At 44.1% G+C, this 72089-nt stretch overlaps 4 protein-coding genes across 6 annotated transcripts in view; all 4 read left to right on the top strand.

The window, feature by feature from the left end:
* The window catches only part of rcan1b (regulator of calcineurin 1b), an 18838-nt gene extending 17778 nt beyond the window's left edge, over positions 1-1060 (top strand). For all 3 annotated transcript variants that reach the window (XM_080024440.1, XM_080024439.1, XM_080024441.1), the window contains one exon: positions 1-1060. This exon is cut by the window's left edge and continues 1095 nt beyond it. The gene's annotated coding sequence lies outside the window, so the exon portion shown is untranslated.
* An 11023-nt stretch (positions 1061-12083) lies between these two features.
* Positions 12084-17907, top strand: cnot9 (CCR4-NOT transcription complex subunit 9). Its single transcript, XM_080024435.1, has 8 exons — positions 12084-12200; positions 14131-14310; positions 14901-15016; positions 15629-15738; positions 16086-16195; positions 16342-16440; positions 16873-16964; positions 17077-17907. The coding sequence occupies exons 1-8, from the start codon at positions 12183-12185 to the stop codon at positions 17243-17245; spliced, it is 894 nt and encodes a 297-aa protein (XP_079880561.1). The 5' UTR covers positions 12084-12182; the 3' UTR covers positions 17246-17907.
* An 11255-nt stretch (positions 17908-29162) lies between these two features.
* plcd4a (phospholipase C, delta 4a) lies at positions 29163-49260 on the top strand (the record flags this gene model as incomplete). The annotated part of the gene is made up of 15 exons (XM_080024434.1): positions 29163-29187; positions 29299-29457; positions 30216-30444; positions 30887-31016; positions 31376-31607; positions 31991-32192; positions 32502-32646; positions 33566-33718; positions 34667-34834; positions 39024-39180; positions 45329-45445; positions 45626-45804; positions 45960-46092; positions 46432-46581; positions 49142-49260. The coding sequence occupies 15 exons, from the start codon at positions 29163-29165 to the stop codon at positions 49231-49233; spliced, it is 2271 nt and encodes a 756-aa protein (XP_079880560.1). The 3' UTR covers positions 49234-49260.
* Positions 49261-51199: 1939 nt separating this feature from the next.
* On the top strand, positions 51200-69006 carry slx9 (SLX9 ribosome biogenesis factor). The gene is made up of 6 exons (XM_080024436.1): positions 51200-51521; positions 52797-52911; positions 63873-63941; positions 64846-65020; positions 68076-68144; positions 68416-69006. Exons 1-6 carry the CDS (start codon positions 51327-51329, stop codon positions 68549-68551), a joined length of 759 nt encoding a protein of 252 aa, XP_079880562.1. The 5' UTR covers positions 51200-51326; the 3' UTR covers positions 68552-69006.
* The last annotated feature ends 3083 nt before the right edge of the window (positions 69007-72089 follow it).

Genomic DNA, 72089 nt, shown 5'->3' with positions numbered 1-72089 from the left:
GATATTTTGTAGTTGCCGTTTTAACAATGGGGCTCACCCATGTGTACTTGGTACCTGGGTTGTTGATTATAAGGGTACTTGAAATAGTATCTTGTTTTGTTTTTTTGCTGGTGGGAGGAAACCAATAAGAAGGTCTGCAAGCGTGAGGAGGAGGAGGAAGAGGAGGAGGGAAACGCAGTAGAAAGGATTTGCCTGTCGCTCCTATCTCGTCATATTTCAGAACTTTACGTACCTGTACTGTATTTCTACTGGACATTTGTATAGAACCACTGTACGTAGGTTAACGTGTGCACCCGTCACTGTGCACACGGTAGAAGTGTGTGTCTCGGTCTCTCTGTGTGTCTCGTTTTGGCAAAAGTCTGTCGCCCCCCCCCCAAATACCGAATAAGTGCTCATAGAAGGATTTTACGCACCCACCCAGGGAGGACTCTTTTTGGGGGGTGGGGGACAGCGGTGTGAAAAAAGGTGTACGTCTACATTTTTGGTAACGAGTTGCATTCTACGTATTCTACCGTTGCTGTGTTGGGTTCCTACGTTTGACTTATGTGATTTTCAAGGAGAGGAAGGAAAAAATTTAAATAAAAAAATTTAAAAAAAAAAAGCTACGCTGCCTGGATGAGAACGGCTCAAGGAGTACTTACTACTTTGGGGAGAAAAAAAAAAAAAAGCAACTAGTTAACCAAACTTTTAACTCACTGTTGTCTTGGCTTGGTAAAAAGAAAAATGTAAGATATTAACCGTTTCTCAGCCTCGCTGTGTTTCCGATGCTTGGGGACGAATTGAGACGTTGGCTCAGAGAATGTTTTGTTTTTTAATTATTACGATTATTTATTCTTTTTCGCTAGAGCACCTGGCCCCGACATGAGAGCTTGTATAAGCAGCACTGTGAAATGCATGCACCTCTGACACCTCCAAAAGACCTTTTTATTTCAAAGAATCAGCGGCCCCCGTTCATTTCTAGGAGATACATTTACTTCTATTTAATTTCATATATCTGGAAAGAGTAATTAGCCTTGTGGATTTTTTTTTTCCATCGAATAAAGACTCGACCATCTCCTAAGCTGTGGTTTCCTTGTCCTCATTTGATTTTTTCAAAAAATTTAAACTGACAGTCTTATGTCTTATGTAAATATGCTTAAACGTTTTTCAAGTCACTTTATTTAATGTCTAAATTTGTTTTGAAACCCACTGGGCCTCTCAAACTGTAGTTGAATGTATCAAATCCAGGCTTCATTTTTTCCGCACACTTCAGCCACAACATTAAAACCACCACTAATAACCACTCATATTGTGTAGCTCCCCCTCGTGCCGCCAAAACAGCTCTTATCCGTGGAGGCATGGACTCCACAAGACCTCTGAAGGTGTCCTGCGGTATCTGGCACCAAGACGTCAGCAGCAGATCCTTTAAGTCCTGGAAGTTGTGAGGTGGGGCCCCCATGGACCGGGTTCGTTGTTCCAGCACATCCCACTAATGCTCCATCGGATCGCACCCTAACCCAGGTCGTCCACACGGTGTAGAAGTAAATGGGATTCATCAGACCAGGACACCTTCTTCCATTGCTGCTTAACTTTTTCAGAAATTTGTGCTACAGTAGCTCTTCTGTGGGATCGGACCAGACGGGCTGGACTTCGCTCAATGAGCCGTGGGCGTCCATGACCCTGTCACCAGTTCACCGGTGACCTTCCTCGGACCACTTTTGTTAGGTGCTAACCACTGCGTACCGGGAACACACCCCAGAAGACCTGTCGTTTTGGAGGTGCTCTGGCCCAGTCGTCTAGCCATCACAATTTGGTCCTTGTCAAAGTGGCTCAGATCCTTACATTTGCCCATCTTTCCTGCTTCCAACACGTCGACTTCAAGAACTGACTGTTCACTTGCTGCCTAATATATCCCATCCCTTGACAGGTGCCATTGGAACAAGATGAGAAATGTTATTCATTCACCTGTCAGTGGTTTTAATGTTGGGGCTGATCGGTTAAGCGCCAGTTAGACATACAATTGCAAATGTTTATTTTAAGTTTCTAAATCTAATAGGATAATATATTTTTATCAATAATATAATTTGTTCATATTTGTTTCCATTGTACACCTTTCTGTCCCTGTTAACCTGTGTGAATAGGCAATAAAAGCCGCAAATGAATGTGAGTGTTCCCTGGTTTATGATGAACTACCTTAGTTTGCATATGACGATAGGTACAGGGGGGTTGAATGTCACTGCTCTAATCTGTACAGCCTCGAGGAAGCACAATCTAATTTGAGTAAAAGCGCAGGTCATTGTGTTTTTTTAAAACCACGTTTTGCTCACAATTCCCATAACCCATTTAGAGCACAACTTTAAGTGGCAATAGATGCAAATAAATAAATAAAGTAATGCATTTATTATGACAAAGGGCCTTGTGCTGCCATCTAGTGGCGTAATGCCATTTTGCAGAATCCATCAAGAGTCACTGATAAAGTCTTATAAGTAAAACTTTCACAAGCTTCTAGATTTGAGACGGTATTCAAATTTATTTCTATAGTATTTTATAATATTTTGGGGCATTAAAAATAACACTAAATGGATATTGTCACACGTCTGTGAGGTTTGCGGGATAAATTGATGGACCAGGAAAGGGGTGGGCAGTATGAACAGTGTTTACTGGGTTATTTTTTAGCAACAACAAAAACCAAAAGTCTTTTCAACACATAAATTCTTTAATTTAACAGACTTTCTTTCAAAACTCCAGAAACCTTACCCTGTACAGTTGGGGGACCCAGCTCCACTGTCAGGTGAGAGAGAGAGAGAGAGAGAGATCAGAACCATAGCGGCTTTTAAAGACTCCCTACCCCAATCTCCTGCAGCTGCATCCCATGTGAATTCAGCCAGTACTGGCTCCCCCTCCTGCAGATGGTGCCAGAACCACCACAGAGCTTGTGTGTGTGTGTGTGTGTGTGTGTTTGTGTATACAGTATAGAACAAAAGTAAAATTCATTCTGTGCTGAGAAATAACATCTACTTACATATACTGCATATGTTTTGGATATACAGACTATATTTTCATATTTTTACAATAAATAACTAATTCTTTCACCCCTTCTTTAGTTTTTGGCATACATACATATTACATTAATTACTTCCTTTTTTAACCAGTTTAACTGCACATACTGTATATTTGGGTACTCTTCCCCCCTCTCCCATTCACTAAATGGGTTTCTTTACATAAATTCTTTACATTTCTTTTTGCGATACACGTGATACATCGTTTTGCTAAATTATCTCATTTTTACTCTACACACTGATGTCGATGTCAATGTTATGAGAATTACAAATTCATATGTATTCCTTTGGTTTGGGATTCATGCTTCCCCTCTGACTCAGTCGCAGAGGACTCATACAAAACATTCTTATGACAGAAACATGTTTTTAAGCAAATCTTTGAATCTGGCTTTTTTATTTTTTTTTATTATCTTGTAATAGTTTGTCGTGTAGATGTTGCTGTGTTTACTCCGTGGGAATGGCAGATGTCTTCAGCAGTTGAAGGAATAAAAGATTCAAGAGGGTATTTGTCACATATGTATACATAAGGTCATACATATACGTAGTAAAATGTCATGACACCTGGTGATTATGCACAATAAGCTCTTTAAGCTCTAAAAATATTAAAATGTGCGTAATCGACACGAGGCGCTTGTGCAGGCGGGTCAAATAGAGGCTTTGTGACATGCCAGGACTTCTACTCTGAGGTGAGTACTGGAGGTCAGTTAAGGTGAGCTTAATTTAGGAGGACTTAAATATATTAATATTAATTAATATATTAAATACAACACAGACAATTATTACCATTAAATAATTATAAAACCCAGAATCGCAATTGTATCCCCCCAAATAGCCGAAATAAATAAAATGAATGTATAAAATTGTCCAGAAATAAATAAACCATGTTTATTTACAAACAGCAGGGAAAATCCATAATGCATATACAAGATGTATTTATATATTAAAAAAATGAATCATCAACCAAACAAATGAAATATGAAGAGGGTTATTGTTTCCACAAAGGCTGCTTATGCACAAACATCATAGTTGTACTCTGCGACACAAAGCAGCCCTTGTTCCTTGGCCTGCAAAAGAGACAAAATCCAGTTGTTTTTTTCACCCTCACCACTGCCAGAAAAAACAAACCGATCTATGCAGGATTACTGACAGATGTTTGCACTTATAATGAACAGTATTTGGAGGAATGTTTCACCCATGTGACAGAAGTCATGAAAGCTAAAAGAAAAACCCCCCAAAAACAATAAAATAAATTGTTTATTACTTATTTATTACTAATTGCTCCGGTCAGTAACCATGGCGACCTAGCGTCAAAAACAACATCTAAAAAAATGACTGGTGATCTTAGGGAGCGGGTGTGTTTGGAAGACATTCAATCCTGACGGTATGTTCTTATAGATCTTTCTGGGTTGTCTACTTAGTTCTCCTTGGGGCCCCCACCTCCTCCACCTCCTCCTCCTCAGTCCTCCTTTTTGTTGTCGATGAGCTCCTGCGTCTGCTTGGCGAGCCTCTGCCTCTCGGCCAGCAGGGCTGCCTCCGCCTTCCAGCTCTGGTAGATCTTGACGCTGGCGAAGCCCAGGCACAGTACCAGGGTCTTCAGGGCCAGGATGTAGAAGAGCAAGGGGATGTTGTCCAGAGCCTGAGCGGTGGGAAGCAGAAGACAGACAGACATTGATAAGGCAACAGGTTAAGGTTAATGGCCTTTACATACTTGAAAGCTGTTCAGATAGACAGACAGATGGATAATAGAATCAAATTATAGAAATATAACAATGAAAAGTGTCAATATCTGGGGAAAAAGTGAAATACGCAATCAACCTCACAGTTAACTGTTCATAATAAAAATGTGGCGTCATAATGGAAAATAAACCAGAACATTTCAAAATTAAGCCGTATAAACCGGGAAAATTGTAAGTGGTGTAAACCTGAGGAATCTAAAGCCCGCTTCACACCGAAAACGACAAACGACAAGAACAAACTGGGGGTCCTGTCATTCAACCGAGAGCCAAGCTCCGCACGGGAAACGCTGCGACGCGCTGCGGTGCAGACTTTCCGCATCTGATCGAGGCTCCGGGATGCGTTCAAATTTTTTGTCAAAAAAGTTTCGGGTCTGACACTACAACCGGTTATAAACTAAGTAAATAAGTCACGTATATATAAAATAATGACGTTAACGTTAACATTGGATATCACCATATCCACCATCAATGAATCTCTTTTTATATTAGTGAAATATATGTATTTTTTAACTTCTCTTTGCACTTTGCAAACACTATATAAAGCGAGTTTTAAACTCTCAGTCATGGAACATGGTAAATGTCCAGCTGAGCAAACTACTCGCTGTTGTACTGGAAAACATAAGCCGAAGTATTTCGACGTCCACTCTGGGAAGGATCCGACAGTCAGATGCGATTACACATTTGCTGTGAAGTGGGCTTAAGTATTAAAACAGAATACTGACAATGAGTAATCATACGCCTCTGTGTTAACAAATCCACACTAGTTGTTACAAATGTTGTATTCATTACTTTTACTATTATTGTAACACTGTGTGTGTTTCTTTAACTGTGGCGAAAGACGGGGGGGGGGGGGAGTTGGGGGGGGGCTTATTGGGGGGTTGTTGTGTTCTTGGCTTCATTTGATAGGTGGGGAGGTGTCCAGGATATAGTTGGTAATTGGGCGTGGGTCGAGGGGGCTGGTGTGGGAAAAGACAAGAAGGAAGTGGTCGGAGGGTAGAGGAGTTGGGGGATTGGATGGCTGAGGCGGCGAGCCTGGGCCACCACTAACAACGCAACGAAAGGCGTGAACCCTGCACCTCTCAGGGTGGAAGTGACCATCAAGGGTGTATTTGAACAAAACAGAGAGGGGCTGACGGCGGATCGGCGATATCGATAATGGCTCTGCCTGACCCATCCGTCAACGCCCACGACGCATTCCTGTTCACAAATAGGCAGCAGCCGAGCAGTGCTTGGAGGAAATGCGGGCAGCAAGGGTTATAGAGCCTTCCGAGAGCCCATGGGTTTCCCCCGTGGTGATGGTGCCCAAGAAGACCGCTGATTCATGGCGGTTCTGTGTGGATCTGCGGAGGCTGAATGAAGTCACTGAGAAAGACTCTGATCCCCTACCCCGCATCGATGGATCACTAGACAGGATAAGGGGCTCTGTCTGGTTCTCATCCCTGGGTCTAAGGAGTGGTTACTGCCAGGTGCCGCCCCTCTCTCCTGAGGCCCAAACAAAAACCACCTTCACGTCAGGCTCGGGCCTATGGCAGTTCACAGTAATGCCCTTTGGTCTATGTAACACAACTGCAACATTCGAGAGGCTCATGGAGAAGGTGCTAGCTGATGTACAACCCCAGAACCTACAGGTGTACCTTGATGGTGTGCTTGTCTATGCACCGGACTTTGACACAGCCTTGGGGGTGTTGTGGCTCTTCTTTACCAGGCTACAAGGAGTGGGGCTCAAGTTACACCAAGAGAAGTGTAAGCTACTACGAAGGTCTCCTTCCTTGGTCATCATGTGAGTGGTGAGGGGGTGGCCACCCATGTGGAAAAAGTTGCAGCAGTCCCGCACTGGCCCATTCCCGAGAACCTGTCCCAACTGCGGTCCTTCCTGGGTCGAGCCTCATATTATTGCCAGTTCATCCAAGGGTTCTTGACCACGGCAGCTCCCCTTAATCGGCAAGAATGTCCGGTTCCACTGGGGCCTGGATCAGCAACAGGCATTTGATGCCCTCAAAGACTCCCTCTGTCAGGTCCCTGTCCGAGCTGCTCCTGACCCTGATGGGGAGTTAATCTTGGACACCAATGCAAGCAATGAGGGTTTGGGAGCGGTCCTGGCCCAAGTGACCCCTAGTGGGGAACGGGCGATTGCCTTCTACAGCAGGACCCTTTCAAAGCTGGAACACAACTACTGTGTCACTCGGAGAGAGCTACTGGCAATGGTCGAGGCGGTGAACCACTTCAAACATTATCTGTGCAGGCTGAAGTTTCTCATCCACACAGACCATGCCTCCCTCAAGTGGCTGCTGTCCTTCCGTGAACCTGAAGAGCAAGTGGCTAAAAGGATTGAGCAGCTACAGGAGTTTAACTTCACCATCATCCACCATAATGGGACCAGCCACACGAACGCAGATCGGCTGTCCAGGCGGCCGGTTAACAAGACCCTCAAAAGGGTTCACCAGTCCTTCTACTGGGGAACCCATCGGTGTGATGTGGAGACCTTCTGTCCAAGATGGGACCCTTGCATCGCTCGGAAGGGTCCGACAGACCAGAGTAGGGCCTCCCTCTAACAGTACCAGGTCGCTGCCCCTATGGACTGGGTCACTGTTGACATTCTGGGCCCCCTTCCCCACACACTCCGTGGAAATCATTGTGTGGTCGAGGCAATGGACTACATTATGAAGAGGCCCAAAGCCTATGCTGTGCCTGATCAGAAGGCGGCCACTGTTTGCGAGGTTCTGATCAGGGGACTGTTCAGCAGGTTTTGGGTCCAGTCGGAGTTGCATTCCTAGGGAGCAAGGGAGTAACGTCGAAGCCTAGTTGTTTACGGAGATGTGTAACCAACTTTCCATTCACAAGACCCGCACCGCACCCCTCCATCCACAGAGTGACGGGCTTGTGGAGAAATTCAATCGCACCTTGGGGGCTCAGCTCCCCCTGGTCGTTGCAAAGGATAAGAAAAACTGGAACCTTCAGCTGCCACTGGTCCTGCTTGCCTGTCGCTCTGCTAACCAGGAGACCACTGGGTGTACACCTGCCTTGCTAATGTTGGGAAGGGAGCTCTGCACACCCCGGCTCTGGCATATGGGCGACCCCCAGATACCACAGGAGTGCCGACTAGTCCAGAATATGCGGCGCAGCTACAGGAAAGACTGGAGGCCGCGCACAAATTTGCAAGGGGGCAATCAAGGTTGGCAGGAACACGGCAGAAGAGGAACTATGATCCGCACACCAAGGGATCACACTTCCAGGCTAGGGATCTAGTGTGGGTCTACAGACCGAAGAGGTCATAAGGGAGGTCACCCGAGCTGCAGAGCAATTGGTCCGGTCCTTGCCGGGTTCTGGAACGAGTGGGAGAGGTGGTCTACAGTGTCAAGTTGGTGCCATTTGGACGTGTGGTGGTCATCCACTGGGACTGCTTGGCCGCTTATCTAGGCACCAACCTTCCAGAGTAGAAGCCTTGGATGCTGTCACCGGCTGTAGAGCGGCACCGCCCGGAGGACGCCTCACCTCGTCCCCCAGAGCAATTCCCATTGGTCAGTCCACAGCCTCCGCCGGGACAGCAGGATGTGGAGGTCACCCCCTTTGGAGGTGTGATACACCTCTTGAGGAGTATGGAGGAAAGGGAGTCTGGATTATGTGACTTAACTCCTCGGGGACGAGGAGGTTTCGAGGGTGGTGCAGTGTAACGCTGTGTGTTTCTTTAGCTGTGGTGAAAGACAGGGGGGGGGTTCAGGTTTATTGGGGGGGGTTTATGTGTTCTTGGCTTCATTTGACTGGTGGGGAGGTGTCCAGGATATATTTGGTAATTGGGCGAGGGTCAAGGGAGCCGGTGTGGGAAAAGAAAAGGAGGAAGTGACGGGCAGAAAAAGATCTCTGGTAGCACCGTGGTTGTAAAGGTCTGGGACCAGTAACTTGAATAGAGTAATTTTTTATATATATATATCTATATATATATAGATATATATATATAGATAGATAGATAGATAGATAGATAGATAGAGACACCTCCCTCATTGGTACTATAACTAAAAATAGCATCATACGTGTAGGGGGCCAAAGAAACGGGTTTGGTTATTTCAGGTTTTACAGTCTAGAAAGCAGAGCTATCAATCTTAAGTAAATCTGTATACAGAGGTCATTCTGGCATTACAAAATGGAATTCCAGGTACATTTTTAAGCACTTGTTTTCCATTTCCAAGGACCACGCACACGCACACACACACCCACACACACACATAGGGTGCTGTAGTTTGGAGATTTAAACTCATCCAACACCCCAACTTTTCAAGGAATAGGGCCATTTTATTCACTCCCCCAAGAAAAAAAAAAAACACAACACTTGCATAACAACCAGAAGTGTGAATTTGTTGATACAGAGGTGTGTGTTTACCGTTTCACTGCTCAGATCCTCCAGCTTCATGCTGCTTTTGAAATGTTCCAGTTTATTTTCTTATCAGCATTATTCTTCTGTATTGCAAATCTCACATGTTGACACCTCATTTTTATATTTTTGTAGTATTACTATAAGTTATACTTATAAGTATTACTGCCTATTGTTTTTTGTTTTTTTTTATCTAGCCACCTTCCACCCCCCTCTTTCTCCCCATGGAGGCCAGAGTCTACATGACAGCTGTAGAGTTAATTTAGTCACGGCGTGAGAAGCAGCTGCAAGCAGTGCGGCGATGGGACCGAGGCTGGTGTCCATGTCACTCACCGCACTGGCTTTTTTTTTTTTTTTTTATAAATAGGCGTCAAACTGTCACTGTGTCTATTCTTAAATACTGATCACAGCTTTCAGAACTCCCTAAACATGCCCCGGCACCAAGTGCACGCTCAAACCGTTTGCAAATAGCTGAAAGCAACGGCAATCTTTATATTGCGACGCAATCATTCTGAGAATTCCATGGCCGTTCGATGCCATATGTGCATGCCAAGGCAGCGCGCACGTGTTGACAATAAACAAAAATAAAAGCAGCTTCATGAGGGTAGCGAGTTTAATGGATCATCATAATCATAATCATAATCATAAGCATATTCATAATCCCGTCTATCGGGGTGAATAGATCGACTGAGCAGAAGATGTTAACGGCCTCGAATATGCACATTACAATGACGTTGCTATTGTGTTTAGGTAAGAAAACGTGCATACAAATCATTCCGATCATTATTTACCTTCCAGTTGATCATCTTCGCGGCCGGGAAAACGAGTTTTCTTCCGCCTTCTCGCGGCGTCCGAGAGACAGGCAGGTCGGTTGTGTAAGGGGCGTGGTCTGTGACAGCGCGCCAACAGGAGTGCACGCTTTGTGCGACGCGTTTTACGTCAGCGCGTCCACGAACCAATCACGGCCCGGAGGTGGGTACCGCTAACCCGGAAGTCGTTGACGGTACCAGAAGGTTGACTCGGCGTTTCCGGGTTTTTTTTTTTTTTTTTTTTTCCAAAGTCCAAATAACTCTATTTATATGGTTCATACTGACCGTTGAATTATGCACATTAATAATGGCATGTAACACACCGTACAGTAAAAACCTAAAACCTAAAAAAAAAAAAGAAAAAAAAGTGTGTGTGTGTGTGTGTGTGTGTGTGTGTGTGTGCGTGCTTGTGTGTGTGTGTGGGTGTGTGTGGTGAACGTTTGCGCGAATGATTGTTTTTTTAGTTCACATAAAAGAAAACCATAGAAATCAAGTTTGAATTCTTTACTCGTCACATGCAGACAAGTACGACGAAGTGAACACGTCGACGTGCGACGCCGTGCAAAACAAGTCTAAATAAAAGTAAAAAAAAAAAAAAGAGAAATAGAAATAGATGATCCAAAGCCGAAAAATACAAAACAAATCAACAATATGAGGAAAAAAACATATACAGGCAAAAAATTAATAAATAGATTTATTTTTTATTGTATTATATTATATTGTATTATATTATATTGTATTATATTTTATTGTAATATATTATATTGTATTATATTATATTGTATTATTTTATATTGTAATATATTTTATTGTATTATATTGTATTGTATTATATTATATTGTGATATATTACATTGTAATATATTTTATTGTATTATATTATATTGTATTATATTATATTGTATTATTTTATATTGTAATATATTTTATTGTAATATATCATATTGTAATATATTTTATTGTAATATATTTTATTGTATTATATTATATTGTAATATATTATATTGTAATATATTATATTGTATTATATTTAATTGTAATATATTTTATTGTATTATATTATATTGTATTATATTATATTGTATTATTTTATATTGTAATATATTATATTGCAATATATTTTATTGTAATATATTATATTGTATTATATTATATTGTAATATATTTTATTGTAATATATTATATTGTAATATATTTTATTGTATTATATTATATTGTATTATATTATATTGTAATATATTTTATTGTATTATATTTTATTGTAATATATTTTATTGTATTATATTATATTGTAATATATTTTATTGTAATATATTATATTGTATTATATTATATTGTAATATATTTTATTGTATTATTTTATATTGTATTATATTATATTGTATTATTTTATATTGTAATATATTTTATTGTAATATATTATATTGTAATATATTATATTGTATTATATTATATTGTAATATATTATATTGTATTATATTATATTGTATTATTTTATATTGTATTATATTATATTGTATTATTTTATATTGTAATATATTTTATTGTAATATATTATATTGTAATATATTATATTGTATTATATTATATTGTAATATATTTTATTGTATTATATTATATTGTATTATTTTATATTGTAATATATTTTATTGTATTATATTATATTGTAATATATTTTATTGTATTATATTATATTGTATTATATTATATTGTATTATTTTATATTGTATTATATTATATTGTATTGTATTATATTGTAATATATTTTATTGTAATATATTATATTGTATTATATTATATTGTATTATATTATATTGTAATATATTATATTGTATTATATTATATTGTAATATATTTTATTGTAATATATTTTATTGTATTATATTATATTGTATTATATTATATTGTAATATATTAAATTGTAATATATTATATTGTATTATATTATATTGTAATATATTTTATTGTATTATATTATATTGTAATATATTATATTGTAATATATTTTATTGTACTGTATTGTATTATAGTTTGGGCTCGCGTCACGTGTCCAGTAGAAACCTCGGAGCGTCCGTCCCGCACGTCGTAAGTTATCGCGAGAAGAAGCCTCTGCGTCCACAGGGCTGTACAGCAGGGTACAGCAGAGTGTACTTACTTCCCTCCGAACGTCCCGGAACGTTGTAAGAGAAGCAGTGAACGGGCCGCCGCGGACCGTATCCAGGCGCTGCGGAGGATGCTGGCCACCGGAGCGGTAAGTCCATGGGGTTAGATCCAGCCAAAGAGTTAGCCGACTTACAAGCTAGTTTAGGCTAACAGTATTAGCATTAGCACCTGGGCAGAAGGCTGCTGGATAAGGTTCAAGATTCAAACCTTCAAGAGGTTTATTTGTCACATACATATACATGCGTTCATACATATATGCAGTGAAATGTCTTTGCAACACGCCCAGAGATTATGCACAATAAGTTCTAAACCGAATAGGATAGCTGACCTAATTACTACCTACCTACGTATCTAACTAACTGAAACGATCTGATTCCTAAAATGTAATGCAGTTAGTGAATAGAATGATATCAATAAAATAAGACTCAAAATGTAGTACAAAACTGAAGTAAGGGGAATATAGTTATGTATAAAGGATAGGGTATTTCTATATACAGATATGTGCAGTAAAGTGGCAAGTAAATAAATTGAGTATGGAGATATACAGTACAGTATACAACAGTACCACACAGCAATACAGTAACACCAAACAGAACAGAACGGCAAAACAGTACAGTATGCAGTAAGTAAGTGCGGTGATACAGTATGCAGTACAGTATACTACATACAGTACAGTAATGCAATGGGGGCCTATGTACAGTATGTGACTCAGCATTGACAGTTCTTATGGCTTGTGGGAAGAAACTCCGTCTCAGTCTCTCTGTTCTCGCTGTGTGGCTGCGGAGGCGCTTGCCCGACCGCAGCAGTTGGAACATTCCGTTGTTGGGGTGGTGAGGATCCTTCATGATCCTGGGGGCTCTGCTGCTACACCTGCTGGTGTATAAGTCCTGCAGGGAGGGGAGTGTAGTTCCAGTGGTACGTTGGGCTGAACGCACCACCCTCTGCAGGGCCCGCCTGTCCTGAGCAGTACAGCTCCCAAACCAGGCAGTGATGTTGCCTGTTAGGATGCTCTCCACAGCCCCAGAGTAGAAGGACTTGGGGATCCTCACCGAGACCCTGAATAAGATTATAAGATTAGGTGATTAGGTTTATAAGATAAGGTAAGATAAGGTTTATAATATATTGCCAATTTTGATATGTTTTAACGTTTTTTTAGGTTTATTGTATATTTGCAAATTTTCTGGTTTTACGGTTATTGTATTTTGCTTTGATTTTCTTTTCAAGTTATTTGTAGGTTTATTACATATTGCCATTTTTTTTGTGTTCTCACACACACACACACACACACACACACACACACACTTACACATGCACATGCACATGCACACATACACACACACACACACACACACACACACACACACACACACAGAGTCCTTAAAAAACCCCAGAGGGGTTTAGGAGCCTCGCACCATGCCGCTTTCACAGCACTTTTGTGACTACAGCTGATGAAATGATAAAAAAGGCTCCAAGTGGCTTTCCTGACTTGTTCTAATCAATGATCCACTTCTTCAGCTCCGTGCTGAGCACCATTGTTACGTTTGTGGCTGACGATCCTCAGTATCAAACAAACCCTATTTAAATGGTGTCAGAAGTCACTAGCTGTGGTCAATTCCAATCACTCACAAGAGGTTACCAGGCCACAAAGCACATTTGATAGACACAACCTTCTACATCACCAACATTTGCTAATTCAAGTTGCTGTATGTATATTTTTGACCAGAGAAGAGCGGATTTGGCACATTTTCGGAAAACCCATAATAAATGAATAAAAGAATCAAAATTCATGGATTTTTTTTGGGGACAAAGAGGTATGTGCTCCAAACATTCCTCTATCACAGAAAAATTATAGCTGTAGAAATGATTAAAAACTCAAGGCTGCCATGACATACATGTTATTAAGAAGTTTATGTCAACATTTGATCACAACTTCATATCTCTCTCTCTCTCTCAATCTCTCTCTCTCTCTCGTAGGACATTCACAGCCGCCCTCATTTTCTGTGTTGTTCTATTTTCAGGCCGTAACCACAGCCCTGGCGCAGGTGGACAGGGAGAAGATCTACCAGTGGATCAACGAGCTGTCCAGTCCAGAGACCAGGGAGAACGCCCTGCTGGAGCTCAGCAAGAAGCGGGAGTCCGTCCCAGACCTGGCCCCCATGCTCTGGCACTCATGCGGCACCATCGCTGCTCTCCTCCAGGTGAGACGCTCCCACTGGTGCAGGGGATCAACGCCGTGTATGAGCTTATTTTCCTGTTTTGTTTTCCCGCGCCTGGGTGTGAGTGTTCAGTGAAATCAATATGCAAATTTACTGACGCGGCAAAGAGCATTCGTTGTAAATAGTTTTAAAAAGATGACATATTTTGCTGGAGGAGTTCACTGCGCAGTAGTGAACCTTAAACAACAGGTTATTGAGCCTCGAGTCATCGTAAACATTGTGTGGAATGTAATTGGCTGCTCAGCAGTGTATACAAGCTAAACATTCTCTAGAAAGAGGAAGTACTAGTAGAGTTAGAAAGAAGTATATTTTTAGTATTTTTATGAGTACTAAAACAATCAGGATGACAACGTGTCTGTCTGTCTGTTTAAGTAAAGCTGTCACAATTCTAATTGGCAGTTACATGAGCAAATCGCCTTTTATGTTTTTTTTTTTTTGTCTACTTGATGGATTCAACTGTCATGTTTGCTTCCAAATTTAACGAAAACTTCAAGCCCATGTGAGAAATACTGCAACAGATAAAATGAAATACAAACAATACTCTCTCGCGCGCTCTCTCTCTCGAATCCTAGGAGATCGTCAACATCTACCCGTCGATCAACCCTCCCACGCTGACGGCCCACCAGTCCAACAGGGTGTGCAACGCTCTCGCCCTCCTCCAGTGTGTGGCGTCGCACCCAGAGACCAGGTGATCCTGCCACACCACACAGGACTCACTTTTTAGCCGACCCCTCATTATTTTCTTGAATAACTCCAACAGACATCCAAAATACATGATGGAAATGGAATGGGATTATCTTATTTTCTGGGTGTTTAAAAAAATAAAAATAAATAAATAAATTGGAAAAAAAACAACGTAATTTCTATTTATATATATATATATATATAGATAGATAGATAGATAGATAGATAGATAGAGCATCATGAAGCAGCTGCTAAAATGAAAAAAGATGCAACTTTAGTAGCAAACTTACATATTTCAGTTGCTATGGCAACATAGATGGGGGGAGAGAGAGAGAGAGAGAGAGAGAGAGAGAGAGAGAGAGAGAGAGAGAGAGAGAGAGAGAGAGAGAGAGAGAGAGAGAGAGAGAGAGAGAGAGAGAGAGAGAGAGAGAGAGAGAGAGAGAGAGAGAGAGAGAGAGAGAGAGAGAGAGAGATTCTCTTTTTGTATAGCACCTTTCATATATAAATTGCGTTTAGGAATTTATCATTTACCGTAATTCATTATTTAAGGTGAATCCTTTCGCTGTACTGGTATGGAAACGGCCATTTCTGACTGGAAACTCCATGTCCCTCGCAGGTCTGCCTTCCTGGCCGCCCACATCCCTCTCTTCCTTTACCCCTTCCTGCACACTGTGAGCAAGACGCGACCCTTTGAGTACCTCCGCCTCACCAGCCTGGGTGTCATAGGTGAGCACGGCGCATTCCTGTTTGGGGATGGACCCGAAACCGGTGTCTCTTGGTGGTCCGGCGACACTAAAATAAGCCGTGGTATGAGCATGTACCGTGCTTAATCCAAAATGCAATCCCAAGAATTGCTCATGCCATGTCTGATGCTGTTGGTGCTGTTGAGATATTTCACGCTCGTATTTTTTACTCATTTGTTTGTAGTATGTTTAAGATGTCTCTAATGGAGGAAAATTGTATTCTGATTCAGTGTGTGTGTGTGTCAAAACGCCACGTTCTTACACCCGCGCGAGGGGACGCTGCCGCCGCCGCCGCCGCCCACGTCTCACCATTTGTTTGCGCCCGTCCAGGTGCCTTGGTGAAAACCGACGAACAGGAGGTGATCAACTTCCTGTTGACGACTGAGATCATTCCTCTGTGCCTTCGCATCATGGAGTCTGGCAGCGAGCTCTCCAAGACGGTACGCTCATTCGTTTCTGGCGCTCTCCTCCGAGAGGGCGGCACGCGGAACGCGCCTCCACCTCAGAAGACGCCCCCCCCTCCCCTCACACGTTGCCACACAAAGGGTTGGTGACCTCGTTTTGTCTTCCCCCCCCCCCCCTGCAGGTTGCGACCTTCATCCTCCAGAAAATCCTCCTCGATGACACCGGGCTGGCGTACATCTGCCAGACCTACGAGCGCTTCTCCCACGTCGCCATGATCCTTGTGAGTCAGAAGCCTAAAGGGCTGATTCTGCTTTCTAGTCAGCCAAAGCCTTTCAGAAAATACTGTGTTGAATTTCCAAGCGCAGGATATTTACAAATGTTCTTCCTTTTTATTCGTTTTTCCAAACCTACAATTGCCAATTTGCAGTAATTATTAACTCCTAACGGGAGCAGCCGAAAGGGGAAGAAGATTAAAATTAACCCCTGCTCCATGCAGTCTGCAGATTTTGTATTTTTGTGCCTAAAAAAATCAAGCTTGGCATAAATAGGTCTTTGGACTGGCAACCTGTTTACCCTTGAAAACACCAGTCATTGGCCGAGCACCTTCAGCGGCCGAACATTCTGTTTCGCCCCATCCCAACGTCCCGACGAAAAATATTTCCTCTGAGTGTTTGGAGTCTTTTTAATGGCTCAGCGTTTCTTCCCCTTTCAGGGCAAAATGGTGCTGCAGCTGTCCAAGGAGCCTTCGGCCCGGCTGCTGAAGCACGTGGTGCGCTGCTACCTCCGCCTCTCCGACAACTCCAGGTGCGGTAGCTTCATAGTCAGGATGCATCCGGCGCCGCTCGACCGTGCGGCGGTCGTGAGTGACGGTAACCTCTCTATTTTGATGTACAATTCGTCCCCTCTGTCCGCCCAGGGCCAGGGAGGCCCTCCGTCAGTGCCTGCCCGACCAGCTGAAGGACACCACCTTCGCCCAGGTCCTCAAGGACGACACCACCACCAAGCGCTGGCTGGCCCAGCTGGTGAAGAACCTGCAGGAGGGCCAGGTGACGGACCCCCGCGGCATCCCCCTCCCCACGCAGTGACCGTCCTTACGGCAGCCTCGGCTCCAAACGCCACGGCAGGAACCCAGGACGACGACCACGTCCCGTATCTCGGCTACAACAGGGACCTGGTCCCGGTCCTGCACGGACTGACTCCCAGTTGCTGCCTCTAGACTCTAATGACTTCACACACACACACACACACACACACACACACACATAAAGGCACCTGGTTCATCATTATTGCTCTTTGGAAGCACTTTTGAAGGAAAGAAATGAGAGGTTGGAGGTTGGAAGCCTGTTTATCGCCGGGGAATTTATTTGTATTTATTTTGTTGCTGTAGCACCGAGGTGCCGAGGCTATCCACTGAAGGCCAAGTCTTCTGCAACTGAAAATAATGCAAAAAAAAAAAGCAGACAATAAATTGTCACTTGATGGCAACCGTGAAGTCGCTTTGTAAGTCCCTGCGTCGCTTGTTCAAGAGAGTCGAGTCAACTGGATGTTATAAATTGTATTCCTTTGGCATGACAACAATGGATGCTCACAAGGTCAAATGAGATTTTGGCGTCCCCTTCAGGTTCGCTCTTTGAAGTGTAAAATAAAGTGGTGAGATACTAAAGTATATTTTTCTCTTTAGAAATGTAATGGTGCATTGATGCGCACAGGGGTGTAAATCTACTGTTTCTGTAGGGCATCCCAGCCATCCGGCGGATTTTCACAGTAAATTACAAATACAAAACTTTGGTGTTTTTATCTTTTTATTTTATATTTTTAGTTCATGCTGCAGTTCAAAATAGTAAATCGGGCGGCTTATTCGTGTTACATTTTTTTATATATTTAAAAATTAACCGAATGTCAGGGTTCACATTTCCACTTTTCATATCCTGTGGACAGGAAATTATGATTTCTTTGTGTGCCGCGGACAATAGATCCAAGTAGCCTAGTTTATTTATTATTATGATTATTATTATAACAATAGGGGTCCATCCCTGCAGACCCGTCTTGTTGTTATTTTTTTTCTTAATATTATTCTCCTTGGCACTTATCGGGCCAAACGTGTCTGGAACAGGACAACCACTGGAGCTACAGACACCGTTGAGGTCAGACATCTTGTGGTTCAAGTTTCATCTATATTGATCCACATACGGAGCAGGAATTAGTGAAAAATCTATTAAATTTGACCGGAAATAGTGCATCACCCGCACACCAAGGCTCTAAAACTGGTCTGATGGTGGAGCAAGATGAGTTTGTTGACTAAGACCCTTCGTGACAATCATCCATTTGCTATAAATATGCAGGTTGTGGCTACGAATGCGCATTTGCATCGTGCAAGCTACATAGTGTCGACTCCATCGCTGTGTAGGGTTTGCAAACTGTGTGTGTGTGTGTGTGTGTGTGTGTGTGTGTGTATCGTCTTACGTGTTTGACGTCGGCGGGGCTTTACGACTGATATTTTATCTTTTGCGGTTTTTGTGAATTTAAAAGTATTCTGTTCCATCCATCTCAGTGCCGTGCCCCTCCTTATTTTGCGGCATTCGAGCCAGTCAGAACACACAAACTGTAGGAGTCATACAGTGTAAAACATTCTGTGTTTGTGTCCTCACACATGGAGTTTGCCCGCAGCTCCAGAGCAACAGGTCCAAATCGTGTCCATTTTATTTTTGTCACAAAAGTTTAAAAAGTTGATGATGTCTGAGGGACGTGCAGTGTTCCATTTGAATGGAAGTGTGTTGTTGGGAAGTTCCACTCGGAGTGATTTCCTCCCACAGAGACACCCTGAGGCAGGACTCTGTGGACTACAGGTAGGTGACAGCTACAGTACCTTCTAATTTTTAGGATAAAGTTATAACACGCAACAAGTGTCTCACGCTTGTATTTGTTATTCTGCGTCTCACCAGGACTCTGAAACCTTGCGACAGCACTAACTGATGCTACGTTCCATGGGAAGTCGAACTATTGTAAACTGCGTCCATGATGGGTCCTGTGTATTACTTCCTGCAGCTATATTTATTAGGGGTCCACCATAGACAGCCTTATTCTTATTGATCAGGGATAACTTCTTGGAATTTTGAAATCGAAACAGAAACTGGATCATCAATCTGGAACACAAACTTCAGCAGAACACATGGACACAGTTTACGTCTTGTTTGAACTGGTATGTCACAAACACCTCGTGGATGAAGTTGCATCAAAATCGATCCACAAATGGAACAGATATTACTGAAAACTACTCCACTTCGGAAAACACGGTCAAAATAACCCCCGACGTTGTTTTACGGTGCCGGTACATTCTAGGCATTACAGTAAGAGCGTGAAACACAGTAGTTATTATTTTTCTACTATTATTTTCTTTATTATTTAATAATTATTCATTTTGCTTAACTAAGTTATGTATGTTTGTTCATTTTATGAATTTTTTTATTCATTCAAAAATTATTGACTGACTGAATGAATGTGACATTCCACACTGGATTGCCACTTTTATTTTGAAATAAGTCTTTTCACGCTCTTACTGTAATGCCTAGAATGTACAGGTACGACCGTGTTTGTTCGAAGTGGTGGTTTGACCTCAGTGAAAATCTGACCAAATTTAACCCGAAATATTCAGCGGCTCTTGGTTAACAGACATGCCACTGTCACTTTGTAAACAAAATGAACAAGATGATATTTACAGTAAGACACTATGACGTCATCCTATTATTTACTATTAATGCACAGATTCTGATTGAGACCGTGTCCACGGTGCAGAGTAAACTCGTAGATGTCAGCAGATCTGTTCGATTTATATTTTAAATCCGTGGTCCACATTACTTTACTGGATTAATGAAAATTGCAATAAAAGGTAGTCCACAAAAACTTGTCACCGGTCGAGTAGAAACCACTGAAATGTGTGACTGAGTGATGTGTACAAGATCCAGCGAGGCCTCGGAAAAATAGAAGCCGTGCAATGGTTACTCACAGAAATACCACAACGTTTTTGGTCTTTCATGGAAACTTAACTTACTGAAAATGTAATCAAAGGAAAAAAACTCAACAAATAAACAACGTCAATTCGACAAGTCATAATTGAGGTATATGAGACCCAACGTCGCCTACGGACACGATTGTACTTCAATGCAACAAGGTAAGTTATAACAACGACACTATGTAGTTTAAAATTAAAAATAAAATACTTTAAAAAATAAATAAATGTCATGTATAAAAATTTCAAAAACAAAACACCATATTTCCACAGGCAAATGTAACTTCAAAACAAAATGATACCATACCACCCCAGGATACCACCCATACAGTTTCAGAACATTCTGATGTGAAATATCAAAGTTGAAAGCCCTTCAAAATATGGTAACGAATGAATATAACCATTCTTCATTGAAATCAGTCAAAGTGGTTATGGTCAACAATATAAACCATAAATTAGAGGGCTTTACTTGCCATGGAACTTACGTTGAAATCCTCTCATCGCTACTGATGTTTGGTGAGTCCGATCCAATCCACTAACATTAATGACTGTCACTCCGCTTGACAAATTCCATAGATTCCAAACCATAGACCCAAATCAAGTAACTTCCCTGTGACAAACAGGAATCTAAACAATTTATTACCGGTTCAGACTTCAACTATCAGTCCCCTACAAAGCCATGCCACTAGAACAATAAAAATGGCTTTATTAAGCGTCAGGTCACTAACATATAGGTCATTCTTAGTTAACGACCTTATAAGTACCCATAACCTGGATTTCACTCCAATGACTGAGACCTTGCTGGATAGAAGTGGATAGAACTCATTGAAACAACGCCTCCTAATTTCAAATTCATCATAACCACTAGAGCTGATAAGAGAGGCGGTGGAAGAGCTCCTGTCTTCTCTGATAGTTATAGCTGCGAGGAAATCCCCCTCTGAGGATTCACGTATTTGAACACCTTGCCATATCTATAAACTGCAGTGCTCCCATTTGAATCATCACTGTCTATCGGCCACCAAAATCTAAACGTGGCTTTCTTGATAAATTCTCTGAGCTACTGTCCAAGGTCCCCATTGATTATGATTGTGTAATTATCTCAGGTGATATCATATCAAAAGGACTTATATCACTGTACCCTGTGTCATGGATGTTGCTATTTCAGATTGCTGTTGCATATTTTTTGATGTGTCCGCTTTTCCTGCACAACAGAGGGGTACCCGAACAATTAAAAAACCTATCATTTACAATAATACCATTGAAACCTTTAAGAGAATTGCAAATGAGTTACCGCTGTTCATGGCATCGTCAACTGAGGATGCTGTGAACAACTTCAACTCAAAAATACAAAATATCATTGATAAGATTGCACCTGTTAAAACTAATAACATCGAAAACCCAAAAGCCCCCTGGAGAAATGGAGCGGTTGTTAGGCAGCTTAAGAGCGTGTCGCCAGGCAGAACAAAAATGGAGAAGGACAAAACTTCAGGTTCACCATGACATTTACAAGGATAGACTCAATCAATACAACTTAGCAATTCAACGGGTCAGACAGTCTTTCCTCTCTAAAATCATTAAAGGTAATATCAACAATAGTAGAGAGCTCTTCTCCACCGTTGATCGACTTATTAATCCACCATCTACAAGAGAGGCAGAGAGGCTCTCCACTAATAAAATGTGAAGAGTTCACTACATTTTTCAATGACAAAATTATAGCTATCAGACAGAATATTAGTGCCTGAACATCCAGAAATGGACCTATCTTCCAGTTCTCCAGTAATATGATTGCTGCCATGTCTCACTTCGTCCCTTTAAACATATTATTATATTGTTGGTCAGCTCAGGTCATCCACCTGCTGCCTGGACCCTCTCCCTACCACCCCTTTTAAAACTGTTTTTAACTGCCTAGCACATGAGGTATTAGACATTTTAAATGGCCCTCTTCAATCAGGTATACTTCCTGCAGCATTTGAAACAGCAGTCATTAAACCACTCCTGAAGAGCAACAATCTCGACGCAACAGTTACTGCCAACTACAGGCCCATTTCCAACCTGCCGTTCCTCAGCAAAATACTTGGAAAAACAGTTTAGCTCCAGCTTAACAACAATCTAACATCAAACAGCCTCTTACTTGAAATTGCGATGAAAGACAGGATGAAACCACCGGCTGTTGGATAGTTGAATACGTCTACATACTGTATGTGTCTTCAGCTCAGGTACATACCCAGGGAGAGCTGTCTAAAAAAAATTGCTGCTATCAGGAACAAAGGCAAAACACTTCTTCGACCAATGGAGACTCAAGGTACTGCCAATAACTGTCCATCCTGCTGTCTGTCCATCTGTGACAATAATGGAATAACTTAAGTCTAACATTGTCTCCTCTTAGGACCCAGGTTATTGACCGGTATCGTGCCCAGAGAGACCAGAAGGAGGAAGCTCACCTCCATAGAAGACCTTCAGCCTCTAAGTCATCCATCTGGATTGTAAAACTTTGACTATATGACGTATGAAGTCCGATAACAACGACACCCAAAATGATCTGCCACTGTGTTCCATCCACACAAGCTGTATTTTACCAGCTTTATCCTTAAGATCCATGTTCTGTGTTATTTGTGCATAGTCCAGGTTGCGCTGGTTCAGCCGGCAGGGGGAGATCGTATGGCAGAGGTGTCTGACAGGAGGGAGTTCGTCGACCTGCTGAAGAGTATGCTGCAGCTTGCTGCCATCAGCAGGATTACACCAAGTCAAGTTCTGCAGCGCTGGTTCATCGGCATGAGCCACCTTGTGGAGAGCCTCAACGACAGCACATAATACGTTGTTGTCAAGGTGTCAGCGTCCCAGCGGGCTGATATGAGTGAACGGGTTATATTTAATTGATCCAATTCTCCTCCGGCCTCGAGTCCAGCCGTCGCATGATGGCAATCCGTCCAGGGTTCTGTGTGACCCCTGACCCTGCAGTATCGGCCTCCTCCAGCCTCCTCAGCGTGATCCAGCCGAGATGCTTCGGCTACACTCTGGCTCCTCCGTCCCATCGGAGTCACCAGGAGAAGACTCTCAGCCGAACCACCGGCCATCAGAAAAGGAAGAGACGTATGGTTGAGGCTGCAGAGTGGGACAAAGTAAGAACGCGTGAAGGCCAACCCAGAAGGAGCCAGGAAGAGGCAGCAGTGGGTCATCGAAGACACACCCTGTTCTAGTCCTTTCACTAACAATAATTTGATTGTGTCCGTAGTAATATGGCTAGAGAATGAGCACGTACAGTACATCTCTTACATAGTTGTTTATGTGTTCCTTCAATGCAGAGACGCTCACATTTGTCTTGAGACTAAACTTGTATATTTTTTTCCAGGACTGAGCTTAATATATATGCTGAACTGCGTCCCTGACCACCTCCGAATACGGCCCGAGCCGACGGATCTCAATGCTTCCTCAATGCGTCTTGGGTGCGTCCCACACCCGGATTGAGAGCCGAACGCTTGTGATCGGATCGCCCAGGACACGCTTCAATGGCAGGTGTGACCGGGACCACTGACTCTTCACCCCACCCCCCTCACCACACCCGGCCAAGTCAGAGTCAGCTCTCAAGCCGCCTGATTAACTAGTCAAGTGAACCAGACTGTCACGATCAGGGCTAGGAGAGACCCAAACGCACGACACGGGGAGACGGGAGGCAGACAAAGGATGTTTATTAGCCCACACGGTGGAGCTGGTCGGGGGCACCCGTTCAGGTAGGGATGGAGCAGGGCTGGGCAGGGATGATGATGACCGGAAGGAGGGGTCCAGGATCCGGGTGGTGAGACGGGGAACCGGGCTGGATGGAGAAGGACGGACAGCCTTGGTCGACGAGCGGAGACAAGCGGTTAAACCGGGCTGGCTGGAGAGGGACGGACAGACTGGGTCCACGAGAGGAGACAAGCAGGTAAGGGGAAGACGAAACAAAGAGACATCAACTAGAGACTTGAAACAAGCGCTCGGAGCTCGGAGCTCGGAGCTCGGAGCTCGGAGCCAGTAGCTGTACAACTCAGGTAAGCTAGTTGACGGTCTCGCGAAGAATGACTGGGAAGCTGGAGACTAAATACTGTGTGGAGTGATGCAGGTAATTTATCGCAGGTATGTGCAATTGGCTCAAGGGGACAGCTGCAGTTGAGGCAAGAGCGGCCTCTAGTGGCGCTGGGAGGCCGTGGGCCTAACACAGACAACATGAAACCCAGGCCCAAGCCATAAATGTCAAACAAGATGTTATTAAATGTTTGTTAAACCCTGTTCAAAACATCTTATTGTACTTCATTTACCACTGGTTTTGACTGTAGCCCACATATATGTATGTTAACCCTTTGAGGTACCCTCCACGAGTAATCAATGTCAACCTTTTTTTTTTTTTACATTGATTTTAATCAATCACTAGCCAAGCCACACGTCAAGCCATTCTTTATTTATAAAGCGCATTTCATACCAGGGCGACAAAATGCGCTTTTCAGGGAAATACAATCAATGAAAATATATGAAATGTCTGTGCAATCAAAAGAACAGTCAGTGCAGAACAAGCACATCTCACAATATACAGAACACAGACACACACAGACACACACACGCGTCTTGTTTGTAGAATTTGATGTTTGTTGTAGAAGATGCTGAACTCAATTGTTCCCCCGTGGTAAAAGTTCATTATGATTCAAATTAACATTTGACATTTTATATTACCAACCACCTTTATCTTAGTTGTTGGTGCTGAAATTCATTTTACATATATTAACACCTCCATTAACCTTTGAATAGCTTGTCACCAAGTTGAATTAAACCCTGGTTAGTATGTGCTAATTGAGGGAAATTAATTAACCTTTTTGGACATATCAACTGGACGTCAAGGCAAATTTATTTTTCATTATATATATATATATATATGTTCATATATAAAATCACCTCTACTGCTTGATAGAGCAATAGAGAGGCCATCAAGTTTTCAATGCACATTTGACAATATATGACACATTTGACATTTTTTACAGCTGGTCATTTTAAATAGGTGGGGGTTCAGTCGAACCGGTCCTGCTGGAGTAAATAGATACCTAGATAAGTAGGGAGGTACTTTATTCATCCCCAATGAGAAATTGCAATTTCCGAGGCAGCTCACATCAACACAATACAATAATAACAAAGTAATACAATAAAAATATGAAAAAGAAAGAAATTGGCAATAGATGGACAGTTACATTTGGAAAACATACAATAAACCTAACAGTTAACTATCCCCAATAATATCAAATAATAAAATACAAATCTCCCTTTATTCACTAAATGTAATGATAATAAACAGATGTAACCTAAGATAACAGAAAAATAATAAAACGAATAATTTTAAAGATCAAAATGAAAAAGACCAGAAAAATAAAAAAGGCCACATCCAAAAATGAGACGGTCCTATACAATAACTTGTGAAATAAACAGTGAACGATCTTCCAATCACCAACGACGACATGTCCAGCGTCAATGAGTTGTGTGTGTCCAAGATGTTGGTTGCGGTAAATTTCACAAAGGGAGCTCCATTGATCCACACATGCACACACACTTTAAGTTTTGGCTCCAGCTGTGAAATGTGAGCCTGGAAGCCGAGCCACCCCTGTGTATTATTAATGCCCTGGAACACGAGTGGAGAACCTGGGTGAAGGCATCAGCATATAACATAATGTACTAAATCTCCACGTTGGATCTGTGGCGGAGCGTCTCTCGGCCATCCGGTCATGAACCCCCGAGCGTTTTTTTTCTCATATCTTCTCATTAAGTTCACCCATGTGGATGGACTTCTACAGGCCGCAACATGGCCGCCTTGATCAAACATTCGTCAAGCGGCCTGGAACGGTCTGGAGGGAAGCAAGGGGCGACCCCGCCCGTGGCTCGCCCACGCTGGCCCTCCGCCCAACGTTGGCAACTGGGCCAGCGGTCGGGGAATCAAATTGGTTCCGAGCCATCGCCGCTGACATTGTGTGTTCTCTCTTTCATTGTCTGGTGGTTGGGGGTGCACGGTTTTGTCAAGGTAGGGTCATTTTCTTTTGCCGTAGGTTTCCGTCATCAACCGGCGTGGTGCTTAGCGAGTGGCGGCCAAACAGGTGAACTAGTGAGGAAGCACGGGGATAAAGAGAACGTTGGGGGTGTGGAGGGGGAGGGAGACAGAGGGAGGCAGGGAGGGAGGGAGGGAGGGAGGGAGGGGTGAGTGTGCGTTGTGGTGTTGGCTCTGGATCAGTTGTCCCTCGCTCTCGTCACGGCAGCGTGGCATGTAGAAGAGAGATCAGCTCACTGGGGCTTCTACCACCACCCGCAAGGGAACCTCGACCACGGCCAGCCGCACTAGGACCCACGGGGATGATTCTCTGACAGGTGAGGGGTGAGGCCAAATTGATATAAATTATTTTTTAATAATATATTTTTATTGCCGTTTAATAGCCATTATAGGGTGTTGTCTTTTCATTTATTTTTTTATTATTTTTTCTACTTTGTTGTGACATTTATAAGTCTAAGATAAGTTTATGGAGGATTTACATAAAGTCTTTATCAAGCTCTTGGTAAAATTGCAATGCATTGTTTTTTAAATCGATATTAGTTTAGGTTTTCTTAACTTTTCTTAACTTTTTTACAAATTGTGAAGGCAAACGAAAATAATTTGAGTAGAATAAAACAATAAAAGGCTTAAATTGTAAAAAAAAAAAAATATTCATTCATTTTGTTTAATTAATTAATTATTTTGTTTGTTGAACCTATATTCATTTAGGTATTCGTAACTTAATATTTCACTTTTTTTTAACAAATTTTACTGGCAAAGAAAATTATTGGAGTAAAAAGAAATAAAAGGCTTAAAATACGCAATAAAATGTAGTACATTTGTTAATATATATATATATATATTGTTAATATAATAATATTTTTTGAAATTGTAAAGGCAAACGAAAATAAATGTAGTGAAAAATATGAGAGGCTTTTTTTTAACAATAAATAATTTAATTAATTTGTAATTTATTTGTTAGTTTAATAAATTTGTTAAACTGGTATTCGTTTAGGTTTTCTTACTTTAAAATATACACCTTAACTTTTCGATTTTAAATTGAGAAAACCTAAAAACATTGGATCTAAAATAATCAATAATCAATTCATTTTTAAGTTGATCCATGGCTGCATTTTTGTGAGTGTAGATCTGATGTCATTATCAACACCTAAGTTAATATTTGCCTCGTCACACTGAGCATTTTATGCTTTGCAAGCATGGTGAAAAATAGGCTTCCAGGTATCACCATTGAAGGAGACCTTTTCAACAAGTTTACAGGCCGCAGGTCGCTGAGGTCCCCAAAACACATCTTGGAAGTTTTTTGCTGAAAATACCACAGATACCTCAGATTACAGTATGTATTCTAGCCATTCTAACATACCTCAAAACCATCCCGTTCCTCCCTGTTTCAGTGTGTGTTGCCCTCCCCCTTGAGTCTCCTAGTTCTGTGAGCCAATGGGCTTTGAGCATGAGTATGGGGGACACTGTATGGGGCCTCTTTTTGTTTCATTCAATTAATAAACGTTGGGGAAAAAAATAAAATAAATAAAAATAAAATAAAATAAATAGATACATCTGAAATAAAAAAACGTTGTTTTTATTGGTTTTGTTTGGAGAAACACAGCGGATCGCGCGATGCAGCCTATAGTCTTTCTACAGCATTCCTATTTTTCACAGAATTATTTTTGAAATACTTACATTTCCCTCATCTGCAGTCTTGTCAAGGACAGCGTGTATTAATTCTTCCTTCTTTTAAAAGATGTGTGTTGGTCTGTGAAGCCAACAGAGCCCTGGGAATTTCTCCCGCCGTGGGTGGAGTTACCTAGATGGAGGCCAATTCTATTGAGGCACCAAGTGGCTGTCTAGGATGGGATCGCAAATCGGAACGGCTCGTTTCACCGCATGTTTTCTGAACTAGGCGGCTCACAAAAAACGGAGTTGTCTTATTTCCCAGTTTGTGTGTTTGTCGCCCCATCAGAGACCCAAATGTACGCATTTCATAATAGTAAAAATTAACCTTTGAATAATAATAATTTAACACTTGGTTGTGAGCGCGACAGTCCGTGCATGTGTGTGTGTGTGTGTGTGTGCGTGTGTGTGTGTGTGTGTGTGTGGGGGGGGGGGGGGGGGTCGCTTGAGGTCATGAGTGAAAGGAATGTCAAAGCGTTGCAGAGATTTGGAGAAGCTTAGCTGGCTTAGGGAGGATAACAACAAATGGGACACAACGGCAGTGGGAACAGCGGAGAAGAGAACGCCGCGACCCATTATACAGATCATCCATTCTGCCGTGATCATCCCAAACAGGAAGCTGAGGGAGTTTGGACAGAAAAAAAAAAAAAAAAAGGCTGATGAGGCTGAAAGACGGGCGGAGTGCAGGACCCCGTCGATGGCAGTTGTTCCCAAATCCCTTTTTTCTCAGAGACACTCATTTTCTTTCCCTCTTTCTTTCCATTGCACTGCATTAATTACTTAAAAGTTGGTCAACACTGCATTTATTTAGTATTTTATTTTGTTTATTATTTTATTCATTAATTAATTTATTTATTGACTCATTTATTTATTTATTTATTTATCTAGCTATTTGTTTATTTATTTATTTATTTAGCTATCTATTTATTTATTTGTTTGTTTGTCTGTTTGTTTATTTATTTATTCATTCATTCATTCATTAAACTGCCTTATTAACGACTGTACATTTAGATATACCCATTTACTGTACATATCCATATACTAATTTGAATAATAGAACTGTGAAAGAGTTGCTTATACAAAAAAAAAAAATCAAGTGAATGGTCGAGTGACTAGAAAGTCTATATTCGGTTGTTGACATTTATCAATCTGAGATAGATAAAATGCTGCTAAATTAGCAACAGGGAAATCAGCAACGGGAACAGAATTTTTTCACTGATGCATGATCCTGTCCTTACTCTTGGCAGATGGCACTGGCTTGAGAAAACAATAAATGGCTTTCACTGGGAGTGGCTTACGTAAGTTAACTTCTGACTGGGATTTGAGGTTTTATCAATCACATTAATGATGGTTACCATGAAATTTAGGAATGTTTGACTATTTGTGGCATTCTACCCACCCATCCCCAGGCATCCAGGGGGATGACAACCTCCAGTCCATGCTGGTGGGGACAGTGATGAGGAAGATCAAGTCCCGCACCTGGAAGAAGCAGCGCTACTTCAAACTTCAGGAAGACTGTATGACCATCTGGTACAAGTCAAAGAAGGCCGGGAAAGCCCACTCCACAAGTGGGTAGCCGGAAAAACAGGACTGAGTGTTTGATCTAAAAACTGCTCAAAAGAAAACCCTCCAAAGTTCACATATCACATGTACATATTGAAATATCTCACCTCCACACAGATATGGCTCAGCATTGCCAATAAATGGACACGACTGTCATCCCAAACGTGAGAGTTTGCTTGGTTGATTTCTTAGTCGCAAATAACTTGATCAGTGAAGGTAGAATAGAATAGAGAGCATAGAGAATAACACAGGTAACATGTACACAGTGTTGCCAGATGCTGAAAAACCAAATAACTGTACAAGGACGCCAGAATTATCGTATTTCAGGGAAAACTACAGTATCGTACATTCAAATCCACACTTCGGCGCAACCGGAACTGCCTTTGCAATGTACTGTATCTGAATCTGCGCCGAGGACCCCTCAGCGAATTATGTGCGAATTGCACATAAGTTGTTGTAAAACAAGCCAAAATATGCGTTTTGAATAGGATCTGTCTCATCTGGAGCTTGATACAACCTGTCCCGGTCTTATTTTATTTAATTTGATCCTATAGTGTTGTGTACCTCAGGTGTATTCAAAGTCTGGGTCGCAACCAGAGATTTTTAATTGGGTCCACCAATCAAACACCTTAGCCTCCTTAGTTCTTGTGGTCTTAGAAATGGTTGGTTTAGCTATTCAAGCTACAGTTAGTGTATAATGTAGAAAATGCTGTGAAAAAATGTTCAGAAATATTCATTGATATTCATTCATTGCTCTGCTTAGTTTCGGTAAGCGACGTGGAGGCTGTGCGAGAGGGCCACCAGTCAGAGGTACTGCTCACCATCGCCGACGAGTTCCCGGCAGAGCGCTGCTTCACAGTGGTGTTCCGCGGCCGCAGGAGCAACCTGGACCTGGTGGCTGAGTCAGCGGACGAGGCTCAGTCCTGGATCCGTGGCATGAGGAAGCTCATTGAGAACCTGGAGAACATGGGCGAGAGGGAGAAGCTGGGCCAGTATCCTTCCCATAGCAGAAGTGGTTGGGGCAGTTTGAGGGACTGTCAGGTATAAGGGGGTAACTTATGCACAATAGAAGATAGACAAAAACTGAAACTAAACAGATGCAATGCAACGGTGCTTCGGACCACTGGTGGACCCTTTCAAGTTATTGTAGCTGAAGCATAAAAACCCCCAAATGGTTCTTGCCTTCCACTGCTGCGTTCGAAGGCAAGCCGGGACGAGAAGAGATCTGACAGCTGTGCAGGGTGTGCACACATTGGCTAGTTAGCTTACATCTGTCATTCTTCATATCATATCACAAGAGTACATGTGTGCATGTGGTACCATATTGAGGCCAGACCACCAGTGGTTACTGACTCACTTTCTCAGGCACAGCAAGTGTTTCAAACTAGTTTCATGTTACACACAGTGCCCATGCTCTTTAACTGGCGCACCCAGGTGGATCGGCGACTGGTTCAAGAAGGCGGACAAGGACCATGATGGGCGGATGAACTTCAAGGAAGTGCGTGACCTGTTGAAGATGATGAATGTGGACATGAACGAGAACCACGCCCACCAGCTCTTCACGGTGAGATCCTTCGATCTGAAATGTTCAGTGGTTAAATGGAACGTCATTGGAAACCCTAAAGCATTGATTTGTTTGTAGGCTGTATTTGTTACTTCTCTTTTAGCTAAATCTCTTTCCAGTGATTCATTTAATACAAAAGGAGGACATAAAGTCACTTTCCATTATATATTTGAAGCAACATTGCAACTTACTGGCTAAATAACATCTATCTTAACCATACCACCACCCTGGTGTCCCAATCACTACATTCTCTGGTCCTCTGGGCGGCATTTACATGTAGCAGACAAAGGTAGAGATATTGCCCTATAGGCAACAGCATTTCATTCCTATGCTTCTTTTCTCTCCATCTTGGCACTCAGATGGCTGACAAGTCCCAGTCGGGCACTCTGGAAGACGATGAGTTTGTACTCTTCTACAAGATGCTGACACAGCGGGAAGACGTGCTACGGGTCTTCCAGGACTACTCTGCCGACGGGCAGAAACTGACCCAGAGCGACCTGGAGGACTTCCTGAGGGAGGAGCAGCTGGAGACCGAGGACGTCCAGCAGTACAGCAAGAAGCTCATCGAGCTCTATGAGCCCTCCGACACAGGTACTGTCCACTGAGCGGGGTTTCATGCCTCGACGCAAAGCTGTGTCCAAAATGTGTAGTTTCCCACTTTGTTATCTATTATCTTCCAACACAAAAGATTCGTTACTGCTTTAAAGGTGCTGCACCTCAAACTGTTAAAAGAAAGCAATACATTTAGATCCGATGTTTCACCCATCCATCATCCATCCAACTGTCTGTCCGTCCATCCGTCCATCCGTCCATCCGTCTTCTTTACCCATAAACAGTTTTTATGGTTAAATAATTTCTCAGACTTTGTTAATCAAATTTTCAAATGTCTTCCTACAACTCTACAACTTACTATAACTATAACTTATTACTTATTACATTTCACAGCCAGGTGTTTTTCTTTTCATTATTTCCAGCCAAGCAGCTGAACGCCATGACTTTCGATGGTTTCCTGATGTACCTGGGCTCGGCAGAGGGCTCCATCTACCACCCGCGGCACCGCAGCCTCTTCCAGGACATGAGCCAGCCGTTGAACCACTACTTCATCTGCTCCTCCCACAACACCTACCTGATGGAGGACCAACTGCGTGGGCAGAGCAGCGTGGAAGGCTACATCAGGTAAGCTTTGGCTAAGGCCAATTTTAACACCCACGTTCATTATTCAAAAACAGACTTCACAGATAGTGACGTTCCCTTTGTGAATGGAAAACCTCCATTCATGTGCACACTACAAACCTGCCTGGCTCTGTCAAGCATTAGTAATTTTAATCTTGTCAAAATTGATGTCCTGACCTCGAACCTCCTAGTCCCGGTTAATTCAGATTAATTCTTTGATCGCTGTTAATTTGATCACTTCGGAAGCCACCACACCAAACAGTTTTCCGTGTCACAATGGACCCCAAAATAACCATGTGGCCTCGCGCTCAGGGCTTTGACACGTGGCTGCCGGTGCGTGGAGGTGGACTGCTGGGACGGAGCCAACGGGGAGCCCATCGTCTACCACGGACACACCTTCACCTCCAAGATCCTTTTCAAGGATGTCGTCACCACACTGGGCAAATACGCCTTCAAGGTGAGCTCAGCCATCCTCTAAAAAGGCTCTCAAGAGGTGTTTTTTAGATTGTTGTTTTCAAGTCACTGTTTCCACTATTGAAGCCAACAAACACGTGTTCAGAAAAGATTTGGATACAAGGTCTCCAGATCTCAAAAACAATATTAGACCAACTTTAACACAATGTTCTCTCAATTATACTCAAACATTATACTCTCATAGAGATTCAATATTTTATGGGACAGATGTGAGCTTATGTCCCATATTGGCCCATTAAGCAGGTTTTTCTCATCGATTTGGAACCTAGTCGTATCTTTGTCAGCTCTGTCGCCAAACAATGAACTCAGAATAAGAACTCGCCCTGAAAGACAATCACATTCAAATTCAGTCACATCTAGCTCTACAAGCAGGTCAATCACATGAGTGGGATGATTTACAAGGTGTCTACCCTATTTGGTGATCCTCTGCCACAGGCCTCACTGTTGCATTTTTGCTTTCATTGTTGTGCCGTGATGTTGTGTCGACTAAGCGCTTCGTGTCTCATTGTGTATTTATGACTGATATCCAAAGCATGTCTGAAAGTTTAGGCCCAGGAATCTGCCACTGAATGCCGTATGGGTCTCTGGTGCCGAGGCTGGCATCTGCCAGGTTCATGAACCTGACGTGGTCCTACCCGTCAGGCGTGTATGAGCATCTGTCCGTTACTCAATATTGTGGCCCCTCACGACCCCTTGTTCGTCCACCTGTCCGTCAGTCAGCTGCTCAGTCCGGCTGAGCTAAACCAAGAGTGTGCTGCATTAGGGGTATTATCTTACCCCTATGATAATGTGCCCAGTGTTAGATTACACCCTCCAAGCCTCCCTCCTTCTCTGTCTTTCACTATTACTACTGCTCTCTCTTTAATTCTTCCTCCCCGGACCTCCATCTCCACCTTTCCCAGGTGTCGGAGTACCCGGTCATCTTGTCCATTGAGAACCACTGCAGCCTGGAGCAGCAGAGAGTCATGGCCCAGCACCTCAGCCTGATCCTGGGCAACAAGCTGCTGAAGACCACCCTGGATGGCAAGGCCCCCATCAGGCTGCCGTCTCCAGAGGTAAGGACTGCAGTGTGTACTGGCTGATTGGCCTGTTTTGTTCCTTCAGACCTGCCATCAAAATGTATTGGGAATGTGATTGACCAAATCATATTTGGAGGTCTCCAGAGACATATTTAACAATGTTGTTTATGTAGTGTGAATGCATATGGGTCCCTGACCACGTTCAGCATTTAGTACACAACTCCTCTCAACTCAATTCAAGCACAGAAATCACATGATTTCTGACTGCGAGAAAATGCTAATGATGTAATACTTCATTATTTTATTTTTTAATCCACCCGAAGAACTTACAATTGACTACGTTCATTGCTGTGGTTAATAAAGGAACAAATAGAGAAAAAGTGATTAATAATGAACTGGACTGTATGAGTATGAAAAATGAAGCTTGGAACATCAAAATGGGTGTGAAAATTACCTAAATTAAATCTCTCAAGTAATGAATTAGTGAGTTAATGACTATAAGAGGCGAGTGACCCCGTCCACAAGAGTCACTTCACTTTCTCCCTTAATCCCGTGACCCCCCCACCTCCTCCTCCCCTATCATCCCCAGGCCATACGATCCTTGCGTACATACAACCTTGGCACCCCTGAATTATTAACAAGCCACAAATTGTTCCACTACGGTCACCGTCAAAGAATATGACGGGCCCTTGACTGCAGGGCCCCGTTCTTGAGCGTAAAGTGCTACAGACGACCTAAGAAAACGAAATGAGACCATTGACGAAGATATTGACAATTTTCTGTAGGCGGCGGTTCCAGATGTTGCAGTGTCTAACCCTAACCCTGCCACCATGCTAGATTCGCCCTTGAAATCGGACAAATTCATTTACGGCATTCATATCATGTTTGGTGAATTATATACAGTATTAGTTGAGAACCACCGCTTATGTCTCTCCTAAGACTAAGCGACAGTAACGTTACTCTTGTTTTTTTACCCTCCACCAGGACCTGAAGGGGAAGATCCTGCTCAAGGCAAAGAAAATCGGCGGTCTGGAGGAGGGCCTCAATGGGACAGTGGAGGAGGCGCTGACAACTGAGGTCAGCGACGAGGACGAGGCCGCCGAAATCGACGAGGACAATGTCCACCGTGACACCTTCCGTCGCATGACAAGGGTGAGTCTCAACACGTCCCAAAGACGTCAAATCATTAAAAGTGGACAGTTTACCGCGTGAAGACCTTATTGCGTCTGATCTGATCAGTTGTGGAAAAAGCACTTGAAAGCAACAGTTGAGTAAAAATAGATATATCTTACTAAAAAAGACTAAAAGTGAAAGTCACCCATACTACTTGAGTAAAAGTTTTAAAGTAGCTGATATTAAAGGTACTTAAGCATCAAAAGTCATTACATGGTATTAAATGTACTTAATTATCAAAAAATAAAGTAAATGCTGTGGGGAAACAAGGGACACTTTTTTTTGCTATGAGCTTAGTTTTCTTTGCTCTGATTTTTTTCTGGTCATATTTTTCGGGAAGCATAAGGGGCACTTCATTGGTCTCCATCAGTCGTAGCAGGTGCATGTTGGGCAGCATCACCGCTGGAGGAGGCCGTTTTGCTTCCTTACATTACACCACTGGGTCTAATGAGCTGCCCGTTTGATATAAATATTTCAACAGCACGGGGCATGGGCACAGGCACGTGATCTATTTTTGGATCAATTTCGCTCCACTTGGTTCATTTCCACCCTGACGTAACACCCAGAATGTTATCTCAGGAAGCGGATTCCAGGCTTAATTATAATTATCATTATTATTCTTTTATTTTTGAGCTCTATTTAGATTAAGCTGATTGACCAAAATTAATGTGTTCCCTCTTGCCACGTAATTGAAATGAATGCACTCCTTTTGATTAGACACTTTTCTTGGAATCTGTAATTTTCGGGATAATCATAATTTTTTTGCTGTATAGACACAGCATCAGCTCAGTGTGCACCATGCACTTTACAGCTAGACTCCTCTAGTGCATATTTCTTCAAGTATATATTACTAAATATGATAACGGAAGTAATGACTGTCACATATTTTTGTATATTTTAAATAAATTAATATTTCCAAATGTATTATATATGGTTACATTTTTAATCATATTTATCTTTAAAATTTTAACCCCTTAGGAAGTGGTTAAAAGGTTAAAATTACAATAAGACAATGCTATTCAAGAATATACTGCCAATATATTATTAATTTTATATTTCATATGTATATGATAATAATTTAATAATCAATTCTAAATTAATTATTCCCAGGCTTAGTGTGTATGCAATTACATTAAATCGTGATAATATTGTGAAAACGGCATGCTATTTACACAAATAATGAAATGTATATCAACCGATCTCCACACATGGAAAATGTATTTCTGTTAAGATTATGTGTGTGGCAGTTCCACCTGCCACACGCCACCCATAGATGTTGCAAAAACTCCAGTTTATTGGAGAGAGTGGCAAGATGTAACAAGCCGGGAGCAGATGAAACATTGCCATGTCAAAGGCTCTCCCCGTGTGTGTGTGTGGGGATGGGTGATTTACCTGTTGCGCACATTGCTCTGTTGAGCAACAGGCATACAGCCACTTGCATATTGTAGTCTTGCATATACGATTTATATGAGCGTAAGATATTTGTGTAAGTTATTTTGGTAATGGACTCTTTTATATATGTTTCAAACAACATTATACTTGTATGTTTTATATATGCTAGCTTAGCACCCAATAAGTTGTATGAGAAGTTGTTTAAGAGTAATATTATATATGACAAACATACAGTATACGGACATGGTATTACCAAAGCTAAGTATGCATGCACTCTGAATGAATACAATGCTGGTTCACAATTGTGAACCAGCATTGTACGTCCATATATGAATCCTTACACAGTATAGTATTCACTTATACGACCGTAAATGATTCCAGAAACCCATCCTGTATAACTCCGACAGGCATACGAATGGCAAATTGTCACTTCAGGTTTCTGTGCTGCCCTATACAACATACTTCATACAGCCTCGTCGGTCGAGCGCTCCATTCCATTGTCCCTCTTACCTTTCCATGGAAAGTTCCACTATGGCCCGGCTACCTCTTTCCAACCATAATCTTGAGTTGCCTCTTTACTGAGCAAAAATGCGCAACCCGCCGGCACAAGTGTGAAATTTTGACACATTTCCAAACAGCTCTTTAGAAATAACACAAAAGAAAAACAATAATCACTTACTGATCTGGAATTTAGAATTTATTCACATTCTTTATTTTTTTAGCGGAAAGAATGTATCTCACCTACATTTACACCTCTTCCCAAAGGGTTTTGCAAAATGAGTTTGTATAACTGTTTCCAGAGAGAGAGAGAGAGAGAGAGAGAGAGAGAGAGAGAGAGACTTCAGGATGCCCAAGAAGGTGGATAGACTGGGAGAAAAAAATGATAGGCCAACGATTGGAGTGTGCAACATTTCTTAGAGCGAGGAAAACAATCTTTTGAAATAAATTATTTCATAAAAGTACATGCAAAATTATATTCTTAAAATAAGGAAATAAGTCTTGAAATGTCTTTTTTCCCATTGACAGCATAAGTCTACTGTCACGATCCTGATCACTCGTTGTAGATGTGCTTCTCAAGGTTAGAGGAAAGATCTTTTACACACAATTCCTGGTCAGTCCACTTACCTCAAAAGAAAAAAGAAGACCTATTGTTTAAGAGTTAATTTGTTTGTAGAGTTTCAACAATAGAAAGAGAAATGAAGCCAGAGGAACCACATCCATCATTTGGTTCTGTATCTTTGAGAGGCAGACCAGGTAACAAAGGCTGTGGGCAGAACAAGGACACCTGATCCTACCTTGTAAGCTACTAAATAAGGTACGGAATCACCTGGCTAAACACTATAGCGTCTATTACTGCTATTAACCTAAACTGCATGTGTTTCTATTGGCATTCCTAAGAGGTACGGTACTTTGCGGGGCGCATTGCTATATGATGTGGGTGATATTGTGCAAGATACCCTCCCCGTGGCCTCTCAGTGCTCTCTAGGGTTTCAATGCTTAGTGGCTGTCTATCTGTCACCAGGCTATACCAAAGTGTCTGTGTAAACGAATCAGTCAGAGGCCCGTGGCCATGTTTATTGATTAGCATCCGAGACGCATGACACGCCACACTTTGAGAGTCCCTACGAGACGGTCATCGCAGGTGAGGCCAGCGGCAGGTTGGGTGGTAAGAGAGCGAGACGTGCCGCCCTCAGGTTTTTGCTCGCATTTTTGAGCCATTATTTTTTTTCTCTATTGCACTCCCTGCCCCGCTAGCCAGAGCGTAGCCAGACGTTTTTGACAAAATAACTGATGTTAGCACCAGAAGGTAATGGTAAAGGGCGCTTGGCAAAAAGGAACGTAGGATTATCCAGGAAATTAAACTTTCTTCACACTCGTTCTGCCTCATTGTGGCTGAGGTATTACAGCCTTTTGATGACAACTCTCTTGTGAGTCAGACACCTACTGTATTATTACTTTCAGATGAAGGAGGATCTGAATTTTTTTATTGGAGTGGTCACTACATTCATTTTGGCTCACCGTCATTGATGCTAGCTAGTTGCCTTGTGACATCTTGTGAGAATCTACTGTCATTCATTATTGTACTTTCAACACCATCGTTTCCATGGTGTTGCTAATTTGCGAGGTTCACTTCGTAATTGCACCCCCAAATTTGTATGTTGGTGGAAAATTCAGTTGGTGTTAGGAATAACAGTGAAATTGGCTGGACGTGGCTTTTATGTGCCTCCCCAAGATGGCTGTCCAGTTTGACAAGCGTACGGCCAGGATCAACTTTCATGTGGGAAGCTGGCAGACGTGCACTGGCAAGCTTACTTAGCTAGGCTCCCTTATCGAGGCTTTGCTGTTGTCCTGGTGTTTTACCCCACACACCTCGAAACCTTTTACAGTCATGACAGCAGCTCTGGCAGGAGAGTGGTTTTTACTTGGCATGGCGGTCTAGTGATATTGACTAGCACAAATCTAGGAATACCATTTACATCTCCACCATTCTAGTAGGACATCTCCAGCTCCTACTGTGCCCAATGCTCTCAGACAGAACCGGGCTCCCTTTGCATCGGAAGGTGCCTCTTATACTGGTGTTAAGTTGTTGTTAATGTTGAAAAATACAATACCTCCTCTTGTGTCCTGGGATATTCAGATGATAAAGCTCAATGAACAGTTCTCCTCCAAAGCTCAATCGATTCCATGATGAGTTCCTCTGTTCTAAGATGTTCAGTGAGTAGAACTTTGTCCTGGAACTCTACTGACTGGCTTGGCTTTCTTCCCCTTTTCGCAGAGGTCCAAGCAGCGCCTTTCCAAAGAGCTCTCCGACTGCGTGGTGTACTGCAAAAGCGTCCACTTCAGCAGCTTCAAGCACTCGCGCATCCACTCCAAGTTCTATGAGGTTTCCTCCTTCACAGAGTCCAAAGCCCGCAAGCACATGAGAGATGCCGGTGGGTCATCGTCTTTAGCTAACTTTGGTGGGAAGAAAAGTGCCTTGACATGAAATGTAAATCCTCGTATTAAACCTCAAATCTCTTGATCTCAAATCTTAAACTTAAACAATATAAACTTAAATCAAGCAAGCTTTAATGATGTTTTGCTGTGGTCAAGTGGTCCATAGTTACAGAGGTTCTCGCAGGTTATGTGGAGAGAAAACATTTGTCAATATGTCAGATTTTTCCAGATTTACCTTTCATAAAAAAAATAACTTGAATAGGTTTGCTTAACATCAAGATTAGGTTTCACCCAACTCCCAAATCCCCATTTAACCCCTGAAGGTTCGAATTTGCAGCGAAGTAATTTTTCATGCTTTATTGAAGGCTACACAGGCATCACCATTTGAAGGGAGGAAAAGGAACATGATTCTAACTCTCTCAATATTTTAGATGGTGGAATTCAATTTGTGCTTAGACCAGCGGTTCCCAAACTAGGGGAGGCCTGGCAGTTATAACGGGGGGGCTGCAAGGAAATGATAACCTGGTAACACCCAGCATCCGGCATTTGTCACCAGTGGGAAAGGAAAAACCCTGGTATGTCATGAATCCTCACTGAGATCCAGTATTCTTTTGTCTACTCATTTAAAGTTAATTTAGTTTTGCCTAGAGCCTTGTCAGTAACTCTCCTGTCATTTCAGATACGACCACTCCCCTTTGCTTGACATCACCTAGGTTTCCCGCTCTTCCCCTCACCTGGAGCTCATCTCCCAGTATTCCTACTGGTCTACCTCCTCTGTTCTGTGCCAGATTGTCTTTGCCAGATTTGGATTCCCTGCCTATTCCTTGCCGAACTTGTTTGCCCTCGCTGATAGATATCCTGGTTTGTTTGACCCTGGAGTGTTTGTTTGAATAAACCCCCTGCTTTGTGAATTTTCACCCGCTCACCTAGGTTTCCTGCTCTTCCCCTCACCTGCAGCTCATCTCATCAGTCACCCAGTACTTATACTGGTCTACCTCCTCTGTATTGTGCCAGATTGTCTTCACTTAGGCTGAGCGCTCTAGCGTGTCGTCTAGTGATATCTCTATAACCTTGTTGATTCCCCGGTTTTTGGATCCTCTGCCTGTCTCACAGATTTTGATTCCCTGCCTCTTCCTTGCCAGACTTGTTTGCCCTTGCTGACAGATATCCTGGTTTGTTTGACCCTGGCCTGTCTGTTCGAATAAACCCCCTGCTTTGTGAACTTTTACCCGCTTCCCTGCATCATGCTTTTGGGTTCACCTCTGGTCTGAGTCAGTGAGCCTAACAGTAGAATATGGCCAAAAATGGACCCAGCTGACTCAGAGTCACTCAAATGGCAGATCAAGGTCCAGGCGGGGGCCTTGCGCCAGCAGGAGCAACAACTCACAACTCTCAGCGATTGGATTCAGCAGCTCACCCATGTCAGTCAAGGGTTCACTGCCGCAGCCTCTATCAGCCCTCCTGCTCGTGCTGGTTCATGTCCGGAACCCCGCCTCAACCCTCCCGAACGCTTTTTGGGAGCCTCAGGTACTTGTCGGTCCTTCCTCACTCTCTGTTCATTGACTTTGAGTTGAGTTGAGCCGGGGACGGTAGCTCAGGAGGTAGAGCTGGTCGTCTCGTAATCTAAAGGTTGCTGGTTCAATCCCAGGCTCCTCCTGCTAGCATGCTGTAGTGTCCTTGAGCAAGACACTTAACCCCTAATTGCTCCTGATGGCTGCGTCCGTCAGTGTTTGAATAATTGTAAGTCGCTTTGGATAAAAGCGTCTGCTAAATGACGAAATGTAATGTAAAATGAGTTACAGCCCCTCTCGTTTCCCACAGAGAGGTCCCGAGTGGCTTTCATGGTCATGGCTCGGAACGGGCTCAGGATTGGGGAATCGCCGAGTAAGAGCGACAATCAGGCCTCTGCTCTTCGGTGGCGACCTTCTCCGCCGGCCTCCGGAGGGTTTCGACCACACTACTCCTGGTCAAGAGGCAGCTTGTGGCCTTCTTAACCTGGTACAGGGAGATCGACGAGTGATTGACCATTTCTTTTCGGACACTCGCAGCAGATAGAGAGTGGAATTCTGTGTCGCTGGCCCACACCTTCCACAACGGGCTCTCTGACGTCATCAAGGACGAGCTGGTGGCTCGAGATCTCCCGACGAGTCTGGACGCTACCGGCATCCACATCGACGAATGTCTCCAGAAGCATAGGCGAGAGAGGGGGCTGCCTAGGTTTGCCCGAAGACATCCACAACCACCAGCTTCACCTCCTTCAACTGTGTCAGCACCTTCCTTGAGCGCCCCTAGCAACGCCCATGCAGTTCGACAGGACCAGGCTGTCGTCAGCGGAAGGACAGTTCCGCCGGAGGGAGAACTTCTGTATGTACTGTGGGCAAGGGGGACACTACATTTCAAGCTGCCTGTTAAAAAGGAGGGGCTCACCAGTCAGGCAGAGGATGCTGGTGAGCCATGCTATCAGTTCCAATGGACCCTCTTGTCCGTTACTACAGGCTCAGCTGAGTTTAACCAAGCCGTTTCACACTGTCGCAATGCTTATTGACTCTGGAGCTGACGCCAATTTTCTGGACTCCCACCTGGCAGAACTACTGGGCATTCCCCAGGAGCGATTGTCAGAATCCATTGACGCCAGAGCACTCAATGGTCACCTCCTCTTCTCCATCACTCATCGGACTGTCCCGGTACACCTTGGCATATCGGTTAACCATCCCGAGACTCTTTCCTTCCACGAGACTCTTTCCTGCATTCACCCCAACACCCGGTGATCCTGGGTTTTCTCTGGTTAGAGATACAAAATCCACAGATTGACTGGGGAACGGGGTGCATTTTACAATGGAGTTTGTACTGTACCTCTGGATGCCTTTAGTTCGGCTCTGCCTTCTGTCTGTAGTTCTGTTCCTCCCGCAGAATTTCCTGATCTCTCCAGGGTGCCTCCGGACTACATGTCACTGAGGGAGGTATTCAATAATGGATCTGGATCTCCAGAACCCCTATCATCTGGTCCGCATTAAGGAGGGAAAGGAATGGAAGACAGGCTTTAACACTCCCAGGGGACATTACGAGTACCTAGTCATTCCATTTGGTCTCACCAAGGCCCCTGCAGTCTTCCAGGCCATGGTGAATGACGTACTCAGAGACTTTATTATTGTGTTTGTGTTTGTCTACCTGTATGATATTTAGATTTTCTCCAGATCTGAGCAGGAACACGTCTGCCACGTCAAGTGTATCTTCCAGAGGCTTCTGGAGAATAAACTGTATGTGAAAGGCGAGAAATGTGAGTTTCATGTTCCCAGGGTCTCCTTTTTTGGGTTTGTGGTTGAGGAGGGGAGCATACAGATGGACCTAGCCAAGGTTCAGGCAGTCGTCGACTGGCCGGCTCCGACCTCCAGGAAGAAGTTGCAGCAGTTTTTGGGGTTTGCTAACTTCTACAGGAGGCTCATCCGTAACTACAGCCAGGTAGCCCCTCACGGCGTTGACCTCCCTTAATGCGCCCTTCATCTGATCACTGGCGGCGGAAGAGGCATTCAGTGAGTTAAAGAGTCAGTTCACATCCGCACCCATCCTTAACCTGCAGATCCCTCCTGTCAGTTTGTGGTGGAAGTAGATGCCTCAGATTTGGGCGGGGGGGCAGTACTCTCTCAGAGAGTGGCCGTTGACCAGAAGCTTCATCCATGTGCTTTTCTCTCTCGCAAATTGTCCCCTGCAGAACACAACTACGACATAGGGAACCGGGAGCTGTTGGCTGTCAAGGTGTCGTTGGAGGAGTGGAGGCACTGGCTGGAGGGAGCGGAGCACCCATTTATTGTATAGACGGACCATAAGAACCTGGAATACATTCGGTCACCCAAGCGCCTCTCTTTTCTCTCATACCGTCCGGGGTAGAAGAACACCAAACCCGATGCTCTGTCACGCATCCACCAAGCTAACAACCACCCTTTACAGCCAGAAGAGATTTTGCCACAATCCTGTATTGTCGGAGTGGTGGCCTGGGAGGTGGAGTAGAGCATAAAAGACGTCCTTTCTAGTCACCCATCCCCCAGCAGTTGTCCTGATAACCACCTGTTTGTGCCAGCCAATGTACGTTACCAAGTCCTGCAGTGGGGGCATTCCTCCTGGCTAGCTAGCCACCTGGGAGTAGCCAGAACCCTCTCTCTTCTCCGACAACGCTTCTGATGGGAGTCTATGGATCGGGACACCCCAGGAGTTTGTGGCTGCATGTCCTGTATGTTCACAGAACAAGAACCCCCGTCAAGCCCCAGGGGGTCTGCTTCAGCCTCTGCCCATCCTTGTCGTCCGTGGTCCCACATCTCGTTGGATTTGGTCACAGGCCTTCCCACTTCTGAAGGTAACACTACGATTCTCATCGTGGTGGATAGATTCTCCAAGGCTGCTCACTTTATACCACTGCCTAAACTGCCCACTGCCAGAGAGACGGCCGAAGTCATGTTAAACCAGGCGTTCAGGTTGCACGGCCTGCCTAGAGATGTTTTGCAGAATACTGCAAAACCCACAGTCAGCTTCTCTTCGGGGTTCCGCCCCCAGTCCAATGGCCAGACAGAGGAGATGGAGACCGTGCTGCATGGTTTCTAGAAATCCCACGTCCTGGTCCAAACTACTGCTATGGGTTGAATATGCGCATAACACCCTGCCTGGTGGGACGTCAGGGGACGTCCCTAGAGGAGGGGGTTCGGTCATGAATCCTCACTGAGATCCAGTATTCTTTTGTCTACTCATTTAAAGTTAATCTAGTTTTGCCTCTAGCCTTGTCAGTAACTCTCCTGTCATTTCAGATACGGCCACTCCCCTTTGCTTGACATCACCTAGGTTTCCCGCTCTTCCCCTCACCTGGAGCTCATCTCCCAGTATTCATACTGGTCTACCTCCTCTGTTCTGTGCCAGATTGTCTTTGCCAGATTTGGATTCCCTGCCTATTCCTTGCTGGACTTGTTTGCCCTCGCTGACAGATATCCTGGTTTGTTTGACCCTGGACTGTTTGTTTGAATAAACCCCCTGCTTTGTGAATTTTGACCCGCTCCCCTGCGTCGTGCTTTTGGGTTCAACTCTGGTCTGAGTCAGTGAGCCTAACAGGGTCTCAGTCCTGGGTCAAATGACCGGCAATAGATGCAAATTTTGGCCCCTTTACCTGCGTGACGCGACGTGCGTTGAAATTCCGGACGCTGGCACATGAATAGACAGGAATATCCATGTATCATTCCATCATTTCATATCCCATTAGAATCCAAAATCAGAAGTTATTGACTTTTTTTCCCACATGTTGTGAGTGAGGGGATCGCACCGTGGGGAGCACAGGAGAGAACCCCTCTGCTCCCTGCTGCCGAAGGACCGGTGTGCGCACCAGCAGCATGGAGTATCATTGTATCCATCCATGCTGCCTCAACTGTAGTGTTGAGTCGTTCATAAACCATCCGATTCTTTTGAACGGCTCAAAATACATTTTCTTCAAGTTTACAGTTTTTAAAAAACCCGGCTCAACCCGCTAATAAAAGGCGATGGTTCGTGTGAAAACAGTATTACTGTCATCCTGCATTTGTGGAAATAATTTTAAAGTGCAGCAAGGCTAAATATAAACAAGAACCTAGGCGTGGGAATTGCCAGCGATCTACTCGGGTGATAACTGTCACCAAAGCATGAGATTTCAGGACTATTTTTATTCTTGCAGAGAAAATGTTCAGGTTTTTGTTTATTCCCAGGGATTTGGCGAACTTGCCATTTTTGTGCAGAAAGGCGTTCTTGAAAAAAATCTGTTGAAAGCAATGAATGCTATTGCACAGTAAAAATTTGAAAGATGGATGCTGCAGCATCACTTTTAATGCTTCCACTCTAAAGGTGACTTGTTCTTTATTTCGTTTTTTTTTCAGTAAGATGTTACACACTGAAGTTGCGATTCTGTGCTAATTATGATCAATTTATTTGGGGTTTCAAATTAATTCTATAGCACTTTGCAAGCAAAGGACGTGTCTGAGTGTTAATGTGTGTGCATGTAGGTGGTTGTGTGGGGGCGCTTGAAAATATTTAAATCCACAAAAGGTGCCCCTGCAACAAAGGTTTTGGGGGATCTGAACCGTAGTTGTTTTGAGATCGCTACCTGGCTGCATCCTGCACCTCACTCTCTCCACACAGGGGCAGAGTTTGTGTACCACAATGCTCGGCAGCTGACCAGAGTGTATCCCAGCGGCTTCCGAACCGACTCCTCCAACTTCAACCCCCAGGAGATGTGGAACACCGGGTGCCAAATTGGTACATTTGATTTTAGAAGTTGGGAGGAGTAACGCGTAACTGCCCCCATGCTCAGTACACATGGGAAATGTTTAAGATAAGAGATAAGAGAACACTTAACTGAACGTATCAGCCAAATAGCATAAATGTATTAATTTGCATTTTAAAATAGATGTTTTTTTTCTTCTTTTTACCGTTTAGTTGCGTTGAATTTCCAGACGGCCGGGGAGGGGATGGACCTCAATGACGGGCTGTTCGGTCAGAACGGACGCCGCGGATACATCCTGAAGCCCAACTTCATGAGGCAGGCCGAGAGGGGGTTCGACCCCGAGGCGCCCCAAAACCGCGACAACTACCAGCCTCTGGTCCTCAACATCCAGGTAAAAGAAAGCATGTCACGAAAAGAGCCCCCTTCATCTAGCCGTTGAATCTTCTGTCCATCACCCAATCCATCCGTCCCCATTTAGAATAGGTATTTTTAAAGATATCATCCTTTAGAGGTTTGAACTATTTGGTCTGGGTTTTTTTCCCCAAGGTGATTAGTGGACAGCAGCTGCCCAAGGTGAACATCAAGGAGGGCTCCATAGTTGACCCTCTGGTCAGAGTGGAAATCCACGGCGTCCCCCTGGACCAGGCCAAGCAGGAGACCAGATACATTGAGAACAACGGTAAGGAACACAATTTAGAATAAAACTAGATTAATTGTAACGTGCATCTGACTCTGTAGCATCTATCTATTTATCAATCTATCCATCTTTTACTTTCCAATGCGCTGTTGTACAGCACATTGACTTGCATTTGTGTTGGAAAGGTGCTATATAAATACATTTTTACTTACTACTTACTTACTTACTTAGTATCTATCTGTCTACCTACTATCGATCTTTAGATCCGTTCTCTGTTCAACAATTCTCCTGCGGTTCACCACCTTTTATTTAACTAGGCATGAGCCACCACATACTGTGTGCTTGCATTGTAAAATACGCCACTATCTGTCACACTGACAGGTTTCAACCCTGTGTGGTATGACACCCTGCGCTTTACCGTGCACACTCCGGAGCTGGCCATGGTGCGATTCGTGGTGGAGGACTATGACAAGACATCCAAAAATGACTTTGTGGGCCAGTACACTCTGCCTTTCAGCTGCATCCAGCAAGGTGAGCTCAATAGGACTGTTTGGGGCTTCACCCAAACCCCATGCGGAAAGACCGACGTTCATCTGAAATGTACGGTATGCACTGTACATAATACAGTAGAAGCCATAAACATAAACTCAACATAAAATTTGTCTCTCGAGCAAATATAGGGCTGTTGAACAGAACCAGTAATGACTGAAACTTAATCACAAACCTCATCATTACTTAATACGTTCTGCACCATATACTGTATCTGTAACCAGAAGTCCATTCATTCCTATGGAGAGCCTGATTCCGCACGCGAAAAGCTACGATTTCCGCCTGCAGTCGAGGCTCGGGGATGGGTTCAAATTTTTCAACTCTTGCAAAATGTTTCGGTCTGACACGATGTTTGAAAGTTACGTCAGTCAAGTTTTTTTGTTGTAACTGAACTTAAAACTGAGTTATTAAGTCACATATATAAAATAATGACGTTATTCACATAGGATATCACCATCAGTGTTGAGCTCGTTACTCAACAAAATGCAATTTATTACCGATTACTCCTTACTCTTGTCAAAAGTAATACTATTACTTTACTTATTACTCCCTGCCAGTAGTCATTTGTTATACTACCCGTTATATTACTTTTTGGTTACACCCCACAAAATTGGTAATAGTGTCCTTTCTCCTCAAAATTCTGTCTTGGCATGTGAGCCTCTGTGTGAATGTCAGGGTAATCCCCGGTAAGGCGTCAACGACTGACGCTACCTGCCTACGACATGTACTAAAACACGGTCGACTCGGTCGTCAACACTCAACTTATGTAGTCACGGCGTGGCAGCGACGGACAAATCTTGTCATAATCCATGATCCATCTAACGAGTAATTTCCCGAAGTGCCGTGTTCTTCCAGCCATTTTTGTTTACACTTGCACCCCCACGTGCAGATGACGTAGCGCACCGGGATGTGAAATATTGCCGTAAAGCAGTTCTGACACTGATTTGCGACATTTGCTTCGGGGCGGGACCGTATGTGCAGCTGTCCTATCAGGTGAACATGACCAGATCACATGATGTATGTGTAATTGACGTACAGCAGATGTACCCAATGAGACCAAATTAGAGGAGAATTGGTGGTCCACTAAAATTTACAACTACGACGTGTCCACATCATTTACCGAATTTGAGCCGATGACTCTAGTTAGCTTATTGTATCGCTATATTGTTATTTTGAGCTTACACTCCCTTGCAACTATTATAAGCCCTTATGTTTACCACATGAATGACATTGCAAGCAACATGAACTAATACCAAACCGCAAAAGACTTGAACGCAATAACAGAAAATATTTATTACAATTTGTTCTGGAGATTAAAAAAATAAAAATAAATAAAAAAGACCTGCGGGTTTTCGTAACTCGGTTCATGGTACCGTGTTGTTGGAGCCTGTTTGAAATCCTCGCAGAAAATCCGGCCTGCACTCACGGATCCTCGGAAACTCAGAAAGCTGTAGGCGACCGTCTTTCCACACCCTCTGTCCAGCAGTTAGCCGGGCGGTGAAAATTGGTCCGTCCTGAAGCTCCGTCCTGTGTGCGACAAAAACCAAACACAAGCCTCTCTGGCATCCTCAGCACCTCCACTGCAGCAGCCTGTACGGCAGCATCCGAAGCGCGCTATTCAGAAATCCACAAACACTAATGGATTTCATATCTTTCAATACAAATGTCCATAAAATTTCTGTTTGCCGATAACGTCCGTAATCACTCGGAAATTTCCAGATTTCCATCGCAGCTAGCGAGTGGCAATAGCTACCTCGCACGAGTCCGCACGTGGTAAAAGCGTCTATGCCAGTTTGGGAAAATGTCCGACCGGCAGCGGCTCCAAATCACAGCTCACGCTCTTCGTTTTAACAGGGACCCGCGCTGGTACGAAAAAACTCCCGGCTCTAACTTTTTTGAAACGGTATTTCGACATTTTATTTTATTTTATTTGATTTGTTTTTATTTTTTTACTGAAATTTACGACCAGCGTTTCTCCCGTCTCCCTCGTCTCAGACTGTTTATCTTTTCCTCCTTTGGTCCCACGCCTCTACGAACCGGGCAGGTTACCGCCCTCACTTCCTGATCGCCACTGATTGGCTACTAACAGATCGAGAACTTACCACCCAATAACACAGAATCAAAAAGGACCTGAAACATTTCTACCTTGCAACAAACTATAAACTGTTAAAATTATTACACTCCGACGGTAATTTGAGTTTACGCATATTTCAGGGTTTACTGTATATTTGTTAACTGGCATCTGTGTCAAAATACTATATATCGACAGAAATGGAGCAGGGTGCTGGATTTTGTAAATTAATAACACTGTAAATGAAGACAACAGCAGGCTTCTGATGAATCAAGATGAACTTGTTACTGTGCCTCGTTAAATTATCCGAGGGCTGAAGAATGGGATCTCGCCGTTCTGTCGCCTTTGATGACCTGATTGAAGAATGCTTCGTGCTTATTTCCCCGCCTGTGATCGGGCGACGCCATCCTGCCTTTTTTCTTCCTCCGCCCTCATCGGCCTGGTCGCGTTTCCTCTGCTCTGCGTTCCCAGGCTACCGGCACATTCACCTCCTGTCCAAGGACGGAACCAGCATCCCGCCGTCTTCCTTGTTCGTCCACGTCAGGATCACGGAGCTGGAGTGAAACCGTGGAAAACGCCCGAGAAAGTATTCAACCTCCTTAATTGATGTGAAGACATACTAAGCCAAATGTACTCCTTTTTTTCCCCCTGTAGTTGCTAGGCGATGCGCGTTGGCTAGAATAGACGGAGTGTTGTCTTCGTTCGCTCATGAATGGAGAGCGTGCAGACCTGCTGCGGTCGACGCCCCGCCCTTTTGTGATCCGCGTTACTTGAAATCCGCTGCTAAACGTCGGCCGACCGCAACCTTTATTCCGCCGGTGTCCAGTTGTGTTGTGCTGTAGAGGACGATGTGCCACCGACATGTTTCCACGCCCGAGCTGTCAGTATTCCCCGCAGAAACGAACCCCCGGCACTTCGCGCAGAGCACCGTCGGGCGAACCCGGCTTCTGGCCGTAGTTTACGTCAGACCGGCGCCTCAGAACAAAGCCCTCTTCCATATACAGAGACGCGACCTCACGCCCTCAAAGCTATTATATGTATGTATGTGACAAATAAAAATGTTGAATCTTGAATCTTGAATTAAGTCGGTAGAGTTGAAGAGATTGGAATTTAAGCCTCTGTTATTCCAATGTGTCCAGTGTGTATTTCCACCGCTTGCCGAGTCGACTCCAGTCTTCAATCGCAGGATCCTGGTGTGAAGCCCGTGATTTACGGATAACCCTGTGTTGCTTGTTGTCATAATCGTTGTATTGTAAAATGTAAATACTCTCCGCTTCGTGTATATGTTGTGTTTAATAGTCGTTCATTTTTTATAAACACTATCACTGGTTCTCATTGTGTATAGGCCATGGTAGTAATATAATACACATTTTCCTTATTTTATATCATTGTCGCTGACCCCATAATTTAATTTGCTTCAGCTGCTCACAAATAAATGGGATTTTCATTTACACCTTGCAACATTCTTATGAAGTGTATTTTTTTTTTTAAGAATATGAGTATGAGTTTGTATATGAGTAATGAGGAATAATTATAATTATTAAAAAAAAGTCAAGTAAACCATTATAACCAACACTTATCATAATGAGGATATATAGTCTAAATAAAAGAATGGGAAGAATAAGATGAGAAGGATATGACGCTTTGTTAATTTTCCCCTTCAAATAATGCTTTTTTTAATCTTAAAAGGGAAAAGAAAGCCTCAACGTATGAAGAGAAACAAATAAACAAGGCCTATTACAACTGCCGGCCTGGGACCCAAATGTGTTCCATGCCTCAACGTAGATCTTCCCTTTGAATAAGAAAGAAGGTTTGCAATAAATTAAGGGGGGGGGGGGGGGGGGGGGACTACAAAAATTCAACAATCGGTTCAGAACGAAATAAGTGACTAACCTAAATGTCGCGCAATTAAAAAATAAAAAATAAAGTCGTTTTTACTGTTTTCCTATCCATTGGCATCTTCACCAATCACATTTTGCTCAAACACTTACTGTGACACTACTGTACATTTAAAAATTGTAAAGATAAATAAAACACACAATTAAAACAATTACAACATATGGCTATGCAAAAGCAGTGTGTGTGTGTGTGTATATATATATATATATATATATATATATATATATATATATATATATATATATATATATAATATAATATATATAATATATAATAATATATATATATAATAAATATAATTGACGTTTGTACATTTCCTTTTTTGTTGCTGTAAAAAAAAAAATATATATATATATATGAGGTATGAGATAATACAAAAAAAAATGTACAAAGCATACAACATATAGTAAATATAATTGACGTTTGTACATTTCTTTTTTTGTTGCTGTAAAAAAAAAATATAATAATAATATATATATATTTATATATAAATAATAATAATATATTTATCCATATCATATCATGTTGATTTGTAGCACTTGTCACCCTAAACTGGTGACAAGTGGAAATCCGGCCTCCACCGACGCCCGTGCGGAACTTCTAACCACTCGCCCCCTGCGTTCCCCCGGAACCAGTTCACCGGAGCACCAGCCAGGCTTTGTTGTCATATGTAACACGCCGGGGGAGAGCAACTGCGGCGGGTCGCGTTTACAACCAACGCACAGTTGTTTCGGAACTATTACCCGAGACCAAAACCATGGTGGGAAAGATCAGACACATCCGCCAGAAGCTTCACCAGGAGGCGGTGAGGCTTGACAGGCCGAGGAGCGGCCTCCCTTCGCCCCAGCCTCTGGAGGAAGCGCCCAGACCTGCACCGGACAGCTCGGCCCGTCCGGTTTGTAGCCTGAGCAAAACCCTTCACCCGCCGCTGGAAGGGAGAAGCTGCAAACCGGTACGTGTTCGCGAACGTCACGATGAGAGCCTGTAGGGCCCGGCGATGTGCCGTTATCATGTCGATAGGGCGACGCGAGACAAGACTTCGCCCGGGTCACGTCAACGTTATTATACATTAATAACTTTTTGGGTTTTTTGTTTTTTTTTCTCAATCCAAATGATTTGGAAACCACACGCGCAAAGTCATCTGAGTATAAATCACGCAACTCGAATGACGGCATGAGGTGCGACGTCGATGTTGTGTCGTTCTCGGGGTAAGACTGGGAATTTTGTTATCATAATGTTGATCATAATAAAGATCTTGCAATATGAGTATGGACGTTGTCTGGGATTTTCGCTGTCGTAATTTTGCGATATCGATATTCTGTCGACAGCGCGACCCAATTATTTCCCAAACATTTATTGTGTCTTATTAAATATCTTATTAAAGCACCAAAAGACACCCACAAAATCCCGTGATGGAGGTATTCGTCGAAAGCTATCGTAATGTTTGATTTATTCTTGCATAATGATGTAATGTTGATTATGTTGTATGTTTCTTTGTTTATCAGTGCATTTTATCAAATCGGATCAGTTGGATTTATAGCGGCACTTTACAGGGGGCGGGTGTAAGACAGACTTTCACTTTTGCAGCGTTGTGTTGATAACACGCTTAGTATTTTTCAGAATATATATATATATATCTTTTTATTTGATGAACGTCGGCGTTGATGCGCGGACATTAACTAAATTGGTTTTATTTCTCAAAAAAAAAAAAACACAAAGAAAAACCCCAAAACGATGCAACAACAGGTCAGACGTAGCATTCTGGAGGTGGGGTGGCTCCGCCCGGACTCCACAGGTGTTCCGAGCTCTGCCAGCAGCCCGCGCCGCGCACGGTGGCCCGGGCCGGAGCACCGGAGGGTTGAAACGACCGCTGTAGTGCGTGAGGGTGGGGTCGCGAATAAAGCGTCGCCATTACCACACGCACGTGTTTCGCGGGAGACGTCGGATAAAATACGTCGTCGGTACCGTCAGAGAGGGAGACGGGTGCGCAGAATGTGCCCCGATCGCTCCCGCTCCGCGCCTCCCCCTCCCCCGCCCCGCGGGTGGCTCGCCATCGCCTCTGGGAAGAGGCGGCCCTGGTTAGAGTGTGTAACACCAAAGAACGACCCACACAAATTCCTTGTTCATCTTGCACTTGGCGATTAAACATCTGATCTGATGGTTTTGTTTGTGGTCACTTGAACTGTGTGTGTGTGTGTGTGTGTGTGGGGCGGTGTGTGTGTCGCAGGCACCGAGTTTGTTTCCGTCTGGAGTGTTTGCTGGGACCAAAATCACCCCCGAGGCCCTGGTGCAAACGCTGAAGTTTGAAGAACCCACCGAAGTTGTGACACATGCAAGGAAAAGTAAGGAGGGATTATTCACTTGTTATATCTGAATACTGCCGTTTGCCACGCGGGTTCTCCTCACCTAACGACCTGCCTGTTTAACGAATGTTCAGACTTGGGACCAGCTCTCTGACCAGTCTGTATTTTACACTGTGTACAACACCGCGGCGTCTCAGCGTCAAGCATCTCATCACGCTTCACCCTTTATATACTATATGCTATATATACTATGAACACTTTATGTACTATATACACTATATATACACTGTATATACTATATACACTATATGTACTGTATAGATTATATATACTATGTACACTATATATACTATATACACTATATATACTATATACACTTTATGTACTGTATATACTATATACCCTGTATATACTATATACACTGTATACATTTCATCACTGTTCTCAGTCTCGTTCCTACAGTCTGTCAGTATTCACTACACTAGCGTTCGCAATGGCCACGCCCCCTTGCCGTGAAATAACACTATATACACTATATATACTATATACACTATATATACTATAAACACTATATATACTATAAAATACTATATACACTATATACTGTATACACTATATACACTATATTAACTATATATACTATGTACACTATATATTCTATATACACAATTATACACTATATATACTATAATACTATATATACACTGTATACATTTCATCTCATCACCGTTCTCAGTCTCAGTGTCGTTCCTACAGTCTGTCAGTATTCACTACACTAGCGTTCACAATCTCCAAGACTGAAATTACGTTAAGGGGGCGGGTCCTCGCTTATCAACCAATTCACTTAACGACCTGGTTGTAGGAACTGAACTCCCTCATTAAGTGAGCAGTACCAATGCTAAAGTCTGATAAGAATACACATTTCGATAAGAGCTGCGAATACAGGTGTCTGGAGGAGAAACAAAAAAATAACAACTGTTCAAATTCTCTGAGTTAGGGTTACGTTTTTAATTTTCCATACAAATAAGAAACTAGGGAAATAAATTAGCTCAAAACCTTTCTCTATGAGATTATATTATATATTGCTATATTATTATCACAAGATTTGCATATAGAGCGGCAGGTACGTGGTGGGGGGGGGGGGGGGGGGGGAGGGTTCCCGAGCACCTGCCCTGTGATGCCCCTTTTATCAGCCGCGAGGTAGCGGGTTTGTCTGGGCAAGATATATTCACGAGGAACACCCCATGAACCTCGCACCCGATGAGACCCCATTCACCAGACACCTCTCCCTTTCTCTCTCTCTCCGCTCCAGTTTCAGAACACAGTAAACTGCACTTACACCCTTCCAATGCTCTCATTTTTCCTGGCGGATAGAAAACATTGAAAAAACATCTGTCATCAATGTCAATCGCAATTGCTGGCGTCGCTCACCGATAGACTGAGTTGATCGACGATAGACAATTTAATCGTAAATTTGCCCGAGCCTAAACACAAACACGCAATATCTCTCCCTATGCGGTCACTATGTATTTCTGTCTGTCTGTATCTTCTGTATCTGTCTGTCTGTGTATCTTTATCGAATTCAATTGTAAAAGTTGCTGTCTTGGTTCTGTAATCAAAATCATCTTTAGGAATGTAAACTGTAATCCTGCAGTATTCATTTTTACTTTCCCCACGGCTAAACACCAAATGAAGCAACATGGAAGTAAAAAAAAAAAAAAAAAATCTAAATATGAAATCTCTAGGAATATAAAAATGTATACAGTGGGGGAAATAATTATTTGATCCCTCACTGATTTTTTTAAGTTTGCCCACTGACAAAGAAATGAACGGTCTATAATTTTAGTGGTAATTTTTGGTAGGTTTATTATAACAGTGAGAGACAGAATATCAAAAAGAAAATCCAGAAAATCACATTAAATAAAAATATATAAATGATTTTGCATTTCATTGAGTGAAATAAGTATTTGATTCCCTATCAAAACATGACTTAGCACTTGGTGAAGAAACCCTTGTTGGCAAGTACAGAGGTCAGATGTTTCTCGTAGTTCATTACCAGGTTTGCACACATCTCAGGAGGAATTTTGGACCACTCCTCTTTGCAGATCCTCTCCAAATATTTAAGGTTTCGAGGCTGTCGCTTGGCAACTCGAAGCTTCAGCTCCGTCCACAGATTTTCAATAGGATTAAGGTCCGGAGACTGGCTGATGACTGGTCTTGTAGTAGCCCATTCCGGCCTGGTGCAGGTCTACAATCTTGTCCCTGATGTCCTTAGACAGCTCTTTGGTCTTGCCCATGATGGAGAGGTTGGAGTCTGATTGATTGATTCTGTGGACGGGTGTCTTTTATACAGGAAATAAGTTGAGACAGGTGTCTTTTAAACAGGTAACAAGTTGAGATCTGTGGGAGCCAGAATTCTTTAGGGTTGGTAGGGGATCAAATACTTATTTCACTCAATGAAATGCAAAAAAAAAAAAAAAAATATATATATATATATATATATATATATATATATATATATATATATATATATATATATATATATAACGTCTGACCTCTGTACTTGCCAACAAGGGTTTCTTCACCAAGTGCTAAGTCATGTTTTGATAGGGAATCAAATACTTATTTCACTCAATGAAATGCAAAATCATTTATATCTTTTATTTAATGTGATTTTCTGGATTTTCTTTTTGGTATTCTGTCTCTCGCTGTTATAATAAACCTACCAGAAATTACCAATAAAATTATAGACCGTTAATTTCTTTGTCAGTGGGCAAACTTACAAAATCAGTGAGGGATCAAATAATTATTTCCTCCACTGTATATCAGCCGTGTCAAACTCATTTTCACCCCGGGCCACATCAGCATTATGGTTGCACTCAAAGCAAACTACTCCTTTACATATTGTTAAAAAACAGTCTCTGTATTTGATTATTATTTATTCGAGTGTACATATATTGTACATGCATTCACATTTATGTACAAATATATGTAAGCACATTGCTCTGTGTTATTATAACATAAATCCCTTTGATTTATCAGGTTAAGAAACCCACGTTACTCCATCAATCAAACGTTTCAAGTGACTAACAAAGACAAATATCAACAAACAGAAGTTATCACATCAATTTTGTTTAAAACTTTTTTTTGGTCACAGTTGAGAGGGGCAGAACTCTGGTACAACAAATTATTGTGAGCTGCCGAGAACATGTGTGACAGAGACTTTTACCCATCAGCATATTTACGTATTACAACAGATACATATTTAGCATATCAAACATTTGGCTGCATGACCACATACACCTGTAAACACACTGAATGCATCGCTACACATACAAAGTAGTAAATGTAATTAACTCAAAATAACAATAATGGTTGTCTCAGTTCACCACTATGTCGGTCAAGTTCTGGGTGAAGTTGAGGTGCGCCTTCTGTAGTCAGCCCCACCCACTTTTCCCAGGGTGATTTAGTTTTACTCAGTTTTGCGCTCTATCCGTGTTGTCTGTGCTTCAATCAACAGCCCATGGAAAAAGCCGGGTAAATGCGTGTCTCTTCGGCCAGTCGCGTCGTCAGGTCGCCTGCCGGTTCCTTCAGTCGGTCTGCTGGCTGAAGCTGGCTTTCGCCGCTGCGTCATTTTTGGCTGTAGCTTTTGTAAACATAGTCCGCCGCGATTGCAGTCTCCCTTTTAATTCTTGGACAATTTGATGTCTTTCTCTGAGGCTAGATCGAGCCTACTCGGCTCCGTGTTTGGTGTCAAAATGTACGACCTAAATTGTGTCCCTTTATCACCGACACTGCCTCGTAACATACTGTTTTTTTGTTTTTTTTCTTCCTTAAAGCACAAACATGTATTCGCTTTCCCATTTTTCATTCAGTCGCCTTCCCTCTGCATCAATTTTTCTCCTGTTGGACATTTTGGGATGATTTGTCGATCTTTTCCCAACTCCATTACCTGTTAGAAAACCGCTTCAGTAAAACGCTGACACGGAAACGCTGCAATCTAGCGGCAGGATGCCGTCATTTGGCGGGTCACAGAACCGACGTGCATTGTGGGAGATGTAGTTTATGTTGACTGTACGCCGTTAAGCAGCATAGACTTTTATTTTGAGGCGATTTTGAGATGCCTTTGAAGCCCTCGCGGGCCACGTAAAGTGACGTGGCGGGCCGTGAGTTTGACACGTGATCTATATACAGCAGTCAAAGTTTGTGCAACCCTTATTCAAAGTATTCAGCCAAAGATATTAAGAAACCATGTGATTTTGAGTGAAGTTTTCCCTGCACTAACTATGATCTAACTATAAAGACAGGAATCTCTGTCTGTCTGTCCGTCCGTCTGCCTGTCTGTCCTTCAATTATAATGTCCTTCGATTATCTCGACAACCGTTCCTCTGCTCTACTTCACACTTGGCGGGTGTGTTGCTGGGGACCCAGGGACGCGCTTCTCAAACTGTGCCGTTCAAATGTCTCAGTGAGTCTTACATTTTGAACGGGCAGCTCCGCACTAGTCAATTCAGTGCGAGCATGTTGCTGTGTTACATCCTCTGACCGCTTGATGGCAGCAGAACCATCGCAGAGCGCGCTGAGGTTTCCCTGGTAAATTCGGTCCTCGAGCCTCAGGCCTCAAGCCTAGCCGCAGCATCATCTCGTTACATCTTTGAAACAAAAACTTAAAGAAAAGATGAGAGGTGCTTGAATTTTTTAAAATAGCACACAAATCCAGCGATTTCATAAAGTCAGTTTGTCATATCTCCCGAACTCCAGCCCATCCTCTCCATCCGTCCTGTCTCCATCCTATCCTGTCAGTTGGAACGGTGATGGCGTCGGGCACGGTTGCTCAGTGCGCACGAAGCCTTCCCAGTCAAGGGTCTGTTGCTATTTATAGACCGGGCGCTGTATAAATTTAGCTCACGCGTGAAATCATGGTTTCGCCGCATCAGTGTCTCCTCATTTTTAACTCGCACTCGAGGCCGATGCTGATGCCCCGTGTGTGTGCGTGCGCCCCGGAGAGCCATGGCCTCTAAAGGCATCGGTGCTCGCAGGGGAAGGGGTTATTCTAAGTTTATGGTCACTGGCCTTATTTGAAATTGAGCGCTCTGGACCTCCTGATGTCCTCGGGCCCTGGCTCAGAAAGGAGTTCATGTAGATCCACAGTCACGGTCCAGTGTGCTTTGGCTGCTCGACCGTCTTTTTTATGTTTACTATTATTATTTTTTTAATACGCCCGATATTCCCGACTCAGCTCAGGGGGCTTGAAAAAAAAAAAAAAAAAACGAGTTCCTGAAATAGCATTGCGTTGCGTTGGCACTAAAACGGTCTCTGCAATTAGGCTAATCAAATTCAGGTCCAGATCAGGGCTGAGGCCTTGGGTTCTAGAGTCGGGCACCATCGCACGCAGTCAAGTACGAGTGGTTCTGAGCCTCGGCATGCATGCTGCCGCAGAGTGTGAGTGTGAGTGTGAGTGTGAGTGTGTGAGTGTGTGAGTGTGTGAGTGTGTGAGTGTGTGAGTGTGTGTGTGTGTGTGTGTGTGTGTGTGTGTGTGTGTGTGTGTGTGTGTGTGTGTGTGTGTGTGTGTGTGTGTGTGTGCACCATCGCACGCAGTCAAGTACGAGTGGTTCTGAGCCTCGGCATGCATGCTGCCGCAGAGTGTGAGTGTGAGTGTGAGTGTGTGTGTGTGTGTGTGTGTGTGTGTGTGTGTGTGTGTGTGTGTGTGTGTGTGTGTGTGTGTGTGTGTGTGTGTGTGTGTGTGTGTGAGAGACCTCCCTCTCTGAGGGCTCGCCAACCCGGGGCATTGACTCACATTTGCTGTGCCGTCATTAACCTCAAAATACTGCTGTTGTTCAATTTTTTTTTTTTTGTTGTATATGTTTGTTTTTCTGCTTCGCACACGGTCGGGGCTGGCATTGGTTATTTCATCGCAATTTCTACACGGGGTGACTAATACAATTTGCCAACACAGATAGGAAGACGCACTAGTGATATTAATTTGCCACGGGTTATTGTCCTCTCGCTCGGGGTTCGTCATGGTCGGTTCTCGATGCATTGGATTTTAAATTTCCCTGTATCCCTCTTTTCGAACCCCCCTCCCTACCCTCTTTTTGAAGCACGGGAGTGTGTTCGCCGACCCCACGGCAGGTTTTTCTTTGGGTGGAGGTGCGATCGATAGGACGAAGGTCTCCGCTCAATCCACTGCACCGAGGCCCGGGGCCAAGGGGCCAGGGCTGCTGCCGGTTCCTTGCCCGTGAGCTTCCAGGCTTTAGAGCGATGAAGCCATTTCCAGCTGCTGTTTGGGAGAAGCGCTCTGTGATTTTCGCGGCCGAGTAATGACAAAAAAATAATCATAAATCCGCTGGTAAAGAGGGCAGCGGCAACCGATTTTCAGTATCGACTACAAGTGGAAATGTGAAAAAATCAGCTGGTTTGGTTTGGCGCAGAATGCCGCTATCCAAAGCTTAATTATGACAATATATTTTACATGGACGCACAGCGACTAAATGAGGATCTACTGTAGGTTCTCCATTCTTCAGCACACAAACCCCTTTATTTTCTCCTTCCCCAACGTCCCCCCTCCACCTTTGCACCCCCCCCCGACCTTCTGCACAGCGCCGCCGGTGGTGTAACGTGCAGCAAAGGGGCGGGCGAAGTGATGGGCAGCGGTGAAAGTCTCAGCCCGCACCGTAATCACAGCTATCCATTTCGCCTCACGCGGAGAAGACGATGCTCCCGGCGGGAGCGGCGGTTTAAAAAGCCCCCTCCCCGCTATCCTTTTTTTCCCCCCTTCCACCGCCATCACAACCTCTACAGATCCTCCTCCCTATCTGCTCTCCCCCCAGGGGCGATTAGGTTTCCCCTGCTCCCCCAGTCAGCAGCAGCAGCAGCGGGAGAAGGAGAAGTTTTTGGCGGCAGAGATTCTTATCTCGGTCCCTGTTCCTCCCGGGGCAAACAGCGGCGCAAACACGCCTGTTTTGTTTTTTAACGCCGCGGCGGAAGATAAAGACCTGCCAACATCCTGGCGCCCCCCCCCCCCCGTCTGCCTCTCTGTCTGCCTGCCTGCCTGCCTGGACGTGTCCGGGGCCACCCTGGGCCCTCGCTGAAACACAGTTGTTCTCCGAGTTGCGACGTTCCCGTTAAAACACGCCCGTGGCCGTCGCAAAAAAAACAAAAACATCTTAATGCACGTACGTAGAAAGTCTGGTTGAAATCGAGCGTCGTTAAATTTCGGTATCCATCAGGGCGCTGTGTATGGTGCTGCCAGAAACAACATTCTGTGTTTGGTTTGCTGACAGTAGGAAAGTTCAATCTTTCAACTACGCTTTCAGTCGCGCTGTGTTTATACAGTATTTCAGGTCTAATGCAACGTGATTGAATTTGCCAAATGCTGTAATACATCGGCCAATAAATGCGGTTTCCTGGGTTTAGATCGTACTATTTGCACCTTTAATCACAGCCTAATGCGAAAGTCATCTTCCCGGCGGGCGGCATGGCTGAAGAAGTCGTGGTTGTTTTTCTTTTTCTTTTTTTTTTTTTAAATCTGATTTTGACTTTTTTTAGGTATTTATGTTAAAACGCATTCACCACGCATTCAAGTGTTTTTAGCTCACCCGCTTTAGGTTTCCGTGGCAACATCCAAAAAAAAAATTAAAATAAATAATAATACATAAACAGAGCTGCTCTCCGATGCAGATCCTGGTTAGCCAGCAAACTGGGTGACCGGCCCACATCAGCCCTGGCTGCGCTCATTGACGTGACATGTGGCCTATCTGACTGTGACCTTTCAACTCCGCTGAGCTGGTGCTGCGGTGGATCCACGGATGTGGAGCTGAGCAGAAAACACCGGGCTTAATGTCTTAATGTTGTTTTTCCCCCTCATCAACGCGCTTAATTTAAAGAATCCAGAGCATGATGACAACTAAAGCTCATAATTTTATTGACTCATTTTCCCTCTTATTTTATTACATTACATTACATTTAGTCATTTAGCAGACGCTTTTATCCAAAGCGACTTACAATTATTCAAACACCGACAAGGACACTACAGCATGCTAGCAGGAGGAGCCTGGGATCGAACCAGCAACCTTTAGATTACTAGACGACCAGCTCTACCTCCTGAGCTACCATCCCCTTTATTTTATCTATATATAATATGAAATACCAGTTGAAATAATTATTTTTATATAATCCTTTATTACCCTCTGACTTTCTACTTCTTTAGTATGTAGTATTAGTATAGTATGTATACTAGTATATTAGTATGTATTATTCTCTTATTGGTGGGATGCTTATGTACATTTCTTACTTGAAAACGCTTACTTTCTTGTCATGTTGGAAAATTATGCAACCCAAAGAACTTTACAAATATAATAATCTAGGCGTTTAATCTAGAACCGGGTGCTTTAGACCTTAGTTACTTATATACGGTATGATAGCGTGCATCACAGCTGCTCTTCTGAAGTCCTTGTCAGCCCTTCTAGAGAGCGGTTTGTGACCAAGAGAGCGTTCAAGGCAAGCCCATTAATTCACCGCTGTCATGAGAGAGAGAGAGAGAGAGAGAGAGAGAGAGAGAGAGAGAGAGAGAGAGAGAGAGAGAGAGAGAGAGAGAGAGAGAGAGAGAGAGAGAGAGAGAGAGAGAGAGAGAGAGAGAGAGAGAGAGAGAGAGAGAGAGAGAGAGAGAGAGAGAGAGAGAGAGAGAGAGAGAGAGAGACTTCCCACGTAGTGGTCATCAAGGTCTGCTGCGTTGCTAATTGCAAGCCGAGTTGCGGGCTGGCCCCTAAAAATAGCCACTGCAGTCCTGGCGCTCCGTTTCGGGGGGGGCGGGGGCTCGATCGATTCCCGCTGTCGCCCTCGCTAACGGGAAAGCAATTTGGAGCGATCCGTCCATTTTCCGTTTGTTTCCGTTCACGACCAATGTCCTGTCATTTTTTTATATTTTACATGATATCACTTTGAGCTGCGTTGAGTTTCTTTGACGCGATTGTCGAGTTCCTGCGATAGCGCTACGTCTTGGCTTATTGCTTGGACCTTGAAGGGATAGTGGTGTCATGTGACCCGTGGTTTCTGTGGCCGTTTTGCGTTATCAGCTCATGTCGGCGTGAAACTCTCCAGACCGTCAGGAAGGGCAGGGGATGGGAACCGACCACAGATGGTTTCCCCACGCCGGGTGTGCCCCCTACGCGCGCCCGCTTCTTTTTCAACTGTGTTGGTTCTCTTTCCCATCCTCTATGTCTTTACCACGCACACGTGTGAATCGTCAGCCCTCCGTGCACCCTGATCGCGGGCAGCCGTGCCTCATTCACATTTGCATCGAACGGCCGAGTCCGTCCGCCTGATAAAATTCCGAGTTGGGTAGAGCGAGTCTCTCCCTCTTTCTGGGGAGAGAAATGAATTTTAATAATCGGACACACAAAATAAATCACTGACGTGTTTAGTGGACTGGGGGGGAAGGGGAAGGCGTCGGCCTGAGGAGGAAACCCGAATAACCTAAATATCCCAAAAAAAACTCCAAACTATGGATGTATGTGTCATTGTTGTCACATAACATCATCTTTCTGCTTCTCCGAGTTCTGGACGCTGCTGTGTGTGTGTGTGTGTGTGTGTGTGTGTGTGTGTGTGTGTGTGTGTGTGTGTGTGTGTGTGTGTGTGTGTGTGTGTGTGTGTGTGTGTGTGTGTGTGTGTGTGTGTGTGTGTGTGTGTGTGTGTGTGTGTGTGTGTGCAACCTGACCCAACTGACGTGATTGGTTAGAGATGACAGGTCAGCTGTAGATCGTCCAAACTGACTGGCTTTCCGTTGCAACTTGCCGAACGTGGAAATGAACAGATCTGCGGAATTGTTTTTTCTCGAAATGATCCGGTCTATTTTATTTCGACATAGAGGAAAAATATATTTGGATAAATATCATTATCTTTTTATCACCCAGCACTCATTCAAATTGTGCTTAGAGGGAATTATTTTCACCGGACATTATGACCAGAGACATTTAAATATGTCGGACTTGAACACATTTTCCCAGTCAAAAATCGGTAATTACCAAGTAACGAAAGCTCTCCTGCACGGCCCCCTCCCAACCGTGGGACGGTAAACCCCACGATGGAGCCCAGGACGCAGAGCCAGGAGAGCTTCCTCCGTCTCCTCATTCCCGGATTCCCAGCCTTGGCCTCGGCTGCGGCAGGGGCCCCAGAGCCATGCCAAGCGGGCCCCGAACCCCGGAATAAATGGGATGGCTGTCCTGTCCGTCCTTTCTCCCCGTGTTTACGGCAATTTCAATGAAGGCTTTGGAATGAATACGTCTACAAGATTGGTAAAGCACGGGACGTCTCCTATGGATGCACCAACAGCCTAAGCAGAACCTGATTGCTCATTACCCGAAGATGCTTTGGAGTTAAGCGGAACCTGATTGGCTTGATCCATAACCCAATCTGATCTGCTGAAAGCAACCCCTGGCGTACATTTTTGTGGCTGTAAACTTAATCTTGGTTACAGTTGACTTTTGGAACGGGCAAGGCCGCGTCTACACCATTTACACGGCCGGGGTTTGCACGGCGGGTAAATTGGCCCCAGCAATGGCGAGCGCAAGTGGATCAGATAAGAGATGAGAGGGATTTTCAGTGTAGAAGGCTCACTCACTGACTTGCATTTTTTGACGTCAACAAGTTTGAAGAAGTGGTTTTGTTTCAGGGCGAGTGGGCGGTGCCGGCTCGGATCATCACACGCACAGCCGGTCATTGTCATTTAAAGGTGCGGCCAGTAACGATATACATCTGGAAACAAACTGGGGATGGGGATGAGGCTGGACCGACCGGCGTTAACGACAACAGAGTGTACCTTTCTGAACGAGCGCACTGAATACGTGAATCCTCTGTGATCGGTAAGCCCAGGACTCAATGGTCGAGGCACCGGTTTGTCGCAGGGCGTGCCAGAGAAAAGCAATGCCCAAAACCCCCCCCCCGAAGGGCGTGTATTAACCATGTGTGTGTGCGTGTGTTTGTGTGTTGCGTTGTGTTTGTAGGCCAGGAGGAGAAGAAGATCAAGTCAAAGAAGGAGAAGATAAAGGAGAGGAGAGAACGATGGCTCAACAGTAAGTTTCTGCCTCGATGAGGAAGGACGCTGCGTGTTTCCGTAATCACAGCCCCTCCAGCACCATCGGCCCAGCCCTGGGCCCCCGCGATGGCCATCGGGTCTGGAAGCGGATACGTCTGCCGAGCCAATCAATTCCCGGGTAACGCGAAACGTATCCTCTTTACGCATATAATTAGGCGCTAATGGTCGCGCCGCCTCTCCCGCGCGGAAACCCGAGAACGCGGCCGATGGGCTGGGTGGACACTTTCCTTTCGGAAAATTAGCGCGAGCGAAATTGAGAGGACCTTTTCGCTCGACGCGGCGCTCCGGGGGAAAGAGGTGGCTCGTGATTTCTCCCAATATGGAAAGTAAAAAAAATATATATTTCCACTTGGTCGGGTGTGTGATTTATATGTCTTGTAGGTGGAGATTTTAATAATACATATGGATGTAATAACTTAGAGTGACGCCTCATTTATCCAACGCCCACGGGAGCGGCTGAAATGCTCTGTTCACTGAAACATTAGTGTAGACGAAAATTAAAAACTGTTCTTTAGTCGATAAAGTTCTGACGGAAACAAAGGCATGAATAACCTACATTTGCTCTTATTATGATCCATAAACATTAAATCAGCAGGACATATAATAATGTAACTAAATTGTAAAAAAATATAATAATATTCTCTGCAGGCGATTTCTGTGATGCCAATGTATTTAGCAATGGCACTATAAGCTTTTTTTTTTTTGGTTTCTTTTATATTGCCATTTTATCTCTCCGTCTGTCTGTCTGTATCTATCTGTATGTCTATCTGTCTGTCTCTATCTATCTCTTTATCTCTCTCTGTCGTCCTTTATTTTCCTTGCTCAAATGCAAGATTTTATCCTCTTTGGAGTTGACCCTCCTTCCCTGGTGTGCTCTGCAGAGATCAGCTCCATCAAGCAGGCTCGGGAGCAGCAGGTGGCCCAGGCCAAGCGGCAGTCCATGCCCGTGGTGGGCGACATGAGGCCGCTGGCCGACGCCCTGCCCGAGCTCTCGCAGCTCATCGGCCCCATCGGCGCCGCCTCGGCCGCGCGCCGCAAGAACCGCAAAAACAAAGCGTGAGTACTCCGTCGTGCTCCCGTGACCCCCTTCAAGGGCTGAACGATTTGGGGAAAATAATCTCATTGCGATTATTATTTATATTTATATCTTTTTTTAGACCAATATCGCGATTACGATAAGGTCCTTATCATCTGTATTATTAACTAAACTGAAGCAATAAATGATTCTATAGGATGACCATCACGATATTGGATACATTCAACATGTAAACGGCTCTTTCCTGCAGACCAGGCGGAATGAATGAGTTGATGAATTGATGCATGAGTTGAGATGAATTGCATATATTTATAGCTTTATGCTCATTAAATATTAAATAAAAAATAAATAATTCTGAAGAAGTCTCTTCACATGCACTCGTTTTCAAACATGTATAATTCGTTCAGAAACAAATAGCTGAATTCACTTTACAGGGACTTTAACTAAGATGCCCCTACCATATAGGCAGCCATTCAATATCTACACATACACCTGAGTGTGTCGTAATAAGCGGCAAATAACAATTATGGCACAATCAAGTACCTCTGACAAATGTGAGCTCCTTCCATATCATTGGGAATTTTGCAAAACCCGAGAACATATGTAAAAATGAGAACTATCTTCGGGGAAAATGCTCGCCAAATACCCCTAAGTGCATTAGGCCACTTAACCGCCGCGTGACGAATCCCCGATTCTGATCGAGATTCTATGGTCTGTTGGTATTCAATTTTTTTTTTTCCAACACATACTATGGATGGAGTGATTTTAAGGGCCGGCCCCAGCCCTCCCCCTTCACCTCGCCGAAGGACACAGCAGCGATCGGGAAACGCCGGGGCGTGTACCCGTCGTTTCCCGAGAGGTGAATGGAAGCCTAGAGCCATAACACGAGGACCACAGCAGCCTCTAAATCATGTCCAGGGCTCTCCCGTGCCGTTTGAATTTTTCAATTACCGAGCCAGCGCTCGGGAGGCGTCGATTCAGTGAACCCTCCCGCTTTAGTGTCCCACCCCCGCCCTCCCCGCCCCCACACGCAGTGATGCGGCTCTGATGGCTTGGGGTGGGATGGCGGACGGGGCTAAGCGGCTCCATGCCCGTGACTCATAGAGGATGCTCTAGGCGCTTGCTTGAGTTTAACGTTTTCAAGTTGAAGTACAGGAACGACGGCCTTTTAATGCAACGACGGCGTTTAATACGAAAACCTCAAGTGGTGGTATTTTCCAAGTGATGTTCATTTTGATCATTTTTCGGCCATTTTGAACATCTCCTGTCCCCTGGATCCACTTCCGATGGCAGCAGCGGGTTTCTAGCTCTAAGGCCGGAATGAGTCCATCGCTGTAATGTGAGAGCCTTGAAGTCGGTGTCACTGGATGATTTTAATGTTTCGTTACGTGATGTTTTCTAACCGTGCTCGCGATTGTATCAACTAGTTTGTCTGTGCTGTGTGAACTGTGATGCTGTCACTTGTGAATCAATAGTATGGTTTTCATTCTATATATCATTTTGCTCTCTGTCCTCTCGGAGAAACGGAGCCCGAATAATAATGGCCCATCTAATAATAATTGTAATAATGGTAATTAAAATAATAATAATAATAATAATAGTTATTATTATTATTATTACTATTATTATTATTATTATTACTATTATTATTACGGCGAGATCTTTACAGATGACATTGAGTAGGGGTGGCGACGGGTCCCCAGGGCTGCCAAAATATGCCACATTGCCATAAAAATGTATGTATATATGACGGTGCGGTACTGTATTTTAATTTGGGTGTAGGTCTCAATTAAATCAAATTACTATGAATTTCAGGTTGTTGTTTTTTTAAGTACAGGGTTATATTTAAGACTCGTATCGTTCGATGATATAAGCTATAAGTATATCCAGCAGTGTCTCACTTTTAAATTAGTTCCCTTTTGCAGGCGGACCCAATTATGGGATAGGTCACATGCCACTCAGGCGGCGGTCTGACGTAGGACTGTCTTCCACCTCCAATCGCACCCGACGTGAAGCGACAGAGCAGAGGGCCAGAGTTGGAGTTTGTGACAAAAAGGAATATCACTCGATACTGGAGGTGTCACTTTGAGCGTGCGTGCGGTGACGGTCGTGACGCGCTCGCCCTCCGCAGGAGGCTCATTAACGGGCCAACCCGTCACTTTGAGATTCCATCACTTCGCCGCGAGGGCGGTCAAAATAAACCGCGCGTCGTGAGCTCCCTCAAGTCGGGGGGAAAAGAATGCGAGACCGACCGCCGAGCCCCGAGCTCGCAGCGCCGACGCCGGGAGATCTACGGCAAGGGATCCGGTGCTGAGTCATCACGCCCGTCGCCGCGCCTTCCGATGAGGCCGACTTCTGTTCTTTTGTTGTTTGGTTTACCTGCACCGGGAAAAGGGACAAGAGGGGATTTAAAAAAATAAATAAAAAAAGAAACGCCAGCCCATACCGGCGGCTCTCTCGTGGCGGGTACGATTTCCAGCCCCGCCGTGTTCTTCCTCTAGGGAACTCCAGAAGCGGGAATGCGTTTGCAGTCCACCGGCGGCGGTATGAAGGTTTTACTGGAGAAAAATCCAATGGCGGCACGCACACTTTCTACACACAAACAAAGAACCGTGTGAAGGGCGCCAAGGCGCGTGTCTGCATTCACACCCCGCGCAAAGTCGGCCCGGCGGAGGAAAGGCCGCCGCGAGGCCGAGCTCCGTCACAAATTCAAGCTCCGTCACAAATTCCTCTTCAGGCGTCTGATGCGACACTGCGGTCCGACATACGTTGAGACGCCGCGCTCTGTTGCCAACGCGATAGCTCGTTAGAAATGCCGGCCTCAGTCCGCCCACGCGAACACACACACACACACATGCACGCAAGAAAAAAATAGATAAAAAATGGCGGCTTGCCACGCTGGGGAGTTTTGGGATGTTGGACGCTTCCCCAGAACCGCCTCTTCACAACACCCACCCGAGTCGGTGAGCTGCAGTCGAAAAATCCTCCGCTACTCTGTGTTGCGTTGTGGCCGTGCTGACGAACCCCGACTTCTCTCTCTCTCTCTCTCTCTCTCTCTCTCTCTCCTCCATCCAGACCGATGAAGAAGAGGCCAGAGCCGACAGATTTCAGTCTGATGAAACAGTCGCAGAAACGCAAGCTCTTGTAAGACCATTTTGCTCTGCCCTTCAAGAAAGCCGCCATTCTGTTAATTCTTCCCAGTAGTCGTGGCTACACAGGAGTGCTCAGGGTTTCCCTTGTAACACACACACACACACACACACACACACACACACACACCGTGAGATTCAGCTCTTAAAATATTTTTTTTGCGGTTTTAAAATATTTTGTGTTCCGCGATTTACAGTTGCATCCCCCCCCCTGTTTTATTTTTATTTTTTTTTGGTTATTGTTTTTCTTTGGCTCCGATTCCCAGGGAGATGGAGATCAGCCGCTTCGGCGAGGCGGCCCGGAGCCTCGCCTCCAAGAGCGACCCGCTGGCGGACATCGGTGAGCAGCTGAGGAAGAGGATGAGGCAGGAGGAGGAGGATGGCGGGCAGGGACCCAGCTAGCCCTCCAGATGGTTTTCCCCTGTAAGCCCCCGCCCTCCCTCCAGAGAGACTTTAACAGAAGCTCCCACCCGCCTCCGTTTGGAAAGACTGAACCTGCCCCACGCCCTGTTGGTGTCCCGCTCACCGGTCCAGAGCGGCAGTGAGACGAGCGGCTATGTCTAAACTCGGCTCAGGTGTGTGTGTGTGTGTGTGTGTGTGTGTGTGTGTGTGTGTGTGTGTGTGTGTGTGTGTGTGTGTGTGTGTGTGTGTGTGTGTGTGTGTGTGTGTGTGTTTAATCTTTTTTTTTTTTTTTTTTTTTTGGGCCATTTTCAGGCACTCACAACCTCTGTTTCCTTATATTTCCTAGGCAATAAACCTGAGTTACTTACCTACCATACGCCTCCCTCTTGGCATCTCACTGTTTTTATTTTAGGTTTTAGTTTTTTGTTTTTTTGGGGTTTTTTTTCCTGGCCCGTCACGATCTTATATTGATGGTTCAAAATAAAAGCGCGTTGTATTCTCCTGAGTTGATTTATTGCTCTTGAGTGACTGCTCAAAGCATGGACACAAACTCCCCCTATAGCCGTTTGACCGTTGCCGTCACATACTCACCTTTCCCAAAACCTATCCATCGACTTCCATTGGTTTCACAAACAACACCTCACAAATGTACTTCCGCCTAAAATACGAAGCGGCTTGCAGCATGGTGGAAGTTGCATGAGGTCCATCTCACCATTCAGGCTGTCAGTTGAAGTCTGTTGGAGTATTTTTCACTCCCTGCAGCAATGGAGTCGCTCCAGGAGAGGAACTCTCCCTTCACTGGTAATCGGTGGCCTCCAGTCCTGATTTTGACCTTCTCGCATACACTCGCTTCGTACTTGAGTCAGAATTGTGTTTTCGAGAGGATTTGGTGGAAGGATGGGAATTAGACGGAGAGCGGTTATGGAAAATGAAGTCGGCTGTAAAAGTGAGATGGACGTACGTACATTGAGGTGAGAAGCGTCTGCAACGGTCGAATCTTTCCTTCAGATCTGCAGTATGTACAATTATAAACTCATCTTTACCAAAAAGAGCCCCCCCCCACCCCCTTCCCACGCACACACACACACACACATTGCAGTCGGGCAGGCGCCCACATGATTAGCTCGGAGGTAAGAAAATCCTAATCAATAGGGTGTTGGGTGCTAGCGGGGGCCATTAGGGCTCATCAATAATGAACATCCAGGGTGGATCACAGTGTCAAATGTAAAGTAATCAGAGCTCATTGGAAACTGCTATAAATACATAGACCGGAGGGTGTATTATTTTATTAGCATGTTCTCGCTGCGCGTTCACAATTTCGCAACTTTTAAAAAGCTAATCAGAAAGAGGGACTCTAAAAAAGTGCTGTGGTAAAATCAAGCACGCGCACACACACACACACACACAGCGTTTAAAATACTTGGCTCAGAAGGTACAGACGCTCCTGCTGGGGAAGGGTTGTGACGGAAGCAGGGAGAGGAGGCCGCCACATTCCTGGGGGAGAAAAGAATAAAAAAAATAAAAAAAAAACGCGTCCAAGGCAAATTTACACCAGACGACGCCCGGAGCCTCGTTCGCCGGCTAAGACTCAACGACAGCGGCGCGCGAGGACGGACGTACAGCATCCACCCCCCCCCCCCCCCCCCCCGAAAACACAAAGAAAGAGATGGTGAAAGAGCGGGATTAGAGTTCTGTGCCACGGCAGGTCGGAGGCCGGAGAGGAGCGGGTGAATATTGTCACCTGGTGGGGAGGGGGAGGGCGGAGCGTGTTCTCTACTGGATCTCTTGAATCTCGTAGCTGTCGTCACGCGTCTTAAGTGGGGCGCTAAAAACCTCCCGGTCCGCATTCTTTTTTTTTTTTTTTTTTCTCCCTACTTTGAATTATCGAAAAGAATTTCGCCCACAAGGCCGGATGAGCCTGGCCTATTTCAGCCAGTTGGATTTTTATATCAGATAAACCCTCGAGTTACCCCCGAGCGGCGGTTCTCTGGATATAGAGAAATGATTGCTGTAATGCGATTCTTTCGTCCCTTCCGGCTGCTCCAGGCACCGCAACGTCACCGATAGACGCGCATCAAAAATCCGATCGGCGGCCGGCTGGACTTTTTCTCGCAAGTGACGGCTCAGCTGACCGCAGTGATTAGGGGCCCGGGGACAAAATCTTGAAATGGAACGGTGTCCGTGGCCTTAAATGCATGTTGAGGGGTCCTTAACATGAACAAAATTGAGAATAACTTGAATAAAGGTTTTTTTTATTTTATTTTATTTTTTTATTATAACACCAAAACATATCCCCAGGATGTATTTCTATTTTTTGTATATTTTTGTATGTTTTTTTTATCTTTTCAATTTTGAGAATAGTGGAAAGATTTCAAGGCGAAATACAGAGTGCTTCTCTGCAAACTGTCGACAACGGCAACTGCTCTCGACCTGAGCGTCCGTCACCTCCAGCTCGACCCCTATGTGACGTCATATGAGTCATTCATATCTGCCGCTGGCACTTTGGGGAAGTGTATCTAGAAGAGTGTGTGTGTGTGTGTGCGTGTGTGTGTGTGTTTGGAGGATACTGGGAAGCGGACCAACCGCAACGATGCACTCTGCCCAATCACTCTCCATCCGCATATACACAGGAATGTAGACAGCAGCGTTGTTGGGAAGGGTGTTTGTTGGTGTTTGTTTTGATTTTGTAGCATTGTTTTGTTATTTGTGCATATGGAAGTCAGCCCCGGTTCCCTCGACCACCGTTTTTCCATGGGATTTTGGATTATTGCAGAAAATAAGCTCGGTGACAAACAAAAGTTTATGATGAACACATTTTGTTCACCAAGACAGTCTCCACAAATCCGCACCACTTAACTGCAATCGCCGGAAGTAAAAATCGAACGTGAGGTCCATAAAGGGACTGCACCCCCCCCCCCTAAGCTCCCGACCTGGAATATGATATCGCGCGTTTACCTCGTCTACAAAAGCCCGGAAAGTTTGAGTTAGAACACTTTGCAAGAGCGTGAGCACAAGCACAACTCGAGGCTTTAAAGGGGGAGTCGTGAGCAGATTGACCTTCCGTGTGCGGATGCCGTCCCCGACAGCCTCCGTAGTCTCATTCAGACGCTTGTTAGAAACCGCACTTTTTTAACGAGACGTATAAGCTCCAAACTTCACGAGCGGGGTATTTACTGACGTATTTTATTGTCCTAGAACAGAACGTTAAAAAATCTCTGGAGCTCGTGTTAACCACAGACCTTATTTCTGGCATCGAAGCAAAAACAAACAAAAAAAAAAAAACCCCATCGACTTCGAGAGGCGGCAACCGGACGCGCCCAAAATGCAAACTCACTTCCGGGTACGAGGACCCCTTCCCGCACCGCTCTACCACGGCCATAACAAGCCCTGGAGTCTTAATGAACGCGGGAGGAGTCGGTGAGGAATCGTTAACGGTTTCCCCACCGGGATCGTGGGTTCGCAGGCTGTGTCGGCGGTTCTCTTGGCAGGACTGACTGGTAAACGAGTTCTGGTCGCCCACTCGTCCACCGGCAGATAT

The sequence above is a fragment of the Zeus faber genome, assembly GCF_960531495.2.
Source record: "Zeus faber genome assembly, chromosome: 2".
Lineage (NCBI taxonomy): Eukaryota > Metazoa > Chordata > Actinopteri > Zeiformes > Zeidae > Zeus > Zeus faber.
The sequence above is the reverse complement of the archived record's forward strand: the minus strand, read 5'-3'. Positions and strand labels throughout refer to the sequence as shown.

Coding starts and splice junctions, on each gene's coding strand:
- cnot9 (XM_080024435.1), top strand. Junction 14,311..14,900: donor CCATCGCTGCTCTCCTCCAG/GTGAGACGCTCC, acceptor CTCGAATCCTAG/GAGATCGTCAACATCTACCC. Junction 15,017..15,628: donor GCGTCGCACCCAGAGACCAG/GTGATCCTGCCA, acceptor TGTCCCTCGCAG/GTCTGCCTTCCTGGCCGCCC.
- slx9 (XM_080024436.1), top strand. CDS start 51,327: ATGGTGGGAAAGATCAGACACATCCGCCAGAAGCTTCACCAGGAGGCG. Junction 52,912..63,872: donor TGTGACACATGCAAGGAAAA/GTAAGGAGGGAT, acceptor TTGTGTTTGTAG/GCCAGGAGGAGAAGAAGATC. Junction 63,942..64,845: donor GAGAGAACGATGGCTCAACA/GTAAGTTTCTGC, acceptor TGTGCTCTGCAG/AGATCAGCTCCATCAAGCAG.